The sequence below is a fragment of the Bubalus kerabau genome, chromosome 14, assembly GCF_029407905.1.
Source record: "Bubalus kerabau isolate K-KA32 ecotype Philippines breed swamp buffalo chromosome 14, PCC_UOA_SB_1v2, whole genome shotgun sequence".
Lineage (NCBI taxonomy): Eukaryota > Metazoa > Chordata > Mammalia > Artiodactyla > Bovidae > Bubalus > Bubalus kerabau.
Genome location: NC_073637.1, coordinates 74,812,821 through 74,884,909, shown reverse-complemented (window position 1 = coordinate 74,884,909; position 72,089 = coordinate 74,812,821).

Genomic DNA, 72,089 nt, shown 5'->3' with positions numbered 1-72,089 from the left:
AAGAAAATAAATCCTAAGAATTCTGAGATCAAGGAGAAATTTTTCTTTTTCTCCTTTCTTTCCCTTTTATTGTAGCTATATGGGATGCTAAATGTTAGCCGAACCTAATGTTTATCACATTTCACAACAGATGTAAATCAAACCATCATGCTGTATACCTTAAACCTGAATGGTGATGTATGTCAATATTTCTAAGTCAATTTTTTTTTAAATCTTTAGAAAACATGGATTCTAACACCTATAAAAGTATTAACAGGATGAATGAATAAATAAAGGATTTAATTTCTGATTTTATGGCACAATAAGTGAATAATATTAGATTAGCCTTCTCAGTTGGCTTCTCTGGTGGCTCAGATGGTAAAGCATCTGCCTACAATGCAGGAGACCTGGGTTTGACCCCTAGGTTGGGAAGATCCCCTGGAAGAGGGCATGGCAAGCCATTCCAGTTTTCTTGACTGGAGAATCCCCAGGGACCGAGGAGCCTGGCAGGTACAGTCCACAGGGTTGCAAAGAGTCGGACGTGGCTGAGTGACTAAGCACAGCACAGTCGTCTCAAAGCCTCAGACATGGATCATGATAGTCTTACTTTACGGGACTGTGGTAAATCATAAAGAAAATAGAGTACATGAGAGTGTTTTATAGATATGTTATATAAATATGGTATCATATGGACAATACGGAAATATGGAACATTTATTTTCATATTCAAATAGTGTTATATTATTTCAACCACTATAGATAAAGTTCACAATGTATGCTTTCTCAGATACACTGCAGTCCTATTTATTTAACATATGTCCATTTTTCCAAAAAGCACAGCTAAGCTTAACCATTTGACTATACCACAAAGAACCTGTTTTTTATTCTTCAGTATTTGGTGCCTAAACTTGCGAATTGTGTTGCTGTTGTTCAGTCACTCAGTCATGTCTGACTCTCTGCGACCCCATGGACTGGAGACCACCAGGCTCCTCTGTCAATTGGGATTCTCCAGGCAAGAATACTGGAGTGGGTTGCCATGCCCTCCTCTAGGGGCTCTTCCCGACTCTGGGATCAAACCCAGTAAATTTAAATGTAAAGCTATGTCACTAGCTATCTAAATCATTACATTGCATTGTGTGAGTTCTTTTCTTTTTCATTAGTTCCTTCAACTGGCAAAGATTAATTTATAGTGTGTGTGTGTTTAGCATCTGTGAAGTTCTCCTGTGGGTTACTCCATTGAGACTAAGGTGTTATAAGCAGAAATTTGAATGAAGTAAAGCAGTTGTCAAGAAGAGATGGAAAACATTATGCCTTTAATTATGTTTCCACACCTGCATGTATGAATTCCATTTTGGGGGAGAGAGGAAGATGTGAGGCAATTAAAGAAGTTGCTGCGTGGACCTTATTGGTGATGAATCATTACAGAGTTCACTGGGGCATTATAGAAGTGAGGGAAATCCAAGTACCTAGAGAGAGAGAAGCACCAAGTACTTAATTACTGGATGTGGAGGTTAAAGTTAAAACAAAATCATGGCATTAAGTTAATAAAATCCACTTTAATATTGCTGCTGCTAGGTGCATTCCTATGTTTGAAAAACTATATAAAGAGATGAACACAATTTATTATTTTTTAAATAGCAGTTTTGGTTTCTGCTAAGTGAATTATAAAATGGTAATCCTGGATAGCTCAAATGGTAAAGAATCTGCCTGCAATGTGGGAGGGTCAGATTCGTTTCCTGGGTCGGAAAGATCCCCCGGAGAAGGGCATGGCAACCCACTTCAGGATTCTTGCCTGGAGAATCCCATGGACAGAGGAGCCTGGCGGGCTTCAGTCCATAGAGTCACAAAGAGTCGGACACAACTTTGAGTCACACACACACACACGCACACAAAGACTATAGAAGATGGTATTTCAAAAGTGAACTGGTTGAATTAGCCTTCACATTTCACCAATATTTTTCTTAGTTCAGGTGGCAAATACTCAAGCAACTTACATTTGCTGATGGCCTACTGTGTGCTATTGAGAGGGTAATAGGAAGGAAGGCTAGGGGTCCCCAAGTGGAGGAAATAAGCTGCAAGTGGCAGACTTTTTTTTTTTTCCTTCTTTACACAAAATTAAAAGGAGGATTCTTTTAAATTCTATGCTCTCATGAGGACACCTGACTGCCTGAATGTAACTTTTCTCAAACCTTGAGCTAACCAGTGCGTTTTTTATGGAAGTGTTTTTCTTAAGCTATGTTAATGAACTACATATATGCCTTGGAATCTGCCTTTCTTCAAGTTGGTTTTGCCTAAGACTCAAACCTTGAAAGGATAATGGCTCAACAAACCAGTATGTCTTACTCACGGAAATGTTCTCTCAAGCCATGTTTATGAAACTGTGCATTTGCTTGGAAATCTGCCTTTCTTTAAGATTCATGTCCATTTTTATATGGATGACTCATCTTGTGCCAATGGCACCCCACTCCAGTACTCTTGCCTGGAAAATCCCATGGACGGAGGAGCCTGGTAGGCTGCAGTCCATGGGGTCGCGAAGAGTCGGACACGACTGAGTGACTTCACTTTCACTTTTCACTTGCATGCGTTGGAGAAGGAAATGGCAACCCACTCCAGTGTTCTTGCCTGGAGAATCCCAGGGACGGCGGAGCCTGGTGGGCTGCCGTCTATGGGGTCGCACAGAGTCGGACACGACTGAAGCGACTTAGCAGCAGCAGCAGCACCTTGTGCCAATGCTGTCTCAAAATGCATGTTGTGGGAGAGGGGCCTGATGCAACTCTCTCAGTTTTGAAGTGAGTCTTTAACAGATATATAACTCCTTGCTACAAAATAGCAGCAGGGGCACTCTTTCTGCCCTGTTCTGTTGTCTATGTCAGGAGCTTCCTCTATCCCTTTATACTTTAATAAAACTTTATTACACAGAAGCTTCAAGGGATCAAGCATCGTCTCTGACCCCAGATAGAAATCCTCTCCTCCAGAGGTCACGAATCCCAGCGTAGATGAGGGCTCACAGCTGCGACATTTCACTATGACCAGCGTGGGGTTTACCCTGTATCCCAGGCAGATAGTTTCTTCCTTCAGGACCTCGCTGGACTGCTGAAATAGCTGGGAGACCAGTCTGCCTCTGATTCCTGGCTCCTGTTACAGGCTCTTAGAGCAGATGCCAGCTTGCCGTGTAACACTGTTTGAACAAAAGCTGTTTAGCACTAAGCTTGCTGAGTCCCTAGGGCGCTAGTCCACACAGCAGTGAATGAATTTCAGGGAAAATAAAATGAAGGTTGGAATCATTTTCTGAAAGAATGAGTCTTTCTCTCAGATTTGGATAAGTTTCGGTAGTACTTATCAAAACAAGACATAACGAAAAGACCATCCACAGGACCCCACTCGGCACCTACATCAGACTGCCATCCTGTTAAAAATGCACAGAATACAAAGGTGCTACTTTCCACATCTTAAACATTATCCTATAGGACATTACATTGTTTTTCTTTAATTACAAAAATGAGTGATAGGAAATACTGTAAGACAGATGGTTAGGTCCTGTTCTGATGTCATTAAAAGAAGATTACACATATTTTGCTTGGTGCAATAATACAAAAGATAATTTAGTGAAATGCACATTTACCAAATAAACATTTTCTGTGGAATGTGTTTGGGCATAAATACTTACATTGTGATTGAATTTCTCTGCTGTTTATGGTATCTGTATTTTTTAAGACCAACTAGCTTACTTTGGTATCTAAATGGCTTTCATTTTTGTTAAACTTGCTGAAATACTTGATAACATTTTTAACGGTGTCAATCATCAGCCACAAATTTCTTCTCAATGCACTCGACTCTTTCCAGGATCTTAAGAAATTATACCTCACGTTTCTTTTAGTGACCATCATTTTCAAATTTGCATAAACTCATATATGTGGTTAGTTTTTAAACTTAAGTCTTAAATAAAATCCATAGCCTCATTGGCTTTATGTTTAAGAAAAGGTTAAAAGATCCCCAATTATTTATCACCCTTTAGATCATTGTAAACTGGACAATTGGTTTTAATCTTATCAGTGGAGAATTTCTCTTAGATTTCCTATTATTATCAGACTCTGATCATGTTGGCTAAATTGGTATCTTTTTCTTTCCCAGTGCACATTCTAGTTGATTTTTATTTTGTTTTAGAATTTACTTCATAAGCTTCTGATAAGAATTAAATAAAATAATCCACAACCAATGCTTAACCAAGTGCCTGACACATTGTAATCTCTCAGCAAGTGCTATCTTAATACACACAAACACACACACAGAATATGGTGATGCTGTTTGGCTTCAGATAGAAAGGCATCCCAAAGGGATTATACAAGGCTGTGAATTATTCACTGGGCAAAGCATATTAACATCAGTTCTTTACTTTTCAGTTTTTCCTGACTCATTGATCAAATATTTGTTGACTCCCTATAATGTGTACAGAACTTACCAGGGTGCTTAGAAAGATACAAGTGGTATAAAGTAATTTCTTTCAAGAAATTACAATCTAACCACAGAGACCACTTTACTCAAGAATAAGTATTATCAGGCTATGTGTATATGGGAGTAGGGAGTTTAGGGAAAATATCTGCACATGTCTCTCAATTTTGCTGTCAAAAAACTAAACTTCTCAAAAAATAAAGGTTTAAAGAAAAAAATGAAAAAAAGAAAAAAATTATCTGCTGAACAATTGCAATTAATTTTCTTAAATTCTCAGTTTTAAGAACTGAAGCCCTATGTCCTCAGTCATCACCAAAGAATTTATTCACAGTTCCCAAATTCTGAAAGCTTTCCTCTGGTTCTGATTTCCGAAACCTTCAGAAAGGAGTCAAGATGGCAGAGGCACAGGAGGATGTGGAGTTCATCTCTCCCCATAAACGCATCAAAAATACATCTACGAATGGAACAATTCTCACAGAGGACCAGCTGAACATTAGCCTAGGACCTTGGGCACTTGGAAGGACAGGAAAGATCCCTGCATACACAGATGGGACTCACAAAAGAAGAAGGGAAAAGAAAGAAGAAAGGGAGTGGCACAGAATCTGTGCCCCTGGGTTGGGGGAGCTGAAGGAGAGGAGAGGTTCCTGTACTTGGGGAAGCCCTCTCACCAGCAGCAAGATAAAGTGGGACAGACAGGAAGCTTCAGGGGCCATTTAGAGGGAAGCACAGCAACCTGTGTAGCTCAGTTGGTAAAGTATCTGCCTGCAATGCAGGAGACCTGGGTTCAATCCTGGGTCAGGAAGTTCTCCTGGAGAAGGAAATGCAACCCCACTCCAGTATTCTTGCCTGGAGAATCCCATGGACAGAGGAGCCTGGCAGGCTAGAATTCTTGGGATCGCAAGAGTCGGATACAATTTAGTGACTTAGTGCTAGTGCTCCAACAACCAGTCTGTGGCAGGCAGAACAACTTGAGTCCTACAAAGACGACCGGAGGCACAGCCCTGCACGCCCTAGACGAAGACATATTTTTGCCAGTGCAGACAGGGGGTTGGGTGCTGGAATATGGGATTTGGAGAGCAAACCCAAGGGAAAGACTGCGGTTGGCTGCAAGGAGACAGCCTGAGAGGATGGGAATGAGGGAATCTGCAAATGATACCTATGGGGAAACCTGGGCAGCCGCAGAAACAAAGCACCGTTGTTGAGTGACGTCAAAGGGGAGGGACCACTGCGGCCTCTCTCCCCATGCGTCGGCCCCTACCTCCCTGGGCACTAAGAAGAGCTCCCGGTGGGGTGGGTGTTCCTGCACCCCCAGCTGCGGCTGCCACTTTTCTGCACCTCATCCTCTCCGTGGTAGGTGCTATCACGACCTTGACCACTGCCACCTCCGTGCCTCCTCCTTGCTTGGGCAGACTCATGGGCTCAGGGATAGGCTCAAGAGCAGGACTCTGTGGGTGGCCTGAAAATAAGCCCCGAGGGCCATGAAACAAAGGACAAAAATGATGAAATCTCTCCTCATAGCTGGGCAAACCATGAATTGACACCCCTGTGACTGGTTTTGTAACTTCAGCAACTTAAAACATCTGAACAGACAACAAGTGCTCCCACAGCCAAGACAGGTCTAGCTTTAGCAGCTGTATGTAGCCTTTGTGAGGCGTGTATACTGGGACAAGGGTTGGAGGAGGGGACAGGGTGGATTGGACCAGGACAGAGTCTGAGTTGCGCCCATAGCACCCACAGCAGGCCCATTTCCATGACAACTGCAATCCTGGAACATGACTTCTGTGAATTTATGCTGTTGGCATGTTGCAAAAATCTCCTGAGACACCAGGGCCAATTGCTGGCATATCCACAATTAAGATGGGGCTGAGAGCAGTGCCCACAACAGTGTAATCTGGAGAGCTGGAGCAATGGGTGACAAGTAATTCAACCTAGTACATCCACAGGTGAACAGCTCCAGAAGAGAAATACTCAGTGACTTCTCTTCCAGTGGGAACGCTCCAGTCTGCCTGCCTCACACTGAAGATCAGAAACACAGCTGATAAACAGAGATGGGGGCCTCGACTCCAACAACTAGGGAGCAGACCTCACCCTGACCAGGCAGTGACAACCACAGAGCAATGGAGAAGCCTTGCTCAAATTCAGCGCAGGCTCTGTTCACCACATCAGTCACAACTCTTACTGAGGGGATACTGGCCAGCATACACTGAAGACAGAGGTGTTGCTATTGTTCAGTTGCCCAGTTGTGTCTGACTCTTTGCAACCCTATGGACTGCAGCATGCCAGGCCTCCCTGTCCCTCACCACCTCCTGAAGTTTGCCCAAGTTCATGTCCATTGCATTGGTGATGCCATCCAGCTATCTCATCCTCTGATGCCCTCTTTTCCTTCTGCCCTCAGTCTTTCCCAGCATGCAGGACTTTTCCAATGAGTCAGCTATTCACATCAGATGACCAAAACACGAGCTTCAGCTTCAGCATCAGTCCTTCTGCTGAGTATTCAGGGTTGATTTCTCTTAAGATTAACTAGTTTGATCCCCTTGCTGTCTGAGGGACTCTCAAGAGTCTTCTCCAGCACCACGGTTCAAAGGCATCATTTCTTTGGTGCTCTGCCTTCTTCATGGTACATCTCTCGCAACTGTATATGACCACTGGGAAGACCACAGCCTTGACTATATGGACCTTTGTCAGTAGAGTAATGGCTCTGCTTTTCAACACACTGTCTAGGTTTGCCATAGCTTTCTTGCCAAGAAGCAATTGTCTTCTGATTTAATAGCAGATTCAGTTCAGTTCAGTTCAGTCACTCAGTCATGTCTGACTCTTTTCGACCCCATGGACTGCAGCATGCCAGGCCTCCCTATCCATCACCAATTCCCGGAGTTTACTCAAACTCATGTCCATTGAATCGGTGATGATATCTATAGTTAAAACAGCCCTCATGTCAAAACATATTAAACCCATGCAGGCTACACAGGGAAGTCCTTACATAAAAATAGCCCTCCAAGACAGTCTGAGTATCTGGCATGAAGAAAACCCCCCAGAGCATTTAGTCTTGAAGGCCAGTGGGGCTTGAGTGTAGGAGCTCCCATACTGGGGGAAACAGAGTATCCACTATGAGAGCAAGGACACCCCCAGGGAGTATTGATTGCCATGAGCTCTCCTGGAGGTCCCACTTTCAGGACTAAGACCTGGCCCCACTGAAAAACCTGCAGGCTCCAGCACTGGAAAGCCTCAGGCCAAAGAACCAACAGGAGAGGAACACAGCCCCAGTCATCAGAAGATAGGCTACTTAAAATCATGCTCCACTCACAGTTACCTCAGAACACACCTCTTGACATATCCCTGCCTGCATCAAGGTGCAGGCTCTGTCCTACAAAGGACAAGACCCAGCTCCATCCACCAGAGAAGAGCAAACAGTCTCTCAATGAGAAGCCTGCACAAGTCCCTAGATCTGCCTTACCACTAGGGGGCAGACATAGCAGCAGGAGGAACAATGATCCTTCAGCCTGTGGAAGATGGAACACAAATAGCTTGATGAAATGAGATGACAAAGTAATAAACTGCAGATGAAGAAGCAAGATAAAAACCTATAAGAACAACTAAATGAAAAGGAGATATGTAATCTATGTGAAAAAAGAAAAAAAAAAAAGCAGAGTAATGATAGTAAAGATGATCCAAAATCTCAGAAAAAGAATGAAGGTACAGATTGAGAAAATACAAGAAAACTTTAACAAAGACCTAGAAGAACTAAAGAACAAATAAACAGAGATGAACCAGACAATAGCTAAAATGAAAACTACACTAGAAGGAATTAATAGCTGATAAGACGCAGACAGAAGAATGGATAAGTGAGCTGGAAGATAGAACGGTTGAAATAACCACTGTGGAAGAGAATGAAGAAAAAAGAATGAAAGGAAATGAGGACAGTCTCAGAGACCTCTTGGACACCATTAAACACATCAACATTTGAATTACAGCGGTTCCAGGAAAAGAATAAAAGAGAAAGTGTCTGAAAAAATATTTGAAGAGATTATAGTAAAAAACTTCCCTAACGTGGGAAAGGAAATAGTTAACCAAATCCAGGAAACACAGAGAAACTTATATAGGATAAACTGAAGGAAAAACATGCTGAGACACATATTAATCAAATTAGAAAAAATATTAAAAGTAGCAAGGGAAAATCAACAAATAACATACAAGAGAATCCCTGTAATGTTAGGAGCTGTATTTTTTTTTAATTTATTTTTTTATTGAAGGGTAATTGCTTTACAGAATTTTGTTATTTTCTGTCAAACATCAACATGAATCAGCCATAGGTATACATTTGTCCCCTCCCTCTTGAACCTCCCTCCTTTCTCCCTCCCCATCCCACCCCTCTAGGTTGCTACAGAGCCCCTGTTTGAGTTTGCTGAGACATACAACAAATTCCCATTGGCTATCTATTTTACATATGGTAATGTAAGTTTCAGGAGCTGATTTTTAAGTAGAAACTCTGCAGGTTAGAAGGGAGTGGCATGATATATTAAACTCATGAAAAGGAAAAACCTACAACCAAGAATACTATACACAGAAAGACTCTGATTTACATTCAATGGAGAAATCAAAAGCTTTATAGATGAGCAAAAGCTAAGAGAATTCAGCAGCAGCAAACCAACTCTACAACAAGTGCTAAAGGAATTTCTCTAGGCAAGAAACATAAGAGAAGAAATTGACTCACAAAAACAAACTCAAAAATAATAAGAAAATGGTAATAGAAATATACATATCAGTAATTAGCTTAAATGTCAATATATTAAATGCTCCAACCAAAAGACCCAGACTAATTGAATGGATACAAAACCAAGATCTGTATATATGCTGTCTACAAGACACCCACTTCAGGCCTAGGGATACATACAGACAGAAAGTGAGAGAATGGAAAAAAATATTCCATGCAAATGGAAATCAAAAGAAAGCTAGAGTATTAGTACTCATATCAGGCAAAATAGACTTTAAAATAAAAACTTCTAGAAGTGACAAAGAAGGACACTACATACTGATCAAGGGATCAATCTAAGAAGATATAGCAGTTGTAAATATGCACCCAACCATAAGAGCACCTCAATATATAAAGCAGATTCTATCACCCATAAAAGGGGAAATTGACAGTAACACAATAATACTGGGGGACTTTAACACTCAGTTACACCAATGGGTAGATAATCAGATAGAAAATTAACAAGGAAACACATCTTAAATGACATATTAGGCCAGATAGACTTAATCGATATTTACAGGACATTTTATCCAAAAGCAGAAGAATACACTTTATTCTCAAGTGCGCATGGAACATTCTCCAGGATAGATCACACCTTGGGTCACAAATCAAGCTTTGGTGAATTTCAGTGCAATTCAGTCACTCAGTTGTGTCCGACTTTGTGACCCCACAGACTGCAGCATGACAGGCTTCTCTGTCAACTCCCAGAGTTTACTCAAACTCATGTCCATCAAGCTGGTGATGCCATCCAACCATCTCATCCTCTGTCATCCCCTTCTCCTCTTGCCTTCAATTTTTCCCAGCATCAGGGTCTTTTCTAATGAGTCAGTTCTTCACATCAGGTGGCCAAAGTATTGGAGTTTCAGCTTCAGCATCAGTCCTTCCAATGAATATTCAGGACTGATTTCCTTTAGGATGGATTGGTTGGATCTCCTTGCAGTCCATGGGACTCTCAAGAGTCTTCTCCAACACCACAGTTCAAAAGCATCAATTCTTCAGCGCTCAGCTTTCTTTATAGTCCAACTCTTACATTCATACATGAATACTGAAAAAACCATAGCTGTGACTAGACAGACCTTTGCTGGAAAAGTATGTCTCTGCTTTTTAATATGCTGTATATGTTGGTCATAACTTTTCCTCAAAGGAGCAAGTGTCTTTTAATTTCATGGCTACAGTCACCATCTGCAGTGATTTTGGAGCCCCCAAAATAAAGTCTGCCACTGTTTCCCCATCTATTTGCCATGAAGTGATGGGACCTGATGATCTTAGTTTTCTGAATGGTGAGTTTTAAGCCAACTTTTTCACTCTCCTCTTTACTTTCACCAAGAGGCTCTAGTTCTTTGCTTTCTGCCACAAAGGTGGTATCATCTGCATATCTGAGGTTATTGATATTTCTCCCAGCAATCTTGATTCCAGCTTGTGCTTCATCCAGCCCAGCATTTCTCATGATGTACTCTGCATATAAGTTAAATAAGCAGGGTGACAGTATACAGCCTTAACATATTTCTTTCCCTATTTGGAACCAGTGAATTGGTGAATTTAAGAAAATGAAAATTGTATCAAGCATCTTTTCCTATGAAGAAAACTATGAGATTAGAACAACACTACTAGAAATCAGAGATTGGAAGTCAATTATAACGAAACTGTAAAAACCAGAGGCACATGAAAGGTAAATAATCTGTTACTAAATAACAAATGAAATCAAAGAGGAAGTCAAAAAATACCTAAAACCGAGTGACAATGAAAACACAATAATCCAAAACCTATGTGATACAGCAAAAGCAGTCTTAAAAGGGAAGTGCATAGCAATATAATCTTATTTTAGGAAACAAGAAGTCTCAAATGAACACCCTAACCTTACATCTAAAACAACTAAAGAAAGAAGAATAAACAAAACCTGAAGTTAGTAGAAGAAATGAAATTATAAAGAGTAGAACAGAAAGAAATGAAAATAGACACAAAAAAGAATCAATAGAAAACACCAGTGAAACTAAAAAACTTGTTCTTTAAGAAGATACACAATATTGACAAACCTTTAGCAAGATTCATCAAGAAAACACGGATTCATTTTGATATTTGGCAAAACTAATACAATTATGTAAAATTTAAAAATAAAATAAAATTAAAAAAAAAGAAAACAATGGAGAGGACTGAAGTCAATAAACTTAGAAATGAAAGAGGAGCAGTTACAACCAATACCACAGAAATACATAGAATCGTAAGAGATTACTACACAGCCTTGAAGAAATGGACAAATTCTCAGAAGGCACAACCTTCCAAGACTTAGCCAGGAGAAAATGAAATATATGAATAGACAAATCAAAGGTACTGAAATTGAAACTGTGGTTAAAAAAACCCAACAACCAGAAGTCAAGGACCAGTTGGCTTTACAGACAAATTCTATCAAACATTTAGAGAAGAGTTAATAGCTATTGTATTCAAACTATTCCAAAAAATTGCAGAACAAAGAATACTTCCAAGCTCATTCTATGAGGCCACTATCACTCTGATACCAAAGCCAGATAAAGATAATACAAAAATAAAACTATAAGTCAACACCACTGATGAACATAGACCCAAAAGTCCTGAGTAAAGTATTAGCAGACTAATCCATAAACACATTAAAAGGATCAAGTAGACTTTATCCCAGAGAATACAAGGATTCTTCAACCTATGTAAATAAATCAATGTGATTCACCACATTAACAAAGTAAAGAATAAAACAAACCTACAGCAAACATAATTGTCAACAGTGAAAAACTGAAAGAATTTTTTCCAAGATCAGGATCAAGGCCAAGATATCCTCTCTTGCCACTTTTATTCAACATAATCTGAGAAGTCCTAGCCATATAAGTCAGAGAAGGAAAAAATAAAAGGAATCCAAGTTGGAAATGAAGAAGTAAAACTGTCACTGTTTGCAGATGACATAGAAAATCCTAAAGATGCCACCAGAAAACACCTAGAGCCCATCAATGAATTTGATAAAATTATAGGATACAAAATTAATAAAAAGGAATCTGATGCATTTCTGTGCACTAACAACAAAATACCAGAAAGAGAAATTAAGAGAGCAATCCCATTTACCATCCCATTAAACAGAATAAAATACCTAGGACTAAACCTATCTGGATCACTGCAGATGGTGATTGCAGCCATGAAATTAAAAGATGCTTACTCCTTGGAAGGAAAGTTATGACCAACCTAGATAGCATATTCAAAAGCAGAGACATTACTTTGCCAACAAAGGTCCATCTAGTCAAGGCTATGGTTTTTCCTGTGGTCATGTATGGATGTGAGAGTTGGACTGTGAAGAAGGCTGAGCACCAAAGAATTGATGTTTTTGAACTGTGGTGTTGGAGTAGACTCTTGAGAGTCCCTTGGACTGCAAGGAGATCCAACCAGTCCATTCTGAAGGAGATCAGCCCTGGGATTTCTTTGGAGGGAATGATGCTAAAGCTGAAACTCCAGTACTTTGGCCACCTCATGTGAAGAGTTGACTCATTGGAAAAGACTCTGATGCTGGGAGGGATTTGGGGCAGGAGGAGAAGGGGACAACAGAGGATGAAATGTCTGGATGGCACATCACTAACTCAATGGACATGAGTCTCAGTGAACTCTGGGAGTTGGTGATGGACAAGGAGGCCTGGCGTGCTGGGATTCATGGGGTTGCGAAGAGTCAGACATGACTGAGCGACTGAACTGAACTGAAACCTACCTGGAAGTGGAAGTGTTAGTCTCTCAGTCATGTCTGACTCTTTGTGACCCCAAGGACTGTAGCCTGCCAGCCTCCTCTGCCCATGGAATTCTCCAGGCAAGAATACTTGAGTGGGTTGCCATTCCCTTCTTCAGGGGATCTTCCCAATCCAGGAACTGATCCCAGGTCTCCTGCATTGCAGGCAGATTCTTTACCATGTGAGTCACCTGGGAAGCCCTATAAACCTACCTATGAAGGCACAAGACCCATCTCAGAAAACTATAAGATACTAATGATGGAAATCAAAGATGACACAAGCAGATGGAGAGATATACTATGTTCTTGGATTGGAAGAATCAATATTGAGAAAATGACTATATTACCCAAAGTAGTATATAGATTCAATGCAATCCCTACCAAATTATCAATAGCATTTTCCACAAATTAGAACAAAAAATGTTTACAATTTGTATGGAAACACAAAAGACCATGAATAGCTACAGTAGTCCTGTGAAAGAAAAGCAGTGCTGGAGGAATCAGGCTCCTGAACTTCACAATATACTACAAAGCTACAGTCATAAAAGTAGTATGATACTGGAACAAAAACAGAAATATAGGCTATGAGACAGGATAGAAAGTCCAAAGATAAACCCACACATCTATGATTACCTAATCTATGACAAAGGAGGTAAGAAGATATAATGGAATATATACTTACCTTATAGCCAACAAATACACATATGTAGCCGACAAAGGTCCATCTAGTCAAAGCTATGGCTTTTCCAGTGGTCATGTATGGATGTGAGAGTAGGACTATAAAGAAAGCTGAGAGCCGAAGAATTGGTATTTTTGAACTGTGGTGTTGGAGAAGACTCTTGAGAGTCCCTTGGACTGCAAGGAGATCCAACCAGTCCATCCTAAAGGAGATGTATACCTGTGGCTGATTCATTTTGATATTTGGCAAAACTAATACAGTTATGTAAAGTTTAAAAATAAAATAAAATTAAATGTTAAAAAAAAATAAAAAAATAAAGGAGATCAGTCCTGAATATTCATTGAAAGGATGGATGCTAAGCTGAAGCTCCAATACTTTGGCCACTTGATGCAAAGAACTGACTCATTGGAAAAGACACTGATGCTGGGAAAGATTTAAGGTGGGAGGAGAAGGGGACGACAGAGGATGAGACGGTTGGATAGCATCACCGACTAAATGGACATGAGTTTGAGCATGCTTCAAGAATTGGTGATGGACAGGGAAGCCTGGAGTGCTTCAGTCCATGGGGCTGCAAAGAGTCATACACGACTGAGTGACTGAACTGAACTGAACCACACTGAAGTAAGTCAGACAAAGACAAATATTATATGGATCACCTCTATGTGGAATTTTTTTAAAAAGATATTAAAGTGAAATGAAAGTGAGTCACTTAGCTGTATCTGACTCTTTTTGACTCCATAGACCATAGCCCACCAGGCTCCTCTATCCATGGAATTCTCCAGACAAAAATACTAGTGTAGGTAGCCATTCCCTTCCTCAGGGGATCTTCCCAACCCAGGGATTGAACCTGGGTCTTCTACATTACAGGAGGATTCTTTACCATCTGAGCCACCAAGGAAGCCCTTGTAATAAGTAAATTAACTTACTTATAAAACAGAAATAGAGTCACAGACGTAGAAGAAAATTTCATGGTTGCCTGCATGCGTGCTAAGTTGCTTCAGTTGTGTCCAACTCTGTGTGATCCTATGAACGGTCAGGTTCCTCTTCCATGGGATTCTCCAGGTAAGAGTACTGCAGTGGGTTGTCATGCCCTCCTCCAGGGGATCTTCCTGACCTAGGGATTGAACCTGCGTCTCTTATGTCTCCCGCATTAGCAGGCAAGTTCTTTCCCACTAGCACCACCTGGGAAGCCCAAACTCATGGCTATCAGGGGAAATGGGGGAGACAAATTGGGAGATTAGGATTACACATGTATGTGTGTGTGTTAGTCACACAGTCATGTTCAACTCTTTGCAACCCCATGGACTGAAGCATCCCAGGCTCCTCTATCCATGGGGATTCTCCAGGCAAGAAAGCTGCAGTGGGTTGCCACTTCCTTCTCCAGGGAATCTTCCTGACCCAGGGATTGAACCTGGGTCTCCTGCACTGCAGGTGGTTACTTTACCATCTGAGCCATATTACATTCCACATACACACTACAATAAACTAGATAACTAATAAGGACCTGTCGTATAGCACAGGGAACTCAACTTAATACTCTGTAATGACCCATATGGGAAAAGAATCTAAAAAGCAGTGGAGACTGATTCACTTTGCTGTACAGCAGAAACCAACACAACACTGTAAATTAATTATGCTCCAATAAACACTAGTTTTTTAAAGACTGAAAAAACAAACAAAACCTTAAAGGATTTTTACCCTATTAAATAGTGCCCAAGTTTTAGAACTCCTCAGTTCCCTATTCTGTTATAATCAGATGAAAGAAATAGTAAACTTAGGAAATCTTGAATCAGTTGTTGCACAGAGCCATTATCTAGCTCTGTGGCTACAGATACTATATTTTACTTTTCTGAACCTCAGTTCTCATTTTTTCAGTTCAAGAGACCACATATACACACACACAAACACACACACACTGAGTTCTTTAGCAGCTGTAACAGGTGATGGCATCTTTGCTGCTTAGGATGGAATAATGCTCCTTGACAAATTTATCTCTATCTTTATTAAATGGTCCCTAACCTCCTTGACTTCTCAGTAATATATACCTGCAGACTATTGGTCTAGGTTAACATAATCTATAGAAGAAATTTTGAAGTGAGAAATAGATTTAAGGGCCTAGATCTGATAGAGTGCCTGATGAACTATGGACTGAGGTTCATGACATTGTACAGGAGACAGGGATCAAGACCATCCCCATAGAAAAGAAATGCAAAAAAGCAAAATGGCTGTCTGGGGAGGACTTACAAATAGCTGTGAAAAGAAGAGAAGCGAAAAGCAAAGGAGAAAAGAAAAGATATAAGCATCTGAATGCAGAGTTCCAAAGAATAGCCAGAAGAGATAAGAAAGCCTTCCTCAGCAATCAATGCAAAGAAATAGAGGAAAACAACAGAATATGATTAGAGATCTCTTCAAGAAAATTAGAGATACCAAGGGGACATTTCATGCAGACACGGGCTCGATAAAGGACAGAAATGGTATGGACCTAACAAAGCAGAAGATATTAAGAAGAGGTGGCAAGAATACACAGAAGAACTGTACAAAAAAGATCTTCATGAGCAAGATAATCATGATGGTGTGATCACTGACCTAGAGCCAGACATCCTGGAATGCGAAGTCAAGTGAGCCTTAGAAAGCATCATTACCAACAAAGCTAGTGGAGGTGATGAAATTCCAGTTGAGCTCTTTCAAATCCTGAAAGATGATGCTGTGAAAGTGCTGCACTCCATATGCCAGCAACTTTGGAAAACTCAGCAGTGGCCACAGGACTGGAAAAGGTCAATTTTCATTGCAATCCCAAAGACAGGCAATGCCAAAGAATGCTCAAACTATGGCACAATTGCACTCATCTCACACGCTAGTAAAGTAACGCTCAAAATTCTCCAAGCCAGGCTTCAGCAATACGTGAACCGTGAACTTCCTGATGTTCAAGCTGGTTTTAGAAAAGGCGGAGGAACCAGAGATGAAATTGCCAACATCCGCTGGATCATGGAAAAAGCAAGAGAGTTCCAGAAAAACATCTATTTATGCTTTATTGACTATGCCAAAGCCTTTGACTGTGTGGATCACAATAAACTGTGGGAAATTCTGAAAGAAATGGGAATACCAGACCACCTGACCTGCCTCTTGAGAAATCTGTATGCAGGTCAGGAAGCAACAGTTAGAACTGGACATGGAACAACAGACTGGTTCCAAATAGGAAAAGGAGTATGTCAAGGCTCTATATTGTCACCCTGTTTATTTAACTTCTATGCAGAGTACATCATGAGAAACACTGGACTGGAAGAAACACAAGCTGGAATCAAGATTGCCGGGAGAAATATCAATAACCTCAGATATGCAGATGACACCACCCTTATGGCAGAAAGTGAAGAGGAACTCAAAAGCCTCTTGATGAAAGTGAAAGTGGAGAGTGAAAAAGTTGGCTTAAAGCTCAACATTCAGAAAACGAAGATCATGGCATCTGGTCCCATCACTTTATGGGAAATAGATGGGGAAATAGTGGAAACAGCATCAGCCTTTATTTTTGGGGGGCTCCAAAATCACTGCAGATGGTGATTGCAGCCATGAAATGAAAAGACGCTTACTCCTTGGAAGGAAAGTTATGTCCAACCTAGATAGCATATTCAAAAGCAGAGACATTACTTTGCCAGCAAAGGTCCATCTAGTCAAGGCTATGGTTTTTCCTGTGGTCATGTATGGATGTGAGAGTTGGACTGTGAAGAAGGCTGAGCGCTGAAGAATTGATGCTTTTGAACTGTGGTGTTGGAGAAGACTCTTGAGAGTCCCTTGGACTGCAAGGAGATCCAACCAGTCCATTCTGAAGAAGATCAGCCCTGGGATTTCTTTGGAAGGAATGATGCTCAAGCTGAAATTCCAGTACTTTGGCCACCTCACGCGAAGAGTGGACTCATTGGAAAAGACTCTGATGCTGGGAGGAATTGGGGGCAGGAGGAGAAGGGGACAACAGAGGATGAGATGGCTGGATGGCATCACTGACTCGATGGATGTGAGTCTGAGTGAGCTCCGGGAGCTGGTGATGGACAGGGAGGCCTGGCGTGCTGCGATTCATGGGGTCACAAAGAGTCAAACACAACTGAGCGACTGAACTGAACTGAAGTAGATAGTAAGTATAGTGTGGGTAGTGCTTCAATAGATACATAATATATGTATATTATTTCTATTTTTGTCTTTGGAGACTTTCTGTTTGGGGAAATTGAAACAAATTTGAATATATCCTATATATGTTTAAGTGAAAATATGAGTATATCAAGCTAAAAGTTTTCTGTACATCAAATGTAGAGAAAGTATCGTTGTCAATATCAGAAGCTATTCTCTGGAACAATATGAATATAGGGAAAACTAGCAATTTTTAAAGGTTTTGAAGAAAAGCTAATATTTTTTTCTCCATGAGTGACTTGAAAAGATTATTTGGATTACCAAATAGTAAAAATTTCATCTTCCACTGTGTTAGATTAATTCTGTCCAGGATAATTATGCATTGTTATCTCAAGAAGAACTAGTTATATTTATTCAGGCATAGGTATATCTAGAACAAATTTAGTCACATTTTCTTATGAATTTTCACTATATTGGTTGCCTTTGGATTGAAATAAAAATAAGTTTTAAGAAGTAAATGGATAATTAAAAAATGGAAACTATCCCTTTTAATTTTCCAGTTTTTATTTTCAGGAACTCAAGCTCCAGGCAAGTACCCAGTATCTGTACTAAGGGGAGGAGCTTCTCTATAGAGATTTGACAATTAGTTTACTTTCTGAGAAGCTCTTCCTATAGAGTATCTGAGTTTTTGAAAACAGTAGACAACAATAACAAAATACCCCAACACATTGCTTATGTTTTCCAAGTCACTAGTGGGTCGTGGATATAGGTCCAGCCTCAGCGGGTAGTACGTGAGAAAGGGTGACCGTAAAGCTTAGCATCCCCTAATGTTCAGGTCTCCTATAAGACTAAGCTCTTGAGCAAAATATTGCCCTCTTCATAACCCCCAGGAAAGGATTCCGTCAGTGGCATCTGCAATGATTGAAGGAAACTTAAGGGAAACAAGAAATGCGGATACTTCCACAATGATCCTTAAAATCTCCTTCTGGGCCTTGATTTTACCTCATGCTTGTCAGTTACTAGCAAGTTTCAGCACCTCACATAAATCTCTGGGAAATCCAATTACTTCAGTCTTATTTCCAGTTCTAATTAAATAGTGACTAAAGGGTTCTGCACTTACCCCTCACCATCAACCTGTGTTTCCTATACCTATGACCTGAAATCAGATGCACGTAGGATAAGACAGTCCCTCGTGAAGTCTTTGATAGCCCTTCCATTTAAGGCTTAGCTATGTATTCTCTCAATGTAGTGTTAGTGTTCCCTATATACCTGCACTAACCCTCTGATTTCGTGATAATCAGTGTGGAGCCTTTGGATACCTGAGTAGTAGATTCAGGCCTATGACCTCCCTGCCTCCTCAGCTATAAACTTCACAGAGCAGTTCATGGCCCACCTGCCTTTAGTTTCTGAGTTAAGTATTTCTGCATGTAGACTAAGTACAGGTGGTGACTGCAGCCATGAAATTAAAAGACACTTTCTCCTTGGAAGAAAAGTTATGACACACCTAGACAGCGTATTAAAAAGCAGAGACATCACTTTGCCAACAAAGGTCCATCTAGTCAAGGCTATGGTTTTTCCAGTGGTCATGTATGGATGTGAGAGTTGTACCATAATGAAAGCTGAGCACAGAAGAATTGATGCTTTTGAACTGTGGTGTTGGAGAAGACTCTTGAGAGTCCCTTGGACTGCAAGGAGATCCAACCAGTCCATCTTAAAGGAGATCACTCCTGAATATTCATTGGAAGGCCTGATGCTGAAGCTGCAACTCCAATACTTTGGCCACCTGATGCGAAGAGCTGACTCATTTGAAAAGACCCCGATGCTGGGAAAGATTGTAGGTGGGAGGATAAGGGGACAACAGAGGATGAGAAGGTTGGATGGCATCACTGACTCAATGGACATGAGTTTGAGTAAACTCCAGGAGTTGGTGATGGACAGGGAGGCCTGGTGTGCTGCTGTTCATGGGGTCTCAAAGAGTCAGACACGACTGAGCGATTGAACTGAACTGAGACTAAGTGGGCTCATGTGAGGGGTTTCTTTTATGAGTAAAGGCAAAAAATTAAAAATATGAAAGTACAAATCATAAAACAGTAAGTAGACTAGCCGTTAATAACAATGACACTAACAGTAAAAGTAACAAATTAATGAAACAGACTACTTCTTGGGCACCGTGCTTAGTATGCCACATACATTAAAGCATTTAAAATTAGAACAATTCTATAAGGCGATACGTTACCCCAAATTTACAAGTGGTTGTATGTCTGAGATAGTGGCATTGGGTAGGTAGGATTAGACATGCAGAGAGTTTTTAAAACTCTTCAGGTTAAAACTGAAAGAAAAAACTTAATAGAGGAGTTCTGTCTGGCAACTGGTTAATGTCCCAAAGCAATCAGCAAATTATAAACCTTTCCCACATCAACCTACCTAATGTGTACTCACGGAGGAATGGTTTATGTATTTCCTTGAGGATGTCTTTATCGGAGCCAACTGCTGCACTGCGACACTGTTTACCGTCCCTTAGAACTGAGGAACCACTGCCAAGTCTGCATAATTGTGAATCCTGGGGGACAGTGACTCTGAATTGCTTACATTCATGTCTCTCAGGGTGCTTTAAATTGAGGCTCATTCGGTATAACTTCAGTCAGATTGTGGGAACATCCTATCTCGGGATTTAGCACATGCCATAAAAAAGCTCTAAACTATCCATTAACATCAGGGCTGATAAAATCAGGATCATTCAAGTCCCAACTCTGGAACGTTGTGGTATCTGTGGCTAAGACTTAATGAAATTACATGTTCATGATTTGGTAACTGAATTTCTTTTCACAGTACAGAGAGCTGACTTTCTGCCAAGAAAAAGATATGTTTAGTAGATGTGTTACCATAGAAAGTCAAATATAAATTTTGTATTCTTTATGAAGATGAAAACTCGCTGGAAATTAATAGAGATTATCCTTCGCATCGCCAGAGTTCCCTGACATCTTGCTCCTGGTTGAAGAAGGTCTATGAAAAGCACCGTTAGGAGGATAGAAGTGAAAGAAGAGGGAGGGATTTGTTCATTTGATTCTCTCCCTGAAAGGCTAAGAAGGTCTCTGTTCTTCCAGGCTCAGGCCACTGGCTCCTCCCCTTCTTCAGGCTTTGAAATGAGAATAGTCATCTCCAAGCTATTACATCTTCCCTTGTAGTAACTCTACAAACACTTTAAACAACACATTGTAAAGAAACCCTCACTGAATTATCATTTTGAATGCACCATCTGTTTTCTGTTGGAACTTTGACTGACAGAAATATCAACCCTCAAGACATAAAACAGTCCTAAATTTATTGCATCTGCCTTCTCCATCATCCTTTTTTGAGCTTTTTTTTTTTTAAACTGCCATGTTAGCCTCCCGATCTTTGCCTTACTGACTTTAACTTTCTCACCTGGCAAAAGGCTGTAATCCCCTCTCTTGATATTCTTTTTTTTTTTTTTTTTTAGCTTTTTTGGTTAGCACTGACCCACACTATTCCTGTTCTCGCCATAATCTTTGCTTAATTTTCTAAAGGTAAAAGGCTACTGCAGCCAAATGGATTACAAAAATTCAAAATTCCCTGTGAACATAAGCTGCAAATGGCATAAATGACTTTTACTAGGTGCATGTGGCCCCCAGTAACACTTCCCCAGTGGCTCAGTGGTAAAGAATCTGCCTGCAATGCAGGAGACACAGGAGACTCAGGTTTGATCCCTGGGTGGGGAAGATCCCCTGGAGGAAGAAATGGCAACCCACTCCAGTATTCTTGCCTGGAAAATCCCATGGGCTACAGTCTGTGGGGTCATAAAGAGTCGGACATGACTTCAGATAATATTTGGATTTTTTTTGATACCACCTGTAGTCCTATATGGGGCATCCCAGGTGGCCTTAGTGGTATAAAATCTATTTGCCAGTGCAGGAGACATAATGAGAGTTGGGCTCAATCCCTGGTCAGGAAGATTCCCTGGAGGAGGGCATGCAACCCACTCCAGTATTCTTGCCTGGAGAATCCCATGGACAGAGGAACCTGGCCTACAGTCTATATGGTCTCAAAGAGTCAGACACAACTGAAGTGACTTAGCAGTAGCAGCAGTACTGCTATATGCAAACAAGCGCTAATGTGAAAGTGGCTTTGTCACTTGAGACTAATGTGTTTTAGGGGAAAAAATGTTCCATGGTACAGAGATTCTGGTAATTATTATCTACGTCAGTTGCCTTGAATCTCGTAACTGATCCTGGAATACTTATGACAATAGCCTTTGCATCTACAGAATATAAAAACAACCTTCAAAGTTAAACAGAATCATTCTTCTACTGATTCACTTGTCAAACACAATCAGTGTCTACTCTATGTCAGGCCCCGTGTTTGGTGTACAGATTTCAAAAATGAATAAGATACAATCTCTAACTTCAAGAAACTCACGGCTAGTAGTGGAGGCAGAAACATAAGCAGAAAGCAGAATGTAATGTAGAAGAGCAATAGAGAAATACAGAAACAAAATATCGAAGGAGCATAAAGGAGGAACCAATTTACATTGGGTGATTACAGGAGATTTTCCAGAGGAGACAATTTCTGAACTAAATCAACAGGAGTGGACACGTACAACTGCCTCCTGAATATCCTATAAAAATTTCAGACTCAGCAAGGGCCAGAGTACTGCATCATCACTCACCACATATGCTCCTTCTGTATTCCCTCTTTTCTTAGATGCCATTCAGCTGCCTAAGATACAAACCAGGACAGCAGCCATATTCAACCAATCAACTACAAAGTCCTGTCAGTTGAGTTCCTTCAAGAGAATGTAGAGCGAGGGCTGACCAAGCATGAGTTAGAATTGATAAGAACACTGAGAACTCAACTGTGGCCGGAAATTAGGATGGGCTAATCCTCATGGTTGAAGTTCCCTGGTAACTCGGCTGGTAAAGAATCCACCTGCAATGCAGGAAACCCTGGACCGATTCCTGGGTTGGGAAGACTCCCCTGGAGAAGGGATAGGTTACTCATTCCAGCCCTCTTGGACTTCTCTGGTGGCTCAGAAGGTAAAGAATCTACCTGTAATATGAGAGATCTGGGTTCGATCTCTGCTTTGGGAAGATCCCCTGGAGGAGGGCATGGCAACCCACTCCAAAATTCTTGCCTGGAGAATCCCCATATACAGAGGAGCCTGGCAGGCTTCAGTCCATAGGGATGCAAAGAGCTGGCCACAACTGAGAGCCTAAGCGCAGCACACAATCTTCATGTTTACAGGAATTTCTCCAAAAACACGCAAATCTCTACTTACAAATATAAAGCAAAAATAATCATTGAATGATTTAACTTTTCAGAGACAGTTTAAAAGATTTTTGTATCAGACTGGGATTTCATTTTCACACATGTGGCCTTGAAAATTTAGATATAACTCTTTAAGGTGAGGGTGGGGAAAGGAATCACTTCAGACACACCAGAGAATTATCACTTTTCCTAAGTAATAATACTTATGGAGTATGCTTTACATAAGAATATTTTTGAAACAAGCAAACAAAAAGTTTGAGACAGCAAGGCTGAGATTAAGAGGGAACAGAATGTCTCTGAGCACCGATTACTGGTCATGATACTAATCTGCCACTCAAGAGAGAGATTATTTCTCTTTAATTTCTAGTTTTATGACAAAGCCCTTCTTAATATTTGAGTAAACATAAAGGCATAATATGGGCTTTCCTGGTGTCTTACATGGTAAAAAATCTGCCTGCAATGCAGGAGACCCAGACATAATATAATTTCATTTAAAGTAGATTGCTATCAAGACAGTAGATTCATTAAAATGCCTACAAAACAAATAAGGGAGCCACTCATCTCACATGCTAGTAAAGTAATGCTCAAAATCCTCCAAGCCAGGCTTCAGCAATATGTGAACCGTGAACTTCCTGATGTTCAAGCTGGGTTTAGAAAAGGCAGAGGAGCCAGAGATCAAATTGCCAACAGCCGCTGGATCATGGAAAAAGCAAGAGAGTTCCAGAAAAACATCTATTTCTGCTTTATTGACTATGCAAAAGCCTTTGACTGTGTGGATCACAATAAACTGTGGAAAATTCTGAAAGAGATGGGAATACCAGACCACCTGATCTGCCTCTTGAGAAATTTGTATGCAGGTCAGGAAGCAACAGTTAGAACTGGACGTGGAACAACAGACTGGTTCCAAATAGGAAAAGGAGTATGTCAAGGCTGTATATTGTTACCCTGCTTATTTAACTTATACGCAGAGTACATCATGAGAAAATGGACTGGAAGAAACACAAGCTGGAATCAAGATTGCCGGGAGAAATATCAATAACCTCAGATATGCAGATGACACCACCCTTATGGCAGAAAGTGAAGAGGAACTCAAAAGCCTCTTGATGAAAGTGAAAGTGGAGAGTGAAAAAGTGGGCTTTAAGCTCAACATTCAGAAAACGAAGATCATGGCATCCGGTCCCACCACTTCATGGGAAATAGATGGGGAAACAGTGGGAAACAGTGTCAGACTTTATTTTTCTGGGCTCCAAAATCACTACAGATGGTGATTGCAGCCATGAAATTAAAAGACGCTTACTCCTTGGGAGGAAAGTTATGACCAACCTAGACAGCATATTCAAAAGCAGAGACATTACTTTGCCAACAAAGGTCCATCTAGTCAAGGCTATGGTTTTTCCAGTGGTCATGTATGGATGTGAGAGTTGGACTGTGATGAAGGCTGAGTGCCGAAGAATTGATGCTTTTGAACTGTGGTGTTGGAGAAGACTCTTGAGAGTCCCTTGGACTGCAAGGAGATCCAACCAGTCCATTGTGAAGGAGATCAGCCCTGGATTTCTTTGGAAGGAATGATGCTCAAGCTTAAACTCCAGTACTTTGGCCACCTCATGGGAAGAGTTGACTCATTGGAACAGACTCTGATGCTGGGAGGGATTGGGTGTAGGAGGAGAAGGGGACCACAGAGGATGAGATGGCTGGATGGTATCACTGACTGGGTGGACATGAGTCTGAGTGAACTCTGGGAGTTGGTGAGGGACAGGGAGGCCTGGCGTGCTGCGATTCATGGGTCGCAAAGAGTCGGACACGACTGAGCGACTGATCTGATCTGATCTGATCTGATTTGGAAGTACTAACTATTTTTTAAAAATCAATCCATCAAGAATATGTTATCAGTTTTTCTGTTGTTTTTTAGTCTCTAAGTCATTATTGGGAAGTTAATACAATTTGAAGACTGCATTAGTGTAAAATAAATTAAATTACAAATTACTTAGATTATAGCACAGAATTTTGATGTTTAACACAAACTGAATATTTCTACTCTTCATTTTTTCATTCATTTTACAAAGTAAACTTCCATGTGAATATTCTAAAATTGCTTATGCTAAATAAAGTACTTTCACTTCACAAGTGCTTAGTGATTATTGCTGTCACTAGTGCATGCAAAAAATAAGTGAATAAAAAATAAATAATTGTGCTTCCCATTTTCCCTCTCTTTTTCTTCCTCTCTTTCTCTCTTTCACACACACACAGTGGAACATCTATAATTTGTTTTTACTTTAGGCTCAAATTAACATGTTGATTTCCTGCCTATTTTAACCTCAAAAAATATCCACTGCATCTCATTTTTGGGCTGTTTACCTTTATATATATATTTAAAACTTTTTCTTTAAAGTTACATAACATAAGGCAAAAATCTCTTGGGTAATACACTACACTCAGCAGCATGTAGCCCAATTATTCAATGTTCGAATCAATGTTATACTGCATTGATACAGATAGTGAACTATGATGATTTCAATGTGTCTAAAGCTTGAATGGAGGTTAGTGAATAGCACTTTATTCCCAAGAGTAAATTCTCCTCGCTCTGTATGTTTTCCTCATCCTCCAGAAATGCCATGTAACTTGGAAACTCTAAATAGATCACGACCTATATTTTTAGTTCAATATATAATAATGCCTTTTATATGCAATCATTTTTCCTTAGGGCCATTAAACGACTCACTAAATGTATTGTCTTAAGCATGCCTATGCCCTAGTGAACTCCGGGAGCTGGTGATGGACAGGGAGGCCTGGCGTGCTGCAGTTCATGGGTCGCAAAGAGTCGGACTCGACTGAGCGACTGAACTGAACTGAATGCCCTGGTGCAAAAGGAAAATAAGCCTGATGGTAATTCTTCAGCTAAGAAACTTCGAAGAATGAAAGTAATTTTCCTGGGACTTCCTTGGTGGTCCTGTGGTTAAAACTCCACTTGCCAATGCAGGTACACAGGTTCGATCCCTGGTCTGAGAGGATCCCACACGCCACGGGGCAACCAAGGCCATGAACCACAGTTACAGAGTCCACGCAGCAACTACCGAAGCCAGCGCACCACAGTCCCCAGCTACGCTAGAGAAGCCCCGCTCTCCACAACTAGAGGCTGGCCCACGTGCAGCAACAGACCTGGTGCAGCCAACAATAAGTTAAAAATAAATAATTGTCCTTCCCGTTTCCCCTCTCTCTTTCTCTTTAACACACACACAGTAGAACATCTATAATTTATTTTTACTTTAGGCTCAAATAAACACATTGATTCCCTGCCTTTTTTAACCCCCCAAAAATATCCACTGCATCTCATTTTGGGGCTGTTTACCTCTCTCTCTCTATATATATATATATGCTGCTGCTGCTGCTGCTAAGTCGCTTCAGTCGTGTCCGACTCTGTGCTACCCCATAGACGGCAGCCCAACCAGTCCCCCCTGTCCCTGGGATTCTCCTGGCAAGAACACTGGAGTGGGTTGCCATTTCCTTCTCCAATGCGTGGAAGTGAAAAGTGAAAGTGAAGTCGCTCAGTCCTATCGGACTCTTAGCGACCCCATGGACTGCAGCCTACTAGGCTCCTCCATCCATGGGATTTTCCAGGCAAGAGTACTGGAGTGGGGTGCCATTGCCTTCTCCAATATATATATATTTAAAACTTTTTCTTTAAAGTTTCATAACATAAGGCAAAACACTCTTGGGTAAGCACACTGCACACCACTGAAAAGTAGCCTCTCCCTGAGGAAGCCAGCGCTAGAACATCAAAATTAAAGAAAGCTATAAATCATTCTCCCAGGAACTGAGAAAGTATAAACCCCATCCTCTTTGGATATAACTATGCCCAAGCTTTCTGAAAATAGTAGGTTTTTGTCTAAGATGGAAGATGAAAGTGATCTTCTCTTTTTATCATAAAATATAACCTCAGCATATGTAAATCCAGCTATGGAGTCCAAAATAAGTCATTCCTAAAGTTTAATGAAAAGAGACATCATAGATATTTTAAATTCTAATGACTGAGACACTTAGGCAAAACACGTTGTCCTCTGTTCTGGCTGGGGTGAACAATGTGTAATATTTTATGTTATCCAAGTTAATAGGGAAACATTTATTCATGATTCTTTTGAGGATTCCAAAATTATCATTAATTTATTGATATTTGGAAGCTAAGTCCCAATTTCTAATGTTTCTTGAATCTTTTACTGCTTGACAGGACACAGCTTTCAAGGATCCTAGGGGTATTCTGTGTTGATGCTGCTCTCACAGTGATATCAGAAGATAAAGTGACAGATACATACAAAAACCCTACAAAATTGCTAAATCAATTCCAATAAATCAAAATAAATGAGAAGTTATAATTTTCTTCTTCTGTTTTGTGGTTAACACATCCGTTATTCATGGTTACTTCAGACATGTCTGATTCTTTGCAACCCTATAGACTGTAACACGTCAGACTCCTCTGTCCATGGGATTCTCCAGGCAAGGATACTAGAGTGGGTTGCTATGCCCTCCTCCAGGGGATCTACTCAACCCAGGGATTGAACCCGACTCTCATTCTGTCTCCTGCATTGGCAGGTGAGTTCTTTACCACTGGCGCCACCTGGGAAGCCCTTAGTCTCTATCTTAGAGACACTAAAATATGGGACAAACCACACACAAGTCAAACATGTGGCATGAACCTTCTGGGCTGTCAGGAAGCAAGGGACAGAGCTAAAGGCCACGAGAGTCTTGGCTTCCTCAAGCTGGCTCAGGACCATCTTGGTCATAGACACACAGAACTCTTAGGAAAAGAGATAAAACATATTTTCTGCATGAAAGTATCTTTGGTTAAATCTATTTAACCAAATAGATTTAATCTATTTGGTTAAATCTGTTCATTCTTCTTGCTTCCTTTTATAAAAATCAAGAGTCCCTTAGTTGATGAGTAGAGGTGAACCATGTATAAAAGAAATATGTATAAAAGAAACAGATAATGCAATATTAAAAATATTTGGTGCAGCCTAGTTGAGGCTGATGCCAAGCAGTTCAGTTCAATTCAATCACTCAGTCATGTCCGACTCTTTGCGACCCCATGGACTGCAGCACACCAGGCCTCCCTGTCCATCACCAACTCCCAGAGTCCAACAAAACTCATGTCCATCAAGTCAGTGATGCCCTTCAACCATCTCATCCTCTGCTGTCCCCTTCTTCTCCTGCCTTCAATCTTTCCCAGCATCAGGGGCTTTTCAAATGAGTCAGTTCTTCGCATCAGGTGGCCAAAGTATTGGAGTTTCACCTTCAGCATCAGTCCTTCCAGTGAATATTCAGGACTGATTTCCTTTAGGATGGACTGGTTGGATCTCCTTGCAGTCCAACGGGCTCTCAAGAGTCTTCTCCAACACCACAGTTCAAAAGCATCAATTCTTCAGCACTCAGCCTTCTTTATAGTCCAACTCTCACATCCATACATGACCACTGGAAATACTAATAAAGGGCCCACCATAGATCCCCATGAGCTCTAAGACAAGTTGCTCAGCTTCTCCATTTACTCCTCATCCTGTTATGTTCCTTAAGATGAGCGAACTCTTTCAGTTCAGTTCAGTTCAGTCCCCCAGTTGTGTCCGACTCTTTGCGACCCCATGAATCGCAGCACGTCAGGCCTCCCTGTCCATCACCAACTCCTGGAGTTTACTCAAACTCATGTCCATCAAGTCGGTGATGCCATCCAGCCATCTCATCCTCTGTCGTCCCCTTCTCCTCCTGCCCCCAATCCCTCCCAGCATCAGAGTCTTTTCCAATGAGTCAACTCTTCTCATGAGGTGGCCAAAGTACTGGAGTTTCAGCTTTAGCATCAGTCCTTCCAAAGAACATCCAGGACTAATCTCCTTTAGAATGGACTGATTGGATCTCCTTGCAGTCCAAGGGACTCTCAAGAGTCTTCTCCAACACCACAGTTCAAAAGCATCAATTTTTCGGCACTCAGCTTTCTTCCCAGTCCAACTCTCACATCCATACATGACCACAGGGAAAACCATAGCCTTGACTAGATGGACCTTTGCTGGCAAAGTAATGTCTCTGCTTTTGAATATGCTATCTAGGTTGGACATAACTTTCCTTCCAAGGAGTAAGCGTCTTTTCATTGCATGGCTGCAGTCACCATCTGCAGTGATTTTGGAACCCCCAAAAATAAAGTCTGACACTGTTTCCACTGTTTCCCCATCTATTTCCCATGAAGTGATGGGACCAGATGCCATGATCTTCGTTTTCTGAATGTTGAGCTTTAAGCCAACTTTTTCACTCTCCACTTTCACTTTCATCAAGAGGCTTTTGAGTTCCTCTTCACTTTCTGCCATAAGGGTGGTGTCATCTGCATTTCTGAGGTGATTGATATTTCTCCCGGCAGTCTTGATTCCAGCTTGTGTTTCTTCCAGCCCAGTGTTTCTCATGATGTACTCTGCATAGTAGTTAAATAAGCAGGGTGACAATATAGAGCCTTGACATACTCCTTTTCCTATTTGGAACCAGTCTGTTGTTCCATGTCCAGTTCTAACTGTTGCTTCCTGACGTGCATATAGATTTCTCAAGAGGCAGGTCAGGTGGTCTGGTATTCCCATCTCTTTCAGAATTTTCTACAGTTTATTGTGATCCACACAGTCAAAGCCTTTTGCATAATCAATAAAGCAGAAATATAGAGGCAAAACATCAACTAAAATAATGCTAGTGTAAATTTGTGTCTTGTGCACATGAAAGGAGGGCTTTGTTCTAAAATGTTCAACATAATTGATTTTGATTAGGAGATTTACTGGAAATAAATGTCACAGGACAATGCAGTCTTTGAGAAGCTTAAAATTAAGTTTATCCTCAAAGGAAAAATCTTGACCATGAGAGCTAAACTGTTTCCAATGCCCGGTTAACCCCTGCTAAGAAGTTGTCCTTACATTATAATTTACTATTTCTTTTTAGCCAATGGAGTACCAGTAGCCATTTAATACTTTCATTCATAGATGTATAATGTCCTAAGAAATGTATAGACGAGAACAATCTGAGTTCCAAATCTGATTGTTCCAATTACAGACTGTGACATTTATTTGATCTTTCCATCTCGATTTCCTTTTCTATAAAATGAGTATAATATAGTACATATGCATAATAATAGGACTATTGAGAAGTTTAACTGAGTCAACAGTTATAATATCTTTAGTCTACCACTGTGTGTGGTATTTAATTAGAGTAAAATAAATGTTAGCTATTTTTCTACACCAAAGAATTTAAACAGATATGTCAGAGTTATCCTAAGGCATAGAAATTTAAAGTCTCTGGAATAAGATGACTAAATTGAGATAAAAGAAGAACATCTAACTTCATTAACTTCTTTACCTATTTGTTTACCTTGACTTTTATAAGCCCTGTGTTCTCTCATGCTTATTCATACATTCAGGCACATAAATCTTGAAATGGTTTAATATAGATCAAACAGTTTATAGCCTTTTGCCTCTCCTTTCTGTATCTTATCCTCAGTCCCCTAATTTTGGGATAAAAGAAAATACAGTTAAAACTGGGTGGTGCCTCAGCAACCTGCCTTCCCTTCCCAGGATGTCAAGATAAATAAAGGTTTTGTACCTTGTCTCAAGATAGCTTCAACACAGCCTGCAGCAGCACGGGCAGCACCATCCCTGTGATGCCAGGGAATCGTGGGCAGTGCCACTGTGCCGGTGCCAATCTGCCGCCTGGGATCCTTCAAAGGCTACCTCAGAGTGCTTTCCAGTTTCTAAACTTCCACAGGCTCATGAGAGGGATCCTGGGGCCTCTGCATGTGATTAGAAGTACGGTTTTCCATATTCTCCTCTCCACCTCCCCGTGAACTGCAAACGTCCGTGAGCCTCTTACTCTCTGTCGGACTCTTTGGCTGTCTATACAATGGCATTCATAATGATATTTGAAACTTAGGGTGGTTTGTAAGAAATATCCAATGAATTATCTATCTGTTCATCTAATCTGCTACAGAAGGTTTGATTCCTATAGATGTTTCAAAAGTTAATAATAAAATAGCCTTCCAAGCATTCAAAAGCACATAATTTCTTCTGGAGGTATCAGAGTAATATAATAACAAACGGAAGAGAAGGATGCCAACAAAGAGTGTGCTAAGTCACCATATGGGCAACAAAGGCTAAATCTCATGAGGAAATGCTGTGAAACAGTATAAACACAAGCCACATGCGATTCCTCTTGGGTAGGCTATAGTGTTTAGTCATTTGGTCAGTCTAGATGTTGCTGTGAAGGTATTTCTCAGATGTGATTAACATTCACAATTGGTAGATTTTCAGTAAAGCAGATTGCCCTACAAAATATGTACACACCTCATCCAATCAGTTGAAGGCCTTAACAGCAAAGACTGAGGTTTCCTGAAGAAGAGTTCTGTCCCAAGACTGTGACATGCCTTCTGCTAAAGATCTTCTATAGAAACAGGAGGAATATACTAAGAATATGTTTTTATAAGCTAATCAGTTGAGTGTTGCAGTAATGTAATATGAAAATGCTCATAGCTTAGACTTCCCTAGACTACCTTTTCTTCAGCTATTCATTCATTCTAGTGATTCTTCTTTCCTTTGTGGTGTTTCCTGCAAATGAAATAGTACTAATTCCTGACTCAACAAGAAACCAGAGCTCCACCTAGGGGTAGAGTCCCAGGCTGAGATCTAGAAAGTAAGTGTTACAGCGTATACAACATATTTCATGCAATTTACAGATGGAAATTTTCTTAAGGAAAATAAAATTGTATTTGAAAAATCATGTTTTACCAAAAAAAAAAAAAGACTGTGACGTAAAACCCTGCCTAAATTTCTAGCCTGCTAGCCTGCTCTGCAGATTTTGAACTCAAAACTACAATACCAACTCTCTTAAATGTCCGGTCTGCTGGCCTATCTTACAAACAACACATTTGCCAGCTCCCACATGAACCAAGTCCTTAAAATCTCTCTCTCTCTTTCCCCCTCTCCTTCCTTTCCATCTTCCTCTCCATCCTTCTCTCTTCCCCTCTTCCTTCCCCACTTTTTCTATCACCCAATGAATAAAGATCATTGACAAACCAACTCCCTCAATCATTTACTCTCATCTTTACTGAAAGATAATTAACATGATACTGTGTAAGTATAAAGTGTACATTGTGATGGTTTGATATACATAGATATTGTGAAAAAATTTTCACAATAAGGTTAGTTAACACCCCTTTCACTTCACATAATTACCATTTTGTTGTTGTTGATGTTAATGTGAGAACCTTAAAACTCTTCTAGCAACTTTCAGGTACCTAATACAGCTCTGGAAAAAACCTGAAAGTTCTTCAAGCCCCAAAATGAAGCAGCTGGTGATTGGAAGTGGGCTGGTTGCACATCAGAGTAGTGGGATCCAAGCGGTATGAGTGAAGAGCAAACTTACCTGCTCAGTCCACTCCTGGTATCCACTTGCTCAAACTGCTAGCTTATCACAATTCTAAAACAAAAACAAGGAAAAAAAAACAAGATTTGATGGGTTCAACTGAAGAGTGTGTGGTTACAGTTGGTCTGTTCCTGCTGCCTCTTCTATCCTCTTTCTCCCTCAGCCTGCACTTCTGCTTGTCTTGCTTGCTTGTCTGGCGAGGTAGTCTAGACCTTTATGCCTGAGAGGCCTGTGCCCCCTGTTGCCAGACCCTTTTCAGGTCTGTTGCTGCAGTGACCCATTTACAGTTTGTACTGAATATGGAAGCAGCAAGAACCGCTACAACAAATCTCCTGAGTCCAGACATGCTCCACCCTGCTGCCGTTACTAGAGGCAGCTGTTAGGGTTCCTGACAAGCAGGGTACTTACTTCCATTTGTTGGTCTACTGAAATGAGGGTCCAAAACGACCACGCCAGAAGGTATAACTTTAAGTTTACAAAACATCCTTGTTTTGTTTCTTTGCAGATGATACAAATTTTTTCCACTTAAAAAAATCAGCTTTAGCAAGGTATAATTGAGGTAAGAATTCACCAATATTAAGAATTTGAAAATTTGAACAAATAAAGTTATATAGCTGCAATGCTAATGATACAAAATAGAATTGGCAAACTACATCTCGCAGGTCATATTTGGGCACTACCTATTTTTACAAAAATCATTTGAACATAGCCACGCCCTTACATTTATGTATTGTCTCTGGCTGTTCTACACTACAATGGCAGGTTTGTATAAAAGCAACGGAGACTATGTGACCAGCAAAGGTTAAAATACTTATTATTTGTACCTTATAGACGTTTACTAATCTCTGATATAGACAATCTCCTTCACCCCTTTGCAATTAATCTACTTTTAGTGCCAACACCCAGCAGTCACAGATGGGCCTATATAGCTTCGACTTTTCCAAAATATTTTCCAGAGTTATTGAGATAAATGATAAGACATAAGCTTAAGGTGCATAACATAATTAGATGCATCACAAAATAATTATCACAACAGACTTAGTGGTATCCAGCTCTCATAAATGGAGAAGGCAATGGTACCCCACTCCAGAAGTCTTGTCTGGAAAATCCCATGGACAGAGGAAGTCCATGGGGTCGCGAAGAGTCAGACACGACTGAGCGACTTCACTTTCACTTTTCACTTTCATGCATTGGAGAAGGAAATGGTAACCAACTCCAGTGTTCTTGCCTGGAGAATCCCAGGGATGGGGGAGCCTGGTGGGCTGCCGTCTATGGGGTCACACAGAGTCGGACACGACTGAAGCGACTTAGCAGCAGCAGCAGCTCTCATAAAGATAGAACTTTAAAGAAAGAGAAATTGTTTTTCCTTTTGATGAAAATCCTTAAGTATTACTCTCTTAACAATTTTCCTTTTAACATACAACATTGTTAATTATCATGTTGTAACTTCTCTCTCTACTATTTATAACTGGAAGATTGTAACTTTGAAATACCTTCATCTAATTATCCCTCCCTCCACCCTCTGCTCTGGTAACCAAAAATCTGATCTCTTTTCTATGAATTTGTTTGTATTTGAAGTATAGTTGACCTGCAACACTCTGTTAGTTCCTGGTATACAACATAGTGATTCAGTAATTCTATACATTTCAAAATGATAATCATGATAAGTGCAGCTTTCCTCTGTTACCATACAAAGATATTACATAATTATCAAGCTACAAGGGAAGCCCAATTATTGACTCTATTACCCATGAAATTGTGCTAGTCACTCAGTCGTGTCTGACTTTCTGAGACCCCATGGACTGTAGCCCACCAGGCTCCTCTGTCCATGGGGATTCTCCATGCAAGAATACTGGAGTGGGTGGCCATGCTCTCCTCAAGGGGATCTTCCCAATCCTAGGATCAAACCCAGGTGTCCTGCATTGCAGGCAGATTCTTTACCATCTGAGTCACTCAGGAAGCCCCATATTACCCCTGATGTGAATTTAATACCTGTGACTCATTTATTTTGTAACTGAAAGTTTATATATTTCAAACTCCTTTACCTATTTTTTAGGTAAAGGAGTTTCCTTAGGTAAAGGAGTTTCCTTTCCTCCCACCTACACTCCCCTCTTCTGGCAACTACATGTTTGTGTTCTGTATCTATGACTGTTTCTGTTTAGTTGCCTTTGCTCATTTGTTTTGTTTCTCATGTTTCATAAGTTAAATCACACAATGTTTTTTCTCTGATTTATTTCACTTAGCATAGTACCATTAAGTCCATCCGTGTTATCACAAATAGCAAGAATTCATTTATTTTTATATTTGACAAATATTCCATGATTCATATATTGTGTGTGTATATGTATATATATATATGGTATATATATACTGTATATTCTTTATCTATTCATCTATCAGCATCAAGCCATGGTTGCTTCCATATGTTGGCTATTGTAACAGATACTACAAGGAACAGAAGGGTGCATACATCTTTTCCAATTAAGATTTTTTAATTATCTGTTTTTTTCAGGTAAATATCCAACAGTATAACTGCTTTATCATATGATAGTTCTGGGCTTCCCAGGTGGTGCTAGTGGCAAAGAATCCACTTGCCAATTCAGGAGACTTAAGAGACGTGGGATCAACCCACTGGGTCAGGAAGATCCCCTGGAGGAGGGCATGGCAACCCACTCCAGAATTCTTGCTGGAGAAGCCCATGGACTGAGGAGCCTAGGGGGCTCTAGTCCATAGGGTTGCAAAGAGTAGGACTTGACTGAAGCAATTTAGCATGCACACATGCATGATAGTTCTATTTGTATTATTTTGAGGAAACTACTTACTGTTTTCCATTGTGGGTGTATCATCTTACATTCTCACCAAGAGTGCATAAGAATTCACTTTTCTCCACATTCTTGTCAACAGTTCTTATTTGCTCTCTTTTTTATAATAGCAATTTTGACAGGTGTGAGATGATATCTCATTATGGTTTTGATTTGCATTTCCCTGATGATTAGTGATGTTGAGCATCTTTTCATATGTCTGTTGTCCAAATGTCGGTTTTCTTTGGACAAATGTCAATTCAGATCTTGTGCCTATTTTTTTGTTGGGTTGTGTTTTTGACGTTGAATTGTATGTGTACATTGCATATTTTGGATGTTAACCCCTTGTCAGATACGTCATTTGCAAATCTCTTCTCCCATTCAGCAAGCTGCCTTTAGGTGAGGTGATAGTTTCTAGCACAGAGCAAAAGCTAAAAAGCTTGATGTAGTCTTATTTGTTTATTTTATCTTCTGTTTCCTTTGCCTGAGGAGACAGATCCAAAAGAAATATTACTAAGAACCTATGTCAAAGAGTGTACAACCTATGTTTTCTTCTAGAAATTGTACAGTTTCAGGTCTTACATTGAAGTCTTTCATCTATTTTTAGCTTATTTTTGTTTACAGTGTGAGCAAGTAGTCCAGTGTGATTCTTTTACATGTAGCTGTCCAGTTTTCCCATACATTGAAGATGCTGTCTTTTTCTCATTTATATTCTTGCCTCATTTGTCATACATTAATCATGCATATAACTGTGGGTCTATTTCTGTGCTCTTTATTCAGCTCTATTGATCTATGCATCTGTTTTTGTGCCAGTACCAAACTGTTTTGATTAACTATTTTTGTAGCTTTATAGTATAGTTTGAACTCATGGCATGAGATAGCTCCTGGGGTTTTTCTTCTTTAATGTTTTTTGGCTATTCGGGGTCTTTGGTGGTACAAATTTTAGAATCATTTGTTCTAGTCCTATGAAAATATCAGCAGTATTTTGATAATGATGGCATTGAATCTTGAAATCTTGAAAACTGACTTGGATAGTATGATCATTTTAACAATATTAACTCTTCCAAGCCATGAGCACAGTGTGGCTTCCATTTGTTTGTATCATTTTCAGTTTCTTTTGTCAGTGTCTTACAATGTTCTGAGTACAGGTATTTTAAATCTTCAGTTAGATTTTTTCCCAAGTATTTTATTCTTTTTGATGCAATTATGAATGGGATTGTTTTCTTAATTTCATTTTTATGATACTTTGTTGTTAGTGGTAGAAATTTCTGTATGTTAATTTTGTATCTTGCAATCTCAATGAACTCATTGATGAAGTCTAACAATTTTTTGGTAATGTTTTTAGAATCAATGTATTGCATCCTGTCATCTGAAAACAGTGAGTTATAGTTCTTCCTTTCCAATTTGAATTTTGTTTATTTATTTTTCTTGCTTTGCTGTGGCTACGACTTGCCATTCTATATTAAATGAAAGTGGCAAGAGCAAACATCCTTGTTGTGTTCCTGATCTTAGACTAAACTCTTTCATCTTTTCAGCATTAAATACGATGTTAGCTGTGGGCTTGCTATTTATGGCCTTTATTATGTTATGTTCCCTTTATTCCAACTTTCTTGAGAGTTTTTACTGTGGATGTATATTTGGATTATGTCAAATGCTTTCACTTCATCTGTTGATATGATCTTGTAATTTTTATCCTTTGTTTTGGTGATCACATTGATTGATTTGTGAATATCAAACCATCCTTGCACTTCTGGGATAAACCTTACTTGATCACAGTATATGTTCCTTTTAATGTATTGCTGAAACAGGCTTGTAATATTTTGTTGGTAATTTTTGTATTATGACTCATCTGTGATATTTGCCTGTAATTTTTTGTGTGCGATATCTTCCACCTGGTTTTGTTATATGGATGACGCTGGCCTCAGTGAATGAGTTCAGAAGCACTCCTTCCTCTGTAATGTTTTGGTATAATTTGAAAAGGATAGATATTAACTCCTCTTCAAAATACCTGGTAGAATTTACTTGTGAAGCCACCTGGTCCTAGATTTTTTTCATTGTTTTTTTTTTGCTTCATCAATTTCTTTGCTGGCAATTTGATTGATTGCTCATATTTTCTATTTCTTCCTGATATACTTTTGAGAAATTATGTATTTCTAGAAATTTGTCATTTCTTCTAGTTTGTCCTTTTTATTGGCATATAATTGTTCATGGTAATCTCTTACATTCCTTTGTATGTATGTGGTGTTGACTGTAACTTCTCCATTTTTATTTCTGATTTTATTGATTTGGGTCCTCTCTCTTTTTTTCTTAATGAGTTGGGTTAAAGTTTATCAATTTCATTTATATTTTCAAAGAACCAGCTGTTAGGCTCATTGATATTTTCTATTGCTTTTAAAGTGTCTTTCTGCACTAATTTTTAATCTCTTTTTTTTTTTTTTTTTTACTAACTTTGAGTTTCATTTGTTCTCTTTTTCCTAGTTCCTTTAGGTATGAAGTTAAATTGCTTATCTGAAATTTTTCTTATTTCCCAAGGTAGGCTTTATTTTTCTTTTCTTTCTTCTTCTTCTTTTTTTTTTTTTTTTTGTTGTTGTTATAAACTTGCCATTAGAACTACATTTGTTGCATCCCATAGATTTGGGACCTTTGTGTTCTTATTTGTCTCCAGATCTTTTTTTTTTCCCCCCTTTTTGTTTGTTCAGCTTCTATTGTTTTGGGTTTTTTTCCCTTGTAGTTAATTTCTAGTCTTATACTGTTTGTGGTTGGAAAAGATGCTTGATGTGATTTCAATCTTCTTAAATTTACTGATACTTGTTTTGTGGACTAGCATGTGATCTGTACTAGAGGAGGTTCCGTATGTGCTTGAAAGGAATGTGTATTCTGCTGCTTTGGATGGAATGTCTTAGAGATATCTATTAAGTCTTTATGGTCTAATGTTTCTTTTAAAACCAGTGTTTCTTTATTAATTCTCTGTCTGGATGATCTGTCCATTGATCCAAGTGAGGTGTTAAAGTTCCATACTGTTATTGTGTTATTGTCAATTTATCCCTTTATGTTTATTCGTTTTATAAATTTAGGTGCTTCTATACTGTGTGCATATACTTTTACAATTGCTATATCTTCTTCTTGGATCAGTCCCTTGATCGTTATGCAATGTCCTTTTTCGTCTCTTGTTACAGCTTTGTCTTAAGGTCTGTTTTGTCTGATTTAAGTATTGCTACCTGACTTTCCTTTTGTTTCTATTTTCATGGATACCTTTTCCCATCTTTTCACTTTCAGTCTGTGTGCATTTAGATATGAAATATTTTTTGTAGGGAGTATATATTTGTTTTTTTCTTTTGTAATTATTCAGTCACTGTACATCTTTTGATTGGAGAATTTATCCTTTTCACATTTAAAATAATTATGGATAAGTATGTACCTTTTACTGGAGAAGGAAATGGCAACCCACTCCAGTGTTCTTGCCTGGAGAATCCCAGGGACGGGGGAGCCTGGTGGGCTGCCATCTATGGGGTCGCACAGAGTCGGACATGACTGAAGCGACTTAGCAGCAGCAGCATGTACCTTTTACGGAGAAGGCAATGGCACCCCACTCCAGTACTCTTGCCTGGAGATGCTCTCAAATTCATTCATATTTTTGCAAGTGACAAGATTTTCTTTTTTCTCATAGCTGAATAATATTCCACTGTATATGTATGTGGAGAAGGCAATGGCACCCCACTCCAGTACTCTTGCCTGGAAAATCCCATGGACAGAGGAGCCTGGTAGGCTGCAGTCTGTGGGGTCGTGAAGAGTCGGATACGACTGAGTGACTTCACTTTCACTTTTCAATTTCATGCATTGGAGAAGGAAATGGCAACCCACTCCAGAGTTCTTGCCTGGAGAATCCCAGGGACGGGGGAGTCTGGGGGGCTGCTGTCCATTGGGTTGCACAGAGTCAAACACGACTGAAGCGACTTAGCAGCAGCAGCATGTACCTTTTAAGTCATTTTATTTCTTGGTTTGGGGTAGTTTTGAGGGTTTTTTACATTGTTCTTTTCTTCTTTTTTCTCTTCCCTTGTGATTTAACAACAACCTTTAATGTTATGTATGGATTACTTTCTTTTTGTGTGTATGTATCTAGTACAGATTTTTGGTTTGACTCTCCAAGATCAGCAGATGAACCTAAGTTTCTTTCAAATTGTTGCTTCTGCCCTGAATCTTGGAACATGTGAGATTTTGTGTACACACTTTGAGGGTGGAATATTTATTTCTCGCAACCTTCTGGCTCTCCCAAAGTAAATCCAACTAATCTTCAAAGCCAAATGTTCTAGGGGCTCATCTTACTGATGCAGGATCCCCAGACTGGGGAGCCCCATGTGGCACTTGGGTCCACACTTCTTGGGGGAGAACCTCTGCATTAGTAATTATCTTCTTAGGTGTGGATAGTCTACCCAGGTTTATGGCTCTTGACTATACCATATCCCAACCCCTTCTCTCAGTCTTATTATGACTCCTTCTTTATATCTTTAGCTGTAGAAGATGTTAGCCTTCTAGTTGCTCTTATAGATAGTTGCTCTGAAAATTATTGTAATTTTGTGTGCCTGTGGAAGGAGGTAAGGTCAAATTCTCCTTACTCTGCCATCTTAACCACTCCTCTAATGAGATTTTATTTAATAAAATTTATAAGAAAATCCTAAATAAACTGTTAGTACCAACGATAAACTGTTAGGATTAATCAACAAATTTAGTGAAGCTGAAGTATACAAAATCAACATATAGAAATCAGTTATTTATATATACTAACAACAGAATTTCCAAAAAAGTAACAGAAAATAAGCATTCACAATAGCATCAAAAACAATAAAATACTTTGGAATAAATTTAGCCAACAAGGTGGAAGATCTGCATGCTTAAACTATAAGACTTTGATGAAAGAAATTGAGAAAGACACAAACAAAGGTGAAGATATCCTTTAGCCATGGATCAGAAGAAATAATATTGGTAAAATGTGCATACTACCCAAAGTCATTTATAGATTTAATCTTATATGCAATCTTAATCAAAATTCCAATAGAAGTTTTCACAGTAATAGAAAAAAATCCTAAAATTTGCATTGAACCAGAAAAGACCCCAAATATCAAAAGCAATCCTGAGAAAGAAGAGCAAAGCTGAAGTCATCACAACTTCTACTGTACTACAAACCCATAATAATCAAAACAGAATGATATTGGCATAAAAATAGACACATAAACCAATGTAACTGAACTGAGGATCCAGAAATGAACTTGCACATATATGGTCAACTAATATTTGACAAGAAAGACAAGAATACTCAACAGGGAAAAAATAATTCTTCAATATATGGTGTTGAATAAATGGGATACCTATATGCAGAGTGAAACTGGACATTTATCTTACACCATACCCAAAAATTAACTCAAAATGGATTAAAGACTTAAAAACATAAGAACTAAAGCCACAAAACTCGTAGAAGAAAACAGGAAAAAATTCCTTGGCATTGTTTTCAGAAATAATTTTTTTGGCTATGACACCAAAAACATAAGCAGCAAAAGCAAAAATTAATACATTGGGCTACCTTAAACTAAAAACCTTCTGCAGAGAAAAAAAAATAGTCAACAAAATGGAAAGGCAATGTATGGAATGGTATAAAATATTTATAAATTATTTATTTCAGAAGGGGTTAATATTCAACATATATAAAGAACTCACGCAACTCAAAAAATAGCAGATATATATATATGGTTAAAAATTTGCAGAGAAGCTAAATAGACATTTTTCCAAAGAAGACATACAAATGACCAACAGGTACATGCAAAGGTGCTCAACTTCATTAAGTGCCAGGGAAATGCGTATCAAAACTGCAGTGACATGCCGCCTCATACCCTTAGAGTGACTTTCACCAAAGTGATAAGTATAGGTAAGGATATGGAGAAAGGGAAACCCTTGTGCAATATTTATGGGAATGTAAATTGTTGTTATGGAAAACATATGAAGATTCCTCAAAAACTTAAAAATAGAGTTATCATGCAATCCAACAATCCCACTTCTGGGTATATACCAAAAAGAAATGAAAACAGAATTTCAAAGAGATATATGCACTCCATGTTCATTCAAGCACTATTTACAATACACAAGATAGAAAAACAACCTAAGTGCTCATTAGTAAATAAATAAAGATTTTGTGTGTGTGTGTGTGTGTGTATATATATATATATATATACACCTACATATACAGTGGAATATTATTCAGCTATGAGAAAAAAGAAAATCTTGCCACTTGCAAAAATACGAATGAATTTGAGGGCATCTTGCTTAGTAAAATAAACAAAGACAGACATTACTGAATGATATCACTTGTATGTAGAATATAAAAAAGCCAAACTCAAAGAAACAGAGAGCAGAATGGTTGCTACCAGGGGTTGGGGGAGTGGGGGAAATGGAGAGATGTAGGCCAAAGGGTACAAGTAAGTTCTGGAGATCTAATGTACAGTATGCTAATTACAGATAATACTGTATTATGTTACTTAAAGTTGTAAGAAAGTAGACCTTAAGTATACTTACCACAAAAAATAAATAGCAATTATGTAAAGTGGCTAAGGTGTCAGCTAAAGCTCTCATGGTAATCATTTTGCAGTATAGAAACAAATGTATCAAATCAACATGTACACATTACCTTACAGAATGTACTATGTCAACTATATCTCAATAAAGTTAAGGGAAATTTGGAAACGCTGTTTTTAAAAGGAAAATGAATTTTTAAAATGGTTTCATCACACACCAAAAAAAAAAAAAAAAAAAAAGAGCGAGAAAAAGAGAGAAAGAAAAATAAAACAAAAAAACTTGCTTGCTCTGTCCCCTATAGAAGGAACCCTTCCTAACACTAGACCTCTAGTCCAGCAGCCAATAAATTTAAGGGAACAGGGAACACAAAGTCACTGCGAGGGTCACTGAATGAGAGGGGCTACTCTTACCTCTACCCCCTTGGTTCTTAGTTCCATGTATTCCATCAGTCAGAGATCAGTGCTATACAACAACTGTTAATCCAGTATATATACTCCATCTTGATGGACAACCCCAGATAACAGGATGTCATCATCAAGTTGGTGTCTTAGCCAAGCCTTTGGGAAATCAGTTCAATGTTCTAAGAAGCTGACAGCCAAAGTGTTTAGGGTATATGGTACAACAAGTAGATGCTGTGACCATGGGCCCGTTGTTGCTTCTTTTTCACCATCTTCCTTTGTCTGAGGCATCATTCTACAGGATCTCATAACAATAAATCTGACATTCTGTACACATTTGGAAAGTGCTGCTGAGCAAAGTACCATGGCTGGCAAGGGAAGTCTTAAGGCAGACTCATGCCCTGTTCAGGGTAGAAGGACCCGGGTATTAATCTGCCATCAAGTGGTTGGCTTGTGATCTTGAGAGATTGTATCGTACTTCCATGGTGATGATGATCTGCTGTAATCAACTTGTCATCACCGGATGGCTAGTGGTACTTCAAAAGAAGGACATAGATGTGAGGGGCATAGATGCAGCAGAGGTAGATGACTTGGGGCTCTGTGATATCCATTTGTGTGATTTATTTGTGTCCTCCAGGCCTGCTTGGCTTCATTCCCAAAGGTACAATTTCCATTGTGCCATGAATTAATGCTGTACATCATGACTTCGTTGGTATGAAAATACTTTGTAATAAGCAATTCTGATTGTATAGTCACTTGATGTTTCATGGTCAGGCTTTCAGCATCCTGAAACCACAGAAACAACATGTAATGGCTACTACTTCAGTGTGTACACCACATTCTTAAAGGATTTGCTCCACACACACAGGAAAGATAACATTTTAGTTGAGCTTTTATGAGGTCATTGTATTTCCCAGGTGGCACCTGTGGTAAAGAACCCGTTTGTCAATGCAGGAGATGTAAGAGACATGGGTTTGATTCCTGGATGGGGAAGATCCCCTGGAGGAGGACTTGGCAACCCACTTCAGTATTCTTGCCTGGAGAATACCATAGACAGAGAAGCCTGGAAGGCTACAGTTCATAGGGTTTCAAAGAGTCAGATATGACTGAAGGGACTTAGCATTGAACTCAGGATATGATATGGCTTCTGCTGATTCACTTAATATATTGACTGTGGGGGAAAGGGCAAGTTCAGGGGTTTTCCACTTGGTTTTCCCTTTTATTATACTTCTTATCCCACTAATCTGGGAACCAAAGTGAGTGAATTGCCTAATGCTAAGTATATCTGTCATATATATATATATATGTATATATATATAATTATGCTTATAATTAACTGCAGAAATGATCAGTGAACCAACTATAATTCATACTTGGGCCAAGACTCCATACTTGGGATAAGACTTCCACATGCTGTGCCTTAACAGAGAACTATGGTGGGACCACTTCATTACTGTATATTCATTGAGTGGGGGGAAGGGACATATATCTTAATTTTTATTTTTATTTGTTTAGATATTTCTACATAACACTCACACTCCAGTGTTCTTGCCTGGGAAATCCCATGGACAGAGGAGCCTGGAGGGATACGGTCCACAGGGTCACAAAGAGTCAGATACGACTGAAGCAACTTAGAAATTTACTTTTATTTAGAGCATAGGAGCCAGATCAGAGTCTGAGGAGAAGCCTGTGCATGGCCGGAACCTTGAGGTAGATGGAGTAGCTGGATGGGGTTTGGAACTGTCTGCCTCAGAGAAGGAGTGTGCTCTGTGAGGGAGGGAGTGAGATACAGTATGTTGTGAGGAGAGGGAGATTTTGGAGTCTGGTCCAGTGCAGACAGCCTTCAAATCTATTCGCTCTTCCTGGACACACAGGAAAATTATGCAAACCTTTGGACTAGGCTGGGGGCACCAGATTAGGTTCTAACCAATGAACCGTGATACCAAGGAAATACCCTGGCCTAGTAATTTAATGCACCACATGATTCTACCCTCTCTCACCTTGCTCCTTAGCTGGTAGAATGCAGAATATTCAAGAAGGTTTCTGAGGAGGCTCTAGGCTATGACAGTGCTAACAACACGGAAGGAGTCAAAATTCCTATTCCTACAAACATATGAACAATAAATAGACTTTTGTTAAGCCATTGAAACTGGGGGCGGATATATATATTGTAGCAGATTACCCTGATTATGTGAGTACAAGCCCATTTGGGAGTATTTCTATTCATTACTTGGCTGGCTGAAGTCCTCTAATACTTTATTCAAGGATGCTTAACTAAAACTATATTGTTTGTTTTCTGTCATATTTTAAAATGCTTGTCTGTGACTTTTATGCTTAATTAATGGTTTTATTGGGCATAAAATTCTTTGTTTATACTTTCTTTCCCTGAGAAATTCACAAGAAATACTAAATTCTCTTCTAGCATTTAATGTCAGTAGGAAAAAATCTGAGGCCAGTTTGAATTTTATGCTTTTTGGGTGCATTGATTTTTTTTTAATACTGTAAGCAAAGAAAAAAATATTTTCTCCAACAGCTTTATTGAGATATAATTAACATATAAACATTGTATATATTTAAGCTCTACAACTTGATGTTTTGATAAATGTACATTGTGAAATTATCACCACAATCAAGCTAATTAATATATACATCATTCCCACAGAGCTACCATATTTTGTTTGTGTGTGTGTATAAGAAAACTTAATTTAAAACTATCCTCTTAGCAAATCTCAGCTATACTTACATTATTAACTATTGACACTGTGTTGTATGTTAGATCTCAAGAACTTATGCATCTTGCATAACCGACACTTTCTACACTTAGACCAACATCTTCTCATTCTCCAATCTCCCATAGTATCCACCATTCTATTCACTGCTTCTATCAGAGGTATTGTTTTAGATTACACGTGTAACTGAAGTTATTTAGAATATTTCTTTCTCGCTCTTTCTCTCACTTAGCGTCCTGTCTTCGAGTTTTATCCTTGTTGTCATGAAGGGCAGGATTTGCCCCTTTCACGAGGCTTCTCTGTCCATTCTCACCCCTCAGTGAGCGTTCAGGTTGTTTCCATATCTTAGTTACTGTGAACGGTGCTGCTTTCTCTATTTTTTTGTAATATTTCTAGGATATGTGTTGATTTGTAAATTTTTCATTTATTCATGTATTTACTTACTTATTGGACTTCCCAGGTGACTCAGTGATAAAGAATCCAATGCAGGAGACTCGGGAGACAAGAGTTCAATCCCTGGGCTGGGAAGATTCCCTGGAGGAGGAAATGGCAACCCACGCCAGTATTCTTGCCTGGAAAATCCCATGGACAGAAAAGCCTGGCAGACCACAGTCCATAGGGTCACAAAGAGCTGGAAACGGCTTAGTAATGGAGCATGCATGCACTTACTGGTAATACTTTTTATGAGCAGTTTTATGTTGACAGCAAAATTGAGGGGAAGGTGCAGAGATTTTGCACCTAACCTGCCCCCATACATGCATAGCCTCCCCCATTATCAATAGCCTCACCAGAGCAGTACATTTGTAACAGCTGATGCACCTACATCGCCACATCATTATCATTCAAAGTCTGTAGTTTACATTATCATTCCCTTTTGGTGTACATTCTATGAATTTGGACAAATGTAGAATGACATGAATCCATCATTATAGTATCTACATTTATTTTTAAGGACAACTTGCCCTTTGAAACTGTAAGTTTAATTCTCCCTTCATTTTGGAGGAATTTCTGAGGCTACATTCAGTGTTAGGCAGTATTCTAAAAATCATCCTTAATATTCCCCATTCTAATCTTTGCAACCTGTGATTATGACGAATTATCTCCTCCATTATTATGTTACATTAAATAGCACAATTTATCTCACAATAAAGAGTTTATCTGAATGAGTCAAATATAATCACATGAACCCTTTAAAAAGCAGAGAATTTTCTCAGTTTGATAGCAAAAGAAAAAGAAAGATTAGAAGCATAGGAATAATCTGATGTGCTATTGCTGCTTTGAAATAGATGGAGTAACCTAATGAGGAAGGCAGGCAGCACTCTAAAAGGTGAGGGTGACCCACAGTTCACAGCCAAAAACCTTGAATTTTGCCATCAACCTGAATAAACTTGGAAGGTTCATCCCCAGATATTTCAGATGACAATATAATTGGTCAACGTGATTTCAGCTTCATGAAACTCTAAGCAGAGAATGCAGTCAAGCCATGCTGGATTTCTACTCTGCAAAAACTATAAGATAATAAATGGGATAATAAATGGGCTATTAAGTTTTAAGCTATTACATTTGTAGAATTTGGTGTGTGTTTTGTGTGTATGTGTCTGTGTGTGTGTGTGTGCTCAGTCGTGCCTGACTCTTTGTGACCCCATGGGCTGTAGCCCACCAGGCTCCTCTGTCCATGGAATTTTCCAGGCAAGAATATTGGAGTGGGTTGCCATTTCCTTCTTTGGGGGATCTTCCCAACCCAGGGATTGAACCCACGTCTCTTATGCCTCCTGCATTGACAAGCTGGTTCTTTACCACTAGTGCCACCTGGGAAGCAGAATTTGGTATGCAGCAATAAAAAATAAAGAAAATTTCAAAGTACTTCTCCTATGTTTTATTCTCTTTTTCTTTGTGCTCAATATCTATCCTTCTATTTTTAATCCTTTGTTCATTACCAGTCTTCATCTCAATCCTGTCCTTATAGCTGGCCAAAATGTTCCTTCAATTTTTAAATTAAAAAAAGAAAACACATTTTAAATTTCACACAAGAAGTTTATTGAGCATTGTAATCAACTTCTGCCATTTTCAGGTAACTTAGTAATTCCATCTTCCCAAAACTGTTTATTGTTTTGACCAAGGAACTGTTCCAGGTGCCTTTTGCAGTCTTCCAGGAAATGGAATTTTTTTATAAAGACCGAAATAAATGCAATGTGTCTGTTGAATACAGTGGATGAATCAGAACTTCCCAGCCAAGCTGTAGCAGTTTTTGCCTGGTCATCAAAATCATCATAGACTTATGTTATCCTCATGGAAGAGTATGTATTTTCTGTTAATTCAGAATGCTTTTCATTGAGTTCTGTTTTTAGTTGGTCTAACTGGGAGTGATACTTGCTGGAATTAATTATTTGGTTTTCCAGAAGGATCTCATAAAAGAGCACCTCCTTCCAATCTCATCATATACACAACAAGACCTTTTGGATGGAGATTAGCATTTGGCGTAGTTGGTAGTGGTTCATTTTGCTTGGCCTGTGATCTCTCCCATTCCATATTACTATACAGTATCCGCTTTTCATTGCCTATCAAAATTTGTTTAAAAATGGAGCATTTTCATTACATTTAAGTAGAGAATCACACGCAGAAATATGATCAAGAAGGTTTCTCTCTTTTTTTTTTTTTTTTTGGTTTGTTTAGTTAACTTATGTGGAACCCAAACTTCAAAGCAATGAACGTAATCAAGCTGATGCAAATGATCTTCCATGCTTGATTTGGATATTTTGAGTATATCAGTTATCTCCCATGTTGTATAACATTGATTGTTTTCCATTAATATCTCCATTGGATCCCTATATCTCTATCTTTAGTGGGTCTACCTGACTGTTGAGCATCAACCAATCAGAAATCTCCAGTATGAAACCTCATAAACCACTTTTGACACATTCAGTCAGTCACAGCACCTTCTCCATACACTGCACAAATCTTTGTGTATGTGTATGTTTCAGTTGCATTTTTACCTTTCTTGAAATAATAAAGCATAACATGCCATAATATTTTTTTTCTTCCATTTTCAATATTAAAATAGCTACACAAAAATTCACCAATTTTGATGTTTTTTTTAATACATGCTGATACGACAGCTGTCACAATAAAATCTAACAAAATCATTCAGAATTAAGTTAAAGACAACAAAGCGCTACTAGAGTCATCTTACAGAATAAAACCCAGCGAACGTTTGGGCCAACTCAATACTTAACATTTTCAATAGTGCTCAGTTTCCCTTGTGCTACCTGCAAAATGGTCTTTATAATGAGAATGTTATCTTTTTTCCTTTTCTTTCATTCTTGAAATATACCCGCTTCTGTTTATCTTCTCTTATTTTCATCATATATCTCCTACACTCTGAAATTTCTACTTTCAATTCACACTTGCAAAATATATTTGTTTTATAAGTCACAGCAACAGGGTTGGTCTCATTTTTTACATACTTTTTAATAACATTTTTCTAGTGGATATTCTTTATCTATCATTTATTTTCTTTATTCTTTCTCCATTTTACTTAATATGTTTGTATTGATCCTGTGATTTTGTATTGTTTATATCATTTTTGAATGATAATATTTCTCCCCGGACCATCAGGTTGGAAGAGATCTGTGTAGAGAGGGAGACTAGGTCAAAATACCAGGCCAGCAGAAATTCTTTCTGGTATACCTTGTTATTGTTGTTCAATCACTAAGTTGTGTCTGTCTCTTTTTGACCCCATGGGCTGCAGCAAGCCATGCTCCTCTGTCCTCCACTGTATCCTAGAGTTTGCTAAGATCCATGTCCACTGATCTATGGCATTGGTCATGCCATCCAACCATCCAACCATCTCATCCTCTGTCATCCCCTTCTCCTCCCGCCTTCAATCTTTCCTAGCAACAGGGCCTTTTCCAAAGAGTTGTCTCTTTGCATCACGTGGCCAAAGTTTTGGAGCATTGGCTTTAGCATCAGTCCTTCCAATATTCAGGGTTGATTTTCTTTAGGATTGACTGCTTTGTTCTCCTTGAAATCCAAGGGACTCCCCAGAATCTTCTCCAGGACCACAATTTGAAGGCACCAATTTTTCAGTGCTCAGTCTTCTTCATGATCCAGCTCTCACATCTGTAGATGATTACTGAAAAAAAAACATAGTTTTGACTATATACACCTTTCTTGGCAAAGGACATCTCTGCTTTTTAATGCACTGTCTAGGTTTAAGATAGCTTTCCTTCCAAGGAGCAAGCATCCTTTAATTTCATGGCTGCAGTCACCGTCCACAGTGGTTTTGGAGCCCAAGAAAATAAAACCTGTCACTGATCCCACTTTTTCTCTTTCTATTTGCCATGGAGTGATGGAACTGGATGCCAAGATCTTAGTTTTTCTAATGTTGCTTCCAGTTAGCTTTTTAACTCTCCTCTTTCACACGCATCAAGAGACTTTTCATTTCCTATTCACTTTCTGCCATTAGAGTGGTGTCATCTGCATATCTGAGGTTGTTGTTATTTCTCCTGGGAATCTTGATTCCAGCTTGTGATTCATCCAGCCCAGCATTTCACATGATGTACTCTGCATATAGGTTTTTTAAAAATAAAGTGTTGTGCATATGAGTGAATTGTTTTAGTATTTACATTTCCCTCACAACAGGTAGTCATTGTGGGGCTGCTATCACTCAAAGATATCCTCTCTCACTTTGCCTTTCCTACTATTCCCGGCAAAGATGGCACATCTGTTTTTTTCCTTACCATCCCCACTGCACCATCCCCATTTCCTCATTCCATCATTCCACCTAAATAGAATGGAAGTTCTGGCCATGCTCGTGCATGCCCAGTCATGTCTGACTCTTTGCAACCCCATGGACTGTAGCCTGCCAGACTCCTCTGTATATGGAATTTTGCAGGCAAGAACACAAGAGTGGGCTGCCATTTCCTCCTCCAGGGCATCTTCCCGCCCTAGGGATCAATCTAATGTCTTTTGCATTGGCAGGCAATTCTTTACCACTGAGACACCTGGGAAACCCTGGTCACTCACCTATATACTCTGTTTTTAATTGTTTGAAATAGGGGATTATTTCTTTCTTTTTTTTTTTTTTCTCTCCAACTGTGCTTCCTACTTTGTAGAGCTGTTCTCAACTAATTTTTCTGAGGTTTATGTCTTTCAGCATGCTTTCTAAGCATTTTTCTAAGCCCTCCTTGATCTTAACTCAATTAAGCATATATTGTGGTTTGATCCAAGCTTGTAAGTAGAGAAAGAGATGTTGATCAGGTGAGACAAATTTCTAGCTATTAGAGTTTCATTGAGTCCAACACGACTGAGTGGCTTCACTTTCACTTTTCACTTTCATGCATTGGAAAAGGAAATGGCAACCAACTCCAGCGTTCTTGCCTGGAGAATCCCAGGGACGGGGGAGCCTGGAGGGCTGCCATCTATGGGGTCACACAGAGTCGGACACGACGGAAGAGACTTAGAGCAGCAGTAGTAGAATTTGTTTGTTTTTCTTTTTTTGGGCAAAAGATGGTCAAAGAAAACAGTATTTTTAAGAAGCTAAAACAGTAATAGATAAGGTAAGTGGTAAGTGCATAAATCTATAGGATAAATGGGAAAAAAGGAATGATTAGTCTGTCTACTTGATAAGTATAAAATTTTCTAGAAGACAATATACAGATCATGAGCATCAACATTTTCCAAATACATAATGTGAAGTAGCTGTTAGTGGACATGTGAAAGCTATTCTATATAGGGAATAACAGAATATAAATGATATGAAAAACAATTCAAAATGCACATAAAACCACAGAAGAATAATTATGGACAGAATTTATTGGTAAAAATAGTAGGTGTTATCCAAACTATTCTTATGACCCTTATAATTATTTGCCTTGAACGTCAAATTTCAGATAAATTGCTAAGACAGTGGTGGTGACGCTGCTCTCCTAACTGCTGGGATCACACTCATGTTGTAACAAAGACCGAATAACTGGCTGCTTTCCTTTCCCTGCATAAAAGCAAATGAGTGGAAAGGAAAGGTACGGAAACATGCAGAGCTCTAAATAACCCCAAACTACTGTCAAATGTATCACTTGACTTCCAGAAAAATCCTGAACTAAATTTGTCAAAAGTAGAGTTCCTATTAAGAACCTGAAGTTTCTGTTTATCTTGTGAACTATTTATCAAGTAAGATCTCTTGGGAACTTTAGGAAAAAAATGCTTTAAAGCCTCAAGTATCTGTGTTAGTGACACAAAAACCATTTCTGCAGTTAACTCCCCCAGTCACATTGATCCACTCACCAACAGCATGAAAGGCGTTTGGAAAGTCAGTTTTCTATCCTTTTTCATTTTCATGATTTTTTTTTTATAGAGTTTAAATATTCACTGTAGACAACCCAGATGTTCTTTAGACTATCTATAAGCTCATTTATAATTGTGTCTTGAAATCTTCTTTTTGCTTTCATGTCTTTCTCTAACCAAACAATCTTCTTTTTTCCATGTTACTTTTTGTCTTGAATGAATATATCAGCAATAATCTCATTCTTAGTTGCATGAGCAGAAGAATTTATTAAATAATTCTTTGGGAAATTTTCAATGACTTCCCACAGGCTTAGAAATAGTATTCTTCCTGACACATCTGCTACAGTATGCTTTAATCACATTTTTTTTTTTTCCACACCATGAGTGCAATGCAATGTAGCTCATGAAGTCAGGAGTTAGTAATAAAACTAGAGTAATTCAATGATCTAGTTTAGCAAAGTGAGGAAAATTTGGGAGAAAAAATAAAGAGGAGAGAGTAAGCATGTTTGTTTCAAATATGCAAACAAACCAATCCTCTCCCTCTCCTTTAGAAAGAAGTCCCTTAGATTATTTAAAAATTAGAATCAAAGAACCCAGGAAAGCACAAATTCAGGCCTAAATGAAAAGACACTGAAAGCTCTAGAATAAGCCTGTCTCTTATCTAACAAAGGGTTCACCGACTTCACTTCCCTCTTTGCGGCGTTTTTGTAATCAACAGTGACAGAATAACCATAATAGAGAGACCAGAAATGCTCTGTCCAATGGAGTACTTTTCCTAAATAGGTCAGAGGTTGAACAAGATAATCTCTTTGGATGTCTTTGGGTTTTTGTCATCCCAGAAAATGTATTACTTTTCAGAAGTATGTAATTATTTAATTTCTAAGGCAGATGTAGCACAGATCAAGAAATCAAGGAGATGACTTTTAAAAATAAATGTTCTCTTTATCAGTTGTTTGTAGCAAAATCATGTTAAGAGAATTTGAAATGAGACTCACAGTGGTGAGATTATCAAGTATTGAAAAGATAGATGGAGTGGGGAACCTTCAAGATGGCAGAATAAGACATGAAGATCACCTTCTTCCCCACAAATACATCAAAAATACATCTGCATGTGGAACAACTCCTACAGTAATGCTGGTAGAAGACCTCAGACTTTCAAAATGCAAGCTCATCTCCATATAAAAGGGTGGGGCAAAAGAAATAAGAAAAATAAAGACTCACTCTTTACCAGCTGAGCCACAAGGGAAGCCCAAGAATCCTGGAGAGGTTAGCCTATCCCTTCTCCAGCAGATCTTCCCAACCCAGGAATTGAAGCAGGGTCTCCTGCATGGCAGGTGGATTCTTTACTAGCTGAGTTATCAGGGAAGCCCATGCACACTAGGAAAAACCCCCAACTGGTAACGACAGTGGGAAGCTTTGGAGCCTCAGATGAGAGCATGGCAACAACCGTACTTTTCTTTTATATGGCATTTTCCCATGTTTTTGTTTTTTCCTTTGTTCTGCTTTGTTGTTATCTTATTTTAACTATATTTAATATTTCTCTGTTTTTGCCTCTCCTTTGATGTTTTGTATTTTTTCATTTTCTCTTCATTTCAATTTAGTCATTATTTTTTTCTTCTTTTGATGGTATTGGTGTGTTTATTTTATGCTTTCTTGGCCTTTATTAGCTTGCTTTCTGCATTTGATTTGCTCTCAGTTTTGTGTTTTTGCTAGTTTAGTTTTCAGCATCTGTTTTATTTGTGGGTTTGCTCATTGGGTTTATTGCATTTTTTTTTTTGTTTTCTCTTTTCTCTACTTTTTTCCTCTTCTTTTCTTTTAATGAGTGTGTGTGTCTTTGTGTGTTCTTCTCTGTTTAGTTGTGCTTCTACAGTTTGTCTTGGAGTTTTGTCTGCCAGTGTTTGTTTGGTTCATTGGTTTTTTCCCCCTTCTCTTTTGTGCTAAGTGGCTTGCAGAGTCTTGGTGCTCCCACCAAGGGAGGGCCTAAAACTCTGTGGTGAGAGACCTGGGTCCAGAATGTGGGACCACCAGAGAACTCCCAATGGATTAATCAATGAGAGATCTCCCAAAGGCCTCGAGCTCAGCACTAAGACCTGGCACCACCCAATGGCCAGCAAGCTTCAGTGCTGGATGCCTCATGCCAAACAAGTAAAGCATGTGCACAAGCCCACTCACTAAGAGACAGGCTGCCTTAAGTCACACTAGGCTCACAGCCACTCTAAAACACACCACTAGAGGTGGTACTGCCCCAAAGAAGAACAAGATCTAGCTACATCCACCAAAGCACAGGGATTAGACTCCCCCTACCAGTAAGCATATTCAAAAGCAGAGACATTATTTTGCCAACAAAGGTCCATCTAGTCAAGGCTATGGTTTTTCCTGTGGTCATGTATGGATGTGAGAGTTGGACTGTGAAGAAGGCTGAGCGCCGAAGAATTGATGCTTTTGAACTGTGGTGTTGGAGAAGACTCTTGAGAGTCCCTTGGACTGCAGGGAGATCCAACCAGTCCATTCTGAAGGAGATCAGCCCTGGGATTTCTTTGGAAGGAACGATGCTAAAGCTGAAACTCCAGTACTTTGGCCACCTCATGTGAAGAGTCGACTCATTGGAAAAGACTCTGATGCTGGGAGGGATTGGGGGCAAGAGGAGAAGGGGACGACAGAGTTTGAGATGGCTGGATGGCATCACTGACTCGATGGACGTGAGTCTGAGTGAACTCCGGGAGTTGGTGATAGACAGGGAGGCCTGGCGTGCCGCGATTCATGGGGTCGCAGAGTTGGACACGACTGAGCGACTGAACTGAACCAGTAAGTCTACACAAAGCACTGGTCCCACTCCACACACTGGGAGCTGACTCTGCAAGTAAGAGGGAAAACAACCCTACAGTTTGCAGAGACCACAAACACAGTAAATTAAAGAAAATGAGAAGACAGAGAAACATGTAGCAGATGAAGGAGCAAGATGTACTTGAAAAAAATTCAGAGTAATGAAAGCAAAGATGATCCAAAATGTCAGAAATAGAATAGAGGCACAGATAAATAGAATGAAGCCACAGATTAGGAAGACAGAAAATTTTAACAAAGATATAGCAGAACTAGAGAATAGAAAGCAGTGATGAAAACCACAATAACAGATGAAACAATACTTTAGAGGGAACCAATAGCAGAATAACAGATGTAAACAAACAAACAAAAAAAGCCAGATAGGTGAGCTGGAATATAGAATGGTGGAAATACCTGAAACATAGCAGAATTTGAGAAAGACTGAAAGGAAATGAAAACAGTTTCAGAGACCTCTGGGACAACGTTAAGGGCTCCAATATTTGACTTATAGAGGTCCCAGAAGAAGAGAGAAAGAAAAAGCATAAGAAAATATTTGAGAAGATTATAATTGAAAACTTCCCTAACAAAGGGGAAATAAATAAGCACCCAAATCCAGGAAGTCCAGAGAGTCCCATACAGGATAAACAAAAAGAAAAACAAGCTAAGACATATTAATTAAACTAACAAAAAATAAACACAATGAAAAAATATTAAAAGCAAAAATAGAAAAACAACAAATAACATACAAAGGAATCCCCATAATGTTATGAGTTGATCTTTCAGCAAAAATTTTATGTCAGAAGGGAGTGGCAGAATACACCTTAAGTGATGAAAGGAAAACACTTACAGCAAAGATTACTCTATCGAACAAGGATATCATTCAGAATTGAGAAGAAATTAAAAGTTTACAGAGAAGCTAAAGTTAACAATTTTCAGCACCAGTAAACCAGCTTTACAACAAATGTTAAAGGAACTTCTCTATGCAGGAAACATAACAGAAGAAAGAGATCTACAAAGCAAACTTGAAACAGTAAAGTATTAGGTAATAGGATTATATATGTATATCAATAATTACTTAAAATTTAAATGGATTAAATGCTCCAATGAAAGGACACAAAATAGCTGAATGGATACAAAAGCAAGATCCATATATACACTGTCTACAAGAGACCAACTTGAGACCTAGGGACACATACAGACTGAAAGTGAGAGGGAGGAAAAAATATTCCATGGAAATGGAATTCAGAAGAAGCCTGGAGTAGCAGTACTGATATCAGAATTAAAAAAAAAAAAAAAAAAAAAAAAAAAAAAAACCTTTAAAACAAAACTACTTGAAGAGACAAGGAAGGATACTACATAATGGTCAAGGAATCAATCAAAGAAAAAGCTATAACAATTGAAAATATATAGCACACAACATAGGAGAATCTCAATACATAAGGCAAATGCTAACAGCTATCAAAGGAAAAATAGACAGAAAAACAATAATAGTGGGAGATTTAAAAACTCCACTCACACCAATGGACAGATCATCCAGATAGAAAATTAATATGAAAATGCAACCTTTAAATGGCACATTAATCCAGATGGACCTAATTAGTATATATAGGACATTGCAGCCAAAAGCAGCAGAATAAAATTTTTTCTAAATGCACAAAGAACATTTCTCCAGGATACATAAAATATTGGGTCACAACTCAAGCTCTGATAAAAAATCATATGAAGCATCTTTTCTGACCACACACTCTGAGATTAGTTATCAGTTACAAAGACTGTAGAAAACATAAATACATGTTGGCTAAACAATATACTTCTAAATAACCAAGAGATAACAGAAGCAATAAAAGAGGAAATAAAAAATACCTAGAAACAAATGACAAAGAAATCATGATGACCAAAATCCTATGAGATGCAGCCAAAGCATTACTGAGAGGGAAGTTTACAACAATACAAGCCAACATCAAGAAAAAAGAAAAACATCAAATTTAAAAAAAGAACTAACCGTACACCTAATGAAATTAGAAAAAGAAGAACAACAAAAACCCAAAGTTAGTTAGAAGGAAAGAAATCATAAAAATCAGAGTAGAAAGAAATGAAGGAAACAATAGCAAAGATCAATAAAACTAAAGACTGGTCCTTTGAGAAGATAGACAAAATTGACAAATCATTAGCCAGAACTATCAATAAAAAAAGGAAGAAGACTCAAATCAATAAGATTAGAAGTGAAAAAGAAGTTACAACAGACAACACAGAAATACAAAGGATCATAATAGACTGCTATTAGCAGTCATATGCCAATTAAAAGGAAAGCCTGGAAGAAATGGAGTAATTCTTAGAAAGATACAACCTTCCAATACTAACTCAGGAAGAAAAAAGTATATATAAACAGACCAATCACAATCCCTGAAATCGAAACTGTGATCAGATATCTTCCAACAGGACTTCCCTGGTGGTCCAGTGGTCAGGAATCCACCTGATAATGCAGGGAACCCTGGTTTGATGCCCGGCAGAGGAATATTCCACCTGACTCAGGACAACTAAGCCCATGCACCATAATTACTGAAGCCAGGCACCCTACAGCACATGCTCTGCAGCAAGAGAAGCCACCACAAGCCTCTGCATCGCAACTAGAGAGTAGCCCCCACTCACTGCAACTAGAGGAAGGCTACGCACAGCAAGGAAGACCCAGAGCACCGAAAAATAAATGTATTTTCCCACAAACAAAAGCACAAGGCCAGACAGCTTCACAGGCAAATCCTATCAAATATTAAGAGAAGACCTAACATTTATCCTGCTTAAATTCTTCCCAAAAATTTCAGAGGGAGGAACACTCCTAAACTCATTCTAGGAGGTCACCATCTCCCTAATACCAAAACCAGACAAAGATATCACATTGAAAGGAAAATTACAGGCCAATATCACTAACAAGCATATATATAAAAATCCTCAACATAATATTAGCAAGCAAAATCCAACAGCACATTAAAAGCAGCATATACCATGATCAAGTGGGTTTATCCCAGGGATGCAAGGATTCTTCAGTACACACAAATCAATCAACCTGGTACACCATTTTAACAAATTGGAAAATAAAATCCATATGGTAACCTCGATAGATGCACAAGAATGTTTTGACAAAATTATAAACCCATATATGATGAAAACTCTAGAGAAAGTGGGCATAAAGGGACTCTACCTCAACATAATAAAGGCCACATATAAGAAACCCATAGCAAACATTATCTTCTATGTTGAAAAACTGAAAGCATTTCATCTATGATCAGGAACAAGAGTGCCCATTCTCATCACTATCATTTAATATAGTTGTAAAGTCCTAGTCATGGCAATCAGAGAAGAAAAAAAAAAAAGAAATCTAGTTTGAAAAAGAAGAAGTAAACACTCACTGTTTGTAGATGACATGATATACACATAGAAAACCCAAAAATGCCACCAAAAATAACTACAGAGGAATTAAAGAGTCTCTTGATGAAGGTGAAAGAGGATAGTGAGAAAGCTGGCTTAAACCTCAATGTTCAAAAAACAAAGATCATGGCATCTGGTCCTATCACTTCATGGCAAGCATATGGGAAAACAATGGAAACAGTGACAGACTTTATTTTGGAGGGCTCCAGAATTATTATGGATGGTGACCACAGACATGAAATTAAAAGACTCTTGCTCCTCGCAAGAAAAGCAATGACAAACTTAGTATATTAAAACAATAAAATAGGCTGAGCACTGAAGAATGGATGCCTTCAGACTGTGGTTCTGGAGAAGATTCTTGAAGTCCCTTGGACTGCAAGGAGATCAAAACAGTCAATCCTAAAGGAAATCAGTCCTGAATAATCATCGGAAGGACTGATGCTAAAGTCAAGTCTCCAATACTTGGCTACCTGATGCGAAAAGCCAATTCATTGGAAAAGACTCATGCTGGGAAAGATTGAAGGCAGGAGGAGAAGGGGATGACAGAGGATGAGATGGTTGGATGGAATCACTGACCCAATGGACATGAGCTTGAGCAAACTCAGGGAGAAAGAGAAGGACAGGGAAGCCTGGCGTGCTGCAGTCCATGGCGTCACAAAGAGTTGGACACAACTGAGTGACTGAACAACAACAGTGTAGACACAGACATAGAGAACAGACTTATGGACAAGGGCGGGATGGGGAGGAAGGTGGGGGCAGGATGAATGGAGAGAGTAGTTTAAACCATATATACTACCATACGTAAAGCAGACAGCCAATGGAAATTTTCTGTATGACTTGGGGAACTCACACTAGGGCTCTGTAACAACCTAGAGGGATAGAAACGTTGGGAGGAGGGAGGGAGGTTCAAGAGGGCTGGGCCATATGTACACCTGTGACTAATTCATGCTGATGTATGTGTTAGTCACTCAGTTGTGTCCAACTCTTTGCGACCCCATGGACCTTAGCCCACCAGGCTCCTCCTGTCTGTGGAATTTTCCAGGCAAGGATGCTGGAGTGGGTTGCCATTTCCTTCTCCAAGGGCTCTTCCTGACTCAGGGATTGAACCTGAGTCTCCCATGTTGATGTATGGCAGAAATCAAATCAATACCGGAAAGCAATTATCCTTCAATTAACAATAAATACATTTTTTTAAATGCATGGAGGAAAAAAATGCATGGTAGAAAAGAAGCAGCAAGCAGTCTAGTGTCAGTGCAGAAGAAGGTTGCTGCTAAAGAGATAAATCATATCAGGAGGGCCTTATACCCTGCGAGTTATCTAGGAAACCAAGATTGTTAAAGGATCTGACAATATAAGAATTCTTATGAGGAACACAAGACAAAATATTTGAGAAAACAGCTGTTGTGAAAAATCTTGTGTGTGTGTGTGTGTGTGTGTTCATTCAGTCATGTTGAACTCTTTGCGCCCCCATGGGCTGTAGCCTGCCAGGTTTCTCTGTCAAGAATTTTCCAGGCAAGAATACTGGATTGTGTTGCCATCTCCTCTTCCCCAGGATCTTCCCTACCCAGGAATCAAACTTATGTCTCTTGAGTCTCCTGCATTGGCAAGTGGATTCTTTACCACTAGCACCACCTGGGAGAAGGCAATGGCACCCCAATCCAGTACTCTTACCTGGAAAATCCCATGGATGGAGGAGCCTGTCCATGGGGTCGCAAAGAGTCCGACACAACTGAGCAACTTCACTTTCACTTTTCACTTTCATGCATTGGAGAAGGAAATGGCAACCTACTCCAGTGTTCTTGCTTGGAGAATCCCAGGGACGGGGGAGCTTGGTGGGCTGCTGTCTATGGGGTCGCACAGAGTCGGACACGACTGAAGCGACTTAGCAGCAGCAACAGCAGTCCCTTTATTGGAGAAGGAAATGGCAACCCATTCCAGTATTCTTGCCTAGAGAATCCTGTGGACAGAGGAGCCTGGCGGGCTGCCGTCTATGGGGTCGCACAGGGTTGGACACGACTGAAGCGACTTAGCAGCAGCTGCAGCAGCACGACCTGGGAAGCCACATTTTAGATGTGACCACAGAGCTGCTCAGAAATCTTTTTAAAATTATTCCTTTCACTTTATATCTTTGCTTTTTCTCCTCCCTCTAACATCCTTCCTCTTTGTATTTTTCTTTACCCATTACTCCTGGATTTTTGAAATGCAGCTCAATTGTTGCCTTCTTTTCCTTTCTCTTCTTTCCCTGTTTCTGCCTTACATAGCACCTTATCAAAACACTTATGACAACGGCACCCCACTGCAGTCCTCTTGCCTGGAGAATCCCATGGACGGAGCAGCCTGGTGGGCTGCAGTCCATGGGGTCGCGAAGAGTCCTACACGACTGCGCGACTTCACTTCCACTTTTCACTTTCATGCATTGGAGAAGGAAATGGCAACCCACTCCAGTGTTCTTGCCTGGAGAATCCCAGGGACGGGGGAGCCTGGTGGGCTGCCGTCTACGGGGTCACACAGAGTCGGACATGACTGAAGCAACTTAGCAGCAGCAGCAGCATGACATTTCATTGTAATTATTTGTTCACTTGCTTTTTCAGTATTTTCTCCCTGACCATGGACTCCTTGAAAACTAGCATTATTCTTCATTCATTTTATCAGTTTTTGGAGCAAGATAAAGACTAAATAAATGCTAAGAAATCAGTTGTTAATCTGATTTTTAATCCATTTTTAGTTATTGTTAATCTAATTTTGAATTTACAGTTGCTTCGCCATGATACTTCTATATAGCCTTGGTAAAAGATATTGAAAATAACTTCCCTATGCTATATCTGCCTCAAGACTATCCCCTCTGATATCAAAATGTCTATACAGTACAAAATAAAAGTTCAATGGTGAGAAACTATATGGCAAGTGCATGGAACATCGTAGTTCAATTTGAACAATTTAGCACAGGAGAAAATAGCCCAGACATCTAAAATTTACTGACCAATCCTTTCTTCTTTTCCAATAAAGTTTTATTTCTTGTTAAGACACTGCAGTTTAAAAAAAAAAACACCCTTGTTTCTTTATCTCCCAAACTGAGTTTACTCCTTAGTTCTATTAGTTCAGTCAATGAGAAATATCTCCAATAATTAGAATGATCTCAACTCATCCCCTGTGGTCCCGATATCTTCCTGAGGTCATGCCCAACTATTTCCCCAGGTTTTATTTGTGTGTTGTCCACATCACTTATTCAGTGTTCAACAAATATTTACTTTCACTGTGTTCAGTTCAGTTCAGTAGTCGCTCAGTCATGTCTGACTCTTTGTGACCCATGGACTACAGCACGCCAGGCCTCCCTGTCCATCACCAACTCCTGGAGTTCACCCAAACTCATGTCCATCAAGCTGGTGATGCCATCCAACCATCTCATCCTCTGTTGTCCCCTTCTCCCCCTGCCTTCAATCTTTCCCAGCATTAGGGTTTTTTTCAAATGAGTCAGCTCTTCACATCAGGTGGCCAAAGTATTGGAGTTTCAGCTTTAGCATCAGTCCCTCCAATGAATACCCAGGACTGATCTCCTTTAGGATGGACTGGTTGGATCTCCGTGCAGTCCAAGAGACTCTCAAGAGTCTCCAACACCACAGTTTAAAAGCATCAATTCTTTGGTGCTCAGCTTTCTTTATAGTCTAACTCTCACATCCATACCTGACCACTGGAAAAACCATAGCCTTGACTAGATGAACCTTTGTTGGCAAAGTAACGTCTCCATTTTTTAATATGCTATCTAGGTTGGTCATAGCTTTCCTTCCAAGGAGGAAGCGTCTTTTAACTTCATGGCTGCAGTCACCATCTGCAGTGATTTTGGAGGCCAAAAATCAAAGTCAACCACTGTTTCCACATCTATTTGCCATGAAGGGATCTCACTGTGTAGGGATCTGGAGCTATGAAGTGGACAAGATACCAGCAGACCCTGCCTTCATAGAATGCCCTGTCTCCAGGGGACCTGTGGGCATACCTGGGAGAGACACGGAGTGCCACAAGGGCAGAGACAGGGGCACGTTGACCCGTATTTATCTTTCAGGGAAAGCTCCAGCATCTGAAAAATAAATCCAAATGAGTTTGGAAAAGGGAAGGAATGAGATGACAGCTTTTGGAAGAAAATATAAGTGAAAACAGCCAAAGCTTGAGGGTTCAGAGGTGGATAGGAGTTGGTAAACAGGACAGTCGCAGTGCCTGGAGCCTAGACGCAGTTAGTGAGAAGCATAGAGAGGCTCAAGAGGTGGCCAGGCCAGAAGACACTGAGCTTTATACGCCAGATTAAAGGATTGGCTTTATGGCAACCACAGCACAGGATTCAAACTGGGTTTGACAGTTCAATTGTTTAAGAAAAATCACTCTGGCCTCTCTCCAGAGACGGGATTGGAGAGGGACAAAACTGAGGCAGAGATAGCAGTGAAGAGCCTGTGGCAGTGATACAAATCAAAATTTTTTCATTCCTTAAAGTTATGTTCATAAAGACAGACTAAGCAGATCAGATGACAGATATGCCGTATATAGAACGCACTGGGACTGTGAAAAGTTGGGAGTGAAGAAGGAGCGAGAGGGCCTGGGGATGATGTTCTGGACCCCCCCCCCCCAAAATTCTCTCCTGTCTGGTTACCCGAGTCCACTCTAAAGTTTTCACTTCCGGGTTTCTAGAAACACCTCACAAACTCTCCTCCCTTGATTTGTGTGCTGAGTTCCATGCTTTCACTATAGTTATTTGCTTATGTGTATATTGATAATGCTACCCTTAAAATCTTATGAACTATGATAAGGACTGTGGTTGGATTTATTGGTTATGTTTATTTTCTATCTCGTAAGATAGTTAAAAACCTCTCTTTGGGCTGGTCACTTCCTCCACGAAGCCAGCCCTCATTCCCTGGCAGACATTCCTCAAAGCTTACTGCATGAGGCATACCTCTTTCATCACAACATTTCGTTGCAATTGTCTGAGTCCCCACTAGACTGTAAGGTTTTAAGGGATGATTTCTTTTATCTTCACATGGCCCGTGCCTACCAGAGAGCTGGATAATATGGTACAAATTTAATATGCATTCATTGAGTTAATATAGTACTTTGTTTCACTGATATTGCCACTGCTGTTTAGAAAACCTTTTTTCCTGATACTGTGAGGATCTCTGCTAGAGCAAATAGCTGCTCCGGGTCTCTTAAGTCTATTGAGCATTTGTATTAATTTAAAATGAGAAAAAACTATCCTGGGAAACAATCCTAAATTGTTTGCCCAGCTATTTATTGTGTATGTTGATGGAACCAATAATCCAAAGGGCAATGAGTATGAGTAGGTTATGGTTTCCTAATGTACTTCACACCGATCAGATGACTCTCAATGCAAGCCATTTATAATTCCCTTCACTTTGTGTTCAGGCATTGACAATCAGGAACTAAAGATGAAATGCAATGATTCATTCAAAGTAGACCTGACAACCAAACCTTTCCCGAGGTGCTCATCTGCATAATTGTATGTGTTATTCATTTTCTCTCTCTCTCTCTCTCTCTCAGTCACTCCTCACTCTCTACCGTGAAAATGCCACGATAGTGTATTTGCCATCATGACCCCTAAAACCTAAGAATCAGAGCTGCAGGGAGAGAAAACAAAAATAAAAACACCCTGATCACACCATTCACACCTTTAAGTCATTCCCTGCCAGACTGGCCTTCCATTTATGTCTGGGCGCCTGTTCTATCAAACTCCTGTCTTGTATCAATTTTTAGCAGCATGGATAATTTATTGCATCTAGAATGATAGAAAACCAGCTTTATACATCATTCAGCTTGCAAAAGATGTGTAGCTTCAGTTGCTTAATGGTGTCATTTTGGCTGAATGCTATTAACAGATTACCCCTGCCTAGGGCAGTGGAGCATGTGCGGCAGAAAGATAACCTTGTGTTCGTAATTTAATATTAACTGTTTTCTCCATAGTACCTCTTTCCAGTACATTAACAACAAACCAATATGGCCTTGTCCCCTGCGGTCGTATTCTTCACCGAAAAAAAAAAATGAATTACATGATAGCAAGTTCCTGAAGATTTCCAATGAAGTATTACAAATCACTCAACACTTGCTCTGCAAAAGGGAAAAATAAACAGGCTTAGATTCAATCAAATTTAATTCCTCCAATTTAGCTTTGCCGCACTTCAAAGGGTGCTCTTATTAATGTCTTGGTGAACAAATTTAACAGTCATTTTTCCTCCTTCTTATATGAAAGCTTTCAGTTGTATTCAACATATACTGAGATCAAGAAACTGTTTTATTTTATTTTTTTAGTGACGATGCTGTCACAGTTTGATATAAAAGTGTAAGCCATTTACAGAAAACTCTTTATGGAATTTTTATCCTACTCCATTCCCGGGAGCTAAATTTATATCCTGCATTAGCTATCATAGCACTAGAGTATTAGTCTTCTCCCTTTGCAAGCAGTTCAGGGCAGTCAGAGGCCCTATCACTCTCCACCACTCACATCCACAGGCATTATGAGTTTATCTCATCTTCTGCAGCAAGTAGCAGGCCCAATTCATTCCTTTAGGCTACTTTACTAATAACCTATTCCTTATCAGGGCCTCTCCACCTCAGCTTGTGATCAAAGACCCAATTAATGGAATGGAGAAAGGTGAAGCATTCAAATAATGGAGACAGCTGTTTTGCTCTGTTAGAGAAAATCCATTTGTATTGTTATCGCACTCACAAGTTCTGCAGCTCCCATTTAATTCACTCTCCCTCTATTTCTGCTGATGATAAAAAAAAAAGTCACAATGAACCCTGAAGAGAATGGCAGAAACATCATCGTGTTTCAACTCAGTCTGGAAGTTATCAACTTGAAAGTGAAAATACAAGCAGATAAGCAGAGAAAGTGTCCAACAAAGACCATATCAAAAAAAAAATGTGTAAGTTTTTTCAAGTAGCATTCTCTATTCATCATTCTGAGGATTTTTTTTTTGTTCCTTTTCTGCCCTCTACTGTATTGCCCAACTGTCTATCTCAGCAAAGCAGAAGCTGATAATATCTTGAGTTCCACATCAGTTGAAAAGTAATTAAAGTAGAGAGTAATCATAATTGGTTGGTAGGGACATTTTTATGAACTTCATGCACTTATGGGCCCAGGAACTGACTTGAAGTTGACTATTTCTTCTCTTCAACAAGTCACATCATTTTTCCCTAAACTGGATTTTTAAACAGTTGATTTTTTCCCTTTAAATATTTTAAGCATTTCCTGTGCTCAAAAATATGCATACTTTTCTTAACTGAGCCCCAACATGAAAAGATTATATCCTTCTTAAACACAAAGTATGACCATGACTCATTTATTCCTATCCTAAGAAATTCTACTTTGCAAATTCTTGTCCCTTCTGCCTGGTAATGGAGCAGAAAAGACCTCTTGCTTTTAGAGTCAATACTATGCTGCCTATACTTTTCTCATAAAAGTGGGTCAGTTTTCAAAGCTGGAAGAGAAACAAAGTCCTTTGCTCTTACTTTGTGTGGAACATATTTCCTTGTAAGTGTCTAAATCCAGGATTGTTTTTGGTTTTGTCAAATAAGAAGAGAAACATGCACATTGTTTTTTCTCCCCTCAAGAGAATTCTCTTGGAAAGCAAGAGCGAGAATCACATATTTGAATTCCTGCCTAAACACATATAACTAGCAAAATAAACACGTACAAAGCAACAGTATATGTGATGAATAGAGACAGCAAAATCTTAAAGGACTATTCTCCCAGGCTGATAGGTCACAGGGGATTCCAGGATGTGTATGAGACTGAGTAGGAAAAGAAGCATTGTGTATTTGCATATAAGATGAACATGTAAAAGAATATTCAATGAAATAAAAACTATGGGCTAGTAAACAGATCTCACTTTTTCCATAATTTTCCCCTGACTTCAATTTTTAGAAACAAAAAAAAATTTTATTTGGCTTTTTGCTTCTGTATTAGAATAAAGCAAACATTCTTTTATTTGCATGCCATAAATCCTTATATCCTTTTCTTAAGGTTAAACCTAGAGTAAATAAACATGAAATAAAAACAAATAACCTTTCACAATAACGGGTAAAATTATAAAAGCAGAACTTTTATAATAATAATCTCCCTTAAACATATTAAAAATATGGAGTCACTGTTGGTGTCCCTGTAGTAGAAAAAAGCAAAATAGATTACGAAATGTGGCTTTAATCCTTCAGTCAGAAAAGGAAAGATCTATGAACTTCTTAGCACTTTGTGTGTTTTAACTTTATGTAAAAGCAATAACATAGTCTTATAATAACTTTTCTCAAACAATCTCATAATTCTGGGTGAAAATTCCTTTTTTCAAAGAAGAGGCACTTTGTCAGTCAGGATATCCTGGATTATACTGCACTAACAGTCGACCGCTAAAATCACAGTGGTCTAAAACATTTATTTCTCACTCACTTTGAATCCAGTAGAGATCAGCAGTGGGTTGTCATCACAGGTGTTCAGGGACACAAAATAGCAAAGGTTCTATCATCTTATGGTTCCACCTTTTCAACATAATGCTTCAGAACCTACCGAGGCAGGGATTAAAGGATGAAGAACATGCCCACCAACCGTTACACACTTTAGCCCGGAAGTGATCTTCCTCACTCCCAACCAAATTTCACCGACCAAAGCAAAGTCAGAAGTCCACATCTGATTCCAAGGGCGTTTGTTCCCTGGAGATCCAGGAATCTTGGTGAACACGAACGTCTACCACAGGAACTATTTGTATTTGTTCCCATGTTTAAGAAAGAGGAGTGTACTTAAGGTAACGAATGTTCTTTGTATAATTCCCTGTCATCGAAGATGCTATAATAATATGAGGTATGGGAACCATATTCCAAGTCTGCTTTGTTTTTTAAGATAGATGATATATATATTATGTATAAGATACAAGATACTAGCTAAAATATAACTTAGTCTGTAATATAGAAAAAGTCTTTATGCTGGAGTTTTACCTTATTTAACAATATAAAGTCCTTGAGGGCATATATGCAGAGCTTTTCTGATTCAAATCTGGTAGTTTTACTGAATAAAAGCACTTCTATGCTCTCTCTCTGATGTAGTTAGATTACAGTTTATCCTTGAACAATGTGAATTTGAACCACATGTGTCCACTTATATGCAGATTCTTTTCTTTTCTTGTGAATATGGTACTACCTGATCCAGGTGGATATGGAAGCCCAGATGGGAACTGGGGGCTCAGCAGGCAAAGTGTGGGCTCTGAGCAGCCACAAATTTTGTTATCTCCAGTGTGTCCTGGAAGAAACCCCTCAGAGATACCAAGGGAAGATTGTATATCATCTTGCCAAATAGTCTCTAAGATATAGTATTCTTGTGCAGAATATTTAAATCTGTATTATTTTCATTCCTCCCTTCTGCTATTTCTGGAGAAATATCAATAGTCTCAGATATGCAGATGACACCACCCTTATGGCAGAAAGCGAAGAACTAAAGAGCCTCTTGATGAAAGTGAAAGAGGTGAGTGAAAAAGTTGGCTTAAAACTCAACATTCAGAAAACTAAGATCATGGCATCCGGTCCCATCACTTCATGGCAAATAGATGGGGAAACAATGGAAACAGTGACAGACTTTATTTTATCGGGCTCCAAAATCACTGCAGATGGTGACTGTAGTCATGAAATTAAAAGACACTTACTCCTTGGAAGAAAAGCTATGACCAACTTAGACAGCATATCAAAAAGCAGAGACATTACTTTGCTAACAAAGGTCTGGTCTAGTCAAAGCTATGATTTTTCCAGTATTCATGTATGGATATGAGAGTTGGACCATAAAGAAATATGAGTGCCAAAGAATTGATGCTTTTGAACTGTGGTGTTGGAGAAGACTCTTGAGAGTCCCTTGGACTGCAAGGAGATCCAACCAGTCCATCCTAAAGGAAATCAGTCCTGAATATTCAGTGGAAAAACTGATGTTGAAGCTGAAGCTCCAATACTTTGGCCACCTGATACAAAGAACTGATGCATTTGAAAAGACCCTGCTGCTGGGAAAGATTGAAGGTGGGAGGAGAAGGGGATGACAGAGGATGAGATGGTTGGATGGCATCACCAACTCGATGGACATGATGACAGAGATTTATTTATAACAGAAAGGAGATGGATATTTGAACAGAGGCTAAGAGGAGACACAGGGAAGCAGGCCCCAGGACAGTACAGGGAGAGAATAAAGTGAAGCAGTTCTAAGACAAGGATTGCAAGTAACTATCACAAACTAGGAACAGGGAAGAAAGGATTCTTTTGTAGAGCCTTCAGAGGGGGCACTTTTAAGCCACCAAATTTGTGTTACTTTGTTATGATAGCCTAGCTAACTAATATGTTGACCATTGCTGTCTTTTCTTCATGATGAAGCTGACAAATTCATGACCATTCTCTTGCTTATACTTCATAAAACAGCATTGTCTTTAGGGGAATGTTTCTGTGATATTATATTTTTATGAATAAATTCATTTTGAAAACTTCATGTATTATAAGTAACTAATAGTGTAGATACAAATATATTTGCCAGATGAACTACTTAATCATAAATGTCATTTTTTAAATCAGTAAGAACCAAGATAGAATTAAGAAATACAGAGATAGTATTTAATTTTTTGAAATCAAACAGTATGATCAAGGCTTAGTAATAATCTACCAAAATAGTGGAAACATTCTGAAAAATATTTCTGTAAAATGCAGAAGAACATAAAATAAGCCACAAACAGCATGAGTTTATAACAACCAACCCATGCCAGAAGAATTTGATTGATTTCTTTTCCATTTCATTAAAAGATTGGAGCAGAAAGGGATTCCTGTAGTAGATACTGTATATTTGAGCAATAAAAAAAAAATTAGATCTTATGAAATCTCACTTTAAAATTGAAGTAAAATTGGCCACACACAAACATGTTCACACAAACAGAAAGTGAATGAGAGGAATATAAGCAAGGAATAATGACACATAGCAGCAGATTGAGTATATAAAAGAGGTATCCAGTGGTGGGTCAAAAGAATCAGGCTTAGGTTCTCATTTAACATCAACTGTAATAATCTAAAAGAAAGGATTGCATTCCATGCAGTCAGCAAAACAGAGGATACTGATTAGTGGAGTCCTTGAATCCTATGGAGAATAATAATCCAATAGGAACACCAGAACACAAAAATGTAAGCTAGATGTCAAATTAATTTTGTATAAAAAGGATGAAAGATAGATAATGGTAGGAGGGGTTAGAATATCCAGAGACTAACTGTACAATGATGAGTAACACACACCATAATAGTGTTAAAGCCTAAACAAAAGATATATCGATCTAGAGACTGGAGTTTGCTGCATTGTTAGAAAAGCTCACTTGAGTCCAAGACTTTGTAAATAAATGAAGTCAATTAAAAATAAGGATGTACTTTTACCCCACTGATTTGTCATGAAATTAAAAATCAATAAGAACATTTATCATCTTCCTGGTAGAGATTCTTCCGCAGGTGACAGAACTCTTACTCTCATATGCTTTAAAGTAATAGATTTCCCTCCTGGAATGTAAGGGTACTGTACAGCAAGAGGGAGCATGTGAAATGAGTGAAATGCAAATAAACATTTATTCATTCCAAAAATATTTACTGAGCACTTATGTGATAGACTCTTCATCTAGGTACGTGTCATTTATCAGTGAACAAAAGTAAGGTCTGCTCTCACAAAGTCTATGTTCTAATGAAAATAACAGAAAACAACAATGGAGAAGGGAAATGGCAATCCACTCCAGTATTCTTGCCTGGAGAATCCCATGGACAGACGAGCCTGGTGGGCTGCAGTCTATGGGGTTACAAGAGTCGGACACAACTTAGTGACTAAACCACCACAAAAAATAATCAAACACAAAGCAGAAAAATAAAGGAGAGTGAGTTGTAATATGATGGAACAGAGAACATGTGTTATTTTGGATGCAGTGGTCATGGGTGGCAACTCTGAGAAGGAACTGTTGAAGAAAAAGCAAACTGAGGAGGAAACCATACAGATAAATATATGGTAAGAATTTTCCAGGTGGATGAAGTTATTAACACAAAGATGAAGTTATTAACACAAAGGAGAGTATTCAACATGCTCACGAAGCAGCAAGGAGGTCAGCAGGACAGAAGCAGATAAGCTAGGAAGACCATGGTTGGTGATACAGCACAGAAGTAGCCAGAGACTACAGGGTCTTATGGATGCAACAGTCATGGAAAGACAGCACTCAGATCTCTGCTTCCTGAAGCATGGTTGCCTGGCAGATCTAGCTGCTGTGCCTCTGGATTTGCCTCTACTCTTTAGCAAGACAATGCTCCCTGTAATGCTCCCAGTCATTGTCTGAGTGAAGCAGGGGTCCCAGGAGAGGCCTATTCCAGCCCAACGCAGGGCTCCTCTGAAAAGTGTTTTAGGCTTGCAGACTTGTGAACCTGTCACCACACTTTCTAGAGCTATCTTCTGTCGGTGGCCATCCTACTGGCCTCCAGGGAAAAGGTACCACTCACCTCTCATCCACTTCTTCTCAAGTAAGGACGGGTCCTTCCCACAGAATCATCGAAATTTCTCATACAATAAATTGGACAGTAGAATCATATCTGCAGTTAATGTGAAAGAATTATGGACCAAATGCCATCACCCAGAAACAAGAAAAAGAGAGAGTAGATAGAGGGAGAAAAAGAGAGATCATTGAAATAGTGAAGTGTGAGGCCTTCTGCCCACAAATTTGGCTTTCAAGTCACTTATTATGAGAAGATCTTACAACTCAAAGTACAATTTCAAGACATATTTTTGGCACATGTTATTCAAGCATAATACAAACACAATATAAGGTTGATTGGAGAAAAAACTTGGAGAAAAGCAAAAGAACATATGCATTGCATTGACATTATTCACAGCATAGGTCAGGCATAGGTGGTCATAACACACCATGGCCAGAATTCCAGGAGGAGCCTGCCCAGGCAGGTAGACTAGACGCGTGACCGCGAGCATGCCAAGAGACCATGAGCCCTGACCGCACATCTCACTGTCTAGTTACAGGTGACGCTGAGAGGGGCTAGGGAGCACCCATAAATACTTCTATAGATCTTCAGGCCCAGGAACAATGCTAGTAGTTTCCCACACTTAAGGGCAATATGAGGGCCCTCGGAAGATCATCACCTGGCAGTAATACTGACTGCCTGTCAGCCCAGCTGAGCCCGCTCTCTACTAAGCCACCGGAAGGAGGGAGAAACCCTCCGACTCATTTAAACTTGTCTCATCAATACACAGGACTCCTAAATATGTCAACAACTACACCTGATAAACAGTCAAAGAAACAGCAATTTGATGAACTTTCATTTCTATCCTACACATTTCTTTGTCTTTCCCTGAATTGAAATAACTTCCTTAGCTATTAATACTTTAATACTCTGTGTGTGTGTGTGTGTGTGTGTGTGTGTGTGTTAGTTGCTCAGTCATGTCTGACTCTTTGAGACCAAATGGACGGCAGCCCACCAGGCTCCTCTGTCCATGGGATTCTCCAGGCAAGAATACTGGAGTGGGTTGCCATGTCCTTCTCCAGGGGATCTTCCCAACCCAGGAACCAAACCTGGGTCTCATTGCAGGCAAATTCTTTACCATCTGAGCCACCAGGGAAGCCAGTACTGTGTATATAAATACTATAACTCTCATGATCTTGATTTATATAGGAGGAAAGTGAAAACTGAAGATAAATTGGGTTTTCCTAAATTTACTGCTCTAAAAAGTGATAATGTTTTTTAACAGCCACCATTTTAGTCCATACTCTATGTCAAGCTTTGTCATAAAGAATAATTCATTTAATTATAGGAGTTCTTTTTCTCATTTCTCCAATAAGAATTGAGAATAAAGTTATTAAATTGTATATTCAAGACCTAAGAGACAGGGAGGATTTGAATCCAGTAATGTTTGAACACCAATATCAAGCTCCTTTTATGAAACCTAAGACACACCTCCCAGCCCTTCTCATCCCAAGGCCCTCCTCCCTTGTTACCACCAAGAACTTCAATATTCCACCTAAGATGACAAAAATTTTAGAATTAGGAGGCATTCTTAAGCAAAGCCATTTTGTGATCAACTCTCCCAAAGAAGAATTTATGCTGCTATTTTTGGTATTATGGTTTTTCAAATTTATTTATTTAATACTTGTGTAGTGCATGCTACATGTAAAAGTTTTACAGAGATAAGCTCATTTACTTCAGTTCCCATAATGAACCTGTGAGGTATGATCTTCACCTTGGCCTCAGGTTGCAGAGCTCCAAGGCTGTGAGCAAAGCTTTCACCCAGGTGAGCTCCAGGTCAATGCTCTTTACTACAAGGCTGTACAGCCTCCCAGCCCAGCACCAATTTTCTTCTAGACTTCCCTTGGTAGAAAAATGACAGATTTATTCTAGTGAGAGGAAAAAAGAATAGGCAGTTCCTAGCCAGTTATTTTCAAAAAGAAACATTTGCTGTTTTCCTCAGCAAGACAGCCATGGGTCCCATCTCAGGGTTCCTTCCCTGCTCCCCATTCCCCAAGGCAGCATCACGGAGAGCTTAAACCCAGCCTCTGGAGCCACTCAAAGCTGAGTGTCCATCTCCATTCTTCAAATTACCAGATGATTAAACCGAGGGACATGTTTAGACTGCATGGGCC